Source organism: Agrilus planipennis, unplaced genomic scaffold (genome assembly GCF_000699045.2).
Source record: "Agrilus planipennis isolate EAB-ADULT unplaced genomic scaffold, Apla_2.0 scaffold94, whole genome shotgun sequence".
In the NCBI taxonomy this organism is placed as follows: domain Eukaryota; kingdom Metazoa; phylum Arthropoda; class Insecta; order Coleoptera; family Buprestidae; genus Agrilus; species Agrilus planipennis.
The window spans coordinates 908,873-980,961 of record NW_020439120.1 but is presented as its reverse complement, the minus strand read 5'-3'; the positions used below and the strand labels follow the sequence as shown (position 1 = coordinate 980,961).

The 72,089-nt window shown below is 37.7% G+C and overlaps 4 protein-coding genes across 6 annotated transcripts; 3 read left to right on the top strand and 1 right to left on the bottom strand.

Annotated features, from left to right (window-relative positions):
• The first annotated feature begins 21,347 nt into the window (after window positions 1-21,347).
• LOC108742086 (beta-1,3-galactosyltransferase 1-like) lies at window positions 21,348-28,654 on the top strand. 2 transcript variants are annotated; one of them, XM_025977715.1, is made up of 2 exons: window positions 21,348-21,461; window positions 26,513-28,654. In XM_025977715.1, exons 1-2 carry the CDS (start codon window positions 21,386-21,388, stop codon window positions 28,153-28,155), a joined length of 1,719 nt encoding a protein of 572 aa, XP_025833500.1. In that variant the 5' UTR covers window positions 21,348-21,385; the 3' UTR covers window positions 28,156-28,654. The 2 variants fall into 2 exon arrangements, with proteins under 2 accessions (XP_025833500.1, XP_025833501.1); XM_025977716.1 differs by lacking the exon at window positions 21,348-21,461 and adding an exon at window positions 24,447-24,884.
• A 3,929-nt stretch (window positions 28,655-32,583) lies between these two features.
• On the top strand, window positions 32,584-35,795 carry LOC108742089. The gene is made up of 2 exons (XM_018477112.2): window positions 32,584-32,853; window positions 35,328-35,795. The coding sequence occupies exons 1-2, from the start codon at window positions 32,710-32,712 to the stop codon at window positions 35,664-35,666; spliced, it is 483 nt and encodes a 160-aa protein (XP_018332614.1). The 5' UTR covers window positions 32,584-32,709; the 3' UTR covers window positions 35,667-35,795.
• A 3,924-nt stretch (window positions 35,796-39,719) lies between these two features.
• Window positions 39,720-42,401, top strand: LOC108742088. The gene is made up of 2 exons (XM_018477111.1): window positions 39,720-40,010; window positions 42,026-42,401. Exons 1-2 carry the CDS (start codon window positions 39,855-39,857, stop codon window positions 42,350-42,352), a joined length of 483 nt encoding a protein of 160 aa, XP_018332613.1. The 5' UTR covers window positions 39,720-39,854; the 3' UTR covers window positions 42,353-42,401.
• Window positions 42,402-58,040: 15,639 nt separating this feature from the next.
• On the bottom strand, window positions 58,041-61,183 carry LOC108742090. Of its 2 annotated transcripts, XR_001938612.1 has the most exons (3): window positions 61,169-61,183; window positions 59,125-59,499; window positions 58,041-58,443 (listed from the first exon to the last, which is right to left on the bottom strand). XR_001938612.1 is itself a non-coding variant. In XM_018477113.2 (2 exons), exons 1-2 carry the CDS (start codon window positions 59,284-59,286, stop codon window positions 58,192-58,194), a joined length of 414 nt encoding a protein of 137 aa, XP_018332615.1. In that variant the 5' UTR covers window positions 59,287-59,380; the 3' UTR covers window positions 58,041-58,191. The 2 variants fall into 2 exon arrangements, 1 of the variants encoding a protein (XP_018332615.1); XM_018477113.2 differs by lacking the exon at window positions 61,169-61,183 and having other exon boundaries at window positions 59,125-59,380.
• Window positions 61,184-72,089: the final 10,906 nt, after the last annotated feature.

Genomic DNA, 72,089 nt, shown 5'->3' with positions numbered 1-72,089 from the left:
TCCGGGGTTTTCTCATGATTGGTCCGATTGAGGTTATTAGTGCAAACCAAAATGTATTGGACATACAGGACTTCGATCATGTTCCGTACGATCCCCCAATCTAGGTTGTCCAGTCCACAACCAAGCTTCGGAATCGCGAGCTTCTGTAGGTTATTCTCCGCGGAGTTACATTACTGCGTCCCAAAGGTCTCTATAAGTTGGATTATCAGAGCATCTTTCTTTAGTTACTAGGTAATAGATATTTCATCGTCTGTCAGACAGGCTTCCCTTCTGTACTTTTGTACACCTTTGACTACAGCCAGCATCTCTCGCCTAGTGACACAGTATTGTCTTTCGGCTTTTGATAAGGTCTTGCTAAAATAGCCGATTACCTGCTCTTGGCCATCTTGTGACTGCGAAAGAACGGCTCCCATTGCCACATTGCTGGCGTTGGTGTCAAAAATGAACATTCCAATGGGCCGAGGATATATCAGTATGGGGGCTGTGATCAAAGCCTGCTTCAAAGTCCTAAATGCCGTTTGGCAATCCGGATCCCAATAAAATTTGCTTTCGGTTAAACGTGTCAAAGGTTTGGCGATATTGGCGAATCCATAAACATAGCGACGATAATACGTGCACAATCGCATGAACCCTCATATGTCGTTGGCATTTTCAGGAACTGGCCATTCCTTCACCACCTTTATCTTCTCTGGATCCACGGCCACGCCCTTCGCTGATACAACGTGTCCCAGGTAAGAAACTTCTTCGCGGAAAAGGTGCCACTTTTTCGAACTGAGTTTCAAATTGGCCTCATGTAACCGCTGAAATACCGCTTGCAAATTATGTAGGTGTTCATTAAAGGTGCTTCCAATCACTATGATGTCATCCAAGTATACCAAGCAGGTCTTTCTAATTTCATCACTCAAGAGTTTCTCCATCAACCTTTCGAACGTCGCCGGGGCATTGCATAACCCGAAAAGCATAACTGTAAACTGCCATAGGTTCGTGCCGATCGAGAATGTCGGCAGCATCTAAAGCAACTTGCCAGTATCTCCTCTTAAAATCGAGTGTGGAAAACATTTTCGAGCCAGAAAGCATATCCAAGGTGTCATCAATCCGTGGTAGTGGATAACTGTCTTTCTTGCCAGACTGCATGTTTGCCACCCGAGCTGAAGGCACATGCAGACAGAAAAAACCCTGTTTCTTCCCGGAACGCAACACTTATTAGGCATTTTTGCAAAAAGAGGCTGTAATATCTATTCACATAAACTAAACAAAAATGTAAAATAAAAACGTCGCGCCAAAATACTTTCACACAATGGCGTTACAAAGCACTTTGCCATTCGGTGTACACGATGATGTTATCGCAATTTTATCCGATTAAATGTTCGATTATAGATAAAACGCCTAACAATTTTCCCAATACAATTTGTATAAGCTATGATAAAGTACAGGTCAGGTAAAACCAGGTAAAACCCAATTAAATGAGCTAAAACTGGTAGAAACATTTAGCTAATGAATGTTTACAAAATGAGTGCAGTCAACTGATTAACCGCCTTCTTATAAGTATTATTGACTATTATTGAAACAGTATACATCAGAAAAACCGTTATCTATATAATAGTTTAGTGTCTTTTGGTAGATATTATTTAAATACCAAGAAAACACTAACAATAACAAATAACAATATTATAACAATAACAAACGAAAACATAAGTAAAAAAAAGCACAAGCAGAATGGAACATACATACAAGAACAGAGTGACGAAAAGAACAAGATAATACAACAGTAGTAACAATAACAAAGATACAAAAATCAAAATAATATAGATAAAAGCCCTTACGAATGGTAGTAGTTGCGGTAGACGAGAGGCTGTGTAAAGATATGTTTTCGTTTTTTTTTTTTTTTTTAGATTATGCTCGAGGAGGGGAAATCTTCAAAAGACACCCCCTGAATGGAGGTAGTATCGGATTTTTACCGACTAAAACCCCTCCTCGNTTTGGATCTGGCGGAGGTGGTGTTCCGTCGGAAGGTTTCCGTCCGCTGTGACGCGATGTCCCAGATACTCGATTTCTGGACGTGCGAGCTGGCATTTCCCGGGACCGACGCGAAGCCCATGGGTGCGGAGTCTCTCTAAGACCAGCCGCAAGTGCCTAACGTGCTCCTGGTGGGAGTTCGAATAAACCACGATGTCGTCCAGATACGCCAGGGTGAAGTTGTGAAGATGTCCCGTGAGTACCTCTTGGGCCATCAGTTTCTGGAATGTGGATGGGGCATTCTTGAGTCCGAATGGCATGACTTTGAATTGGTAGCTGGCACCGTCGGTCGTGGAGAATGCCGTGAGGGGCCGACTTTCGTCAGTCAGGGGAACCTGCCAGTAACCCGACTTGAGGTCCAGGGTGCTGAAGATCCGGGCTTGGCCCAGATGCTTAAGTGTCTGTTGAATGTTTGGGAGCGGGGTGGCTTCACTAATGGTCTGGGCGTTTAACCGCCGGAAATCGATACAGAACCGGGGCGTACCGTCCTTCTTCTTGACGACCACAATTGGGCTGGCGTATTCGGAACTACTGGGTTCGATGATGCCTTTGCTCAGCATCTCTTGTATCTGCTCCTGGATTGCTTGCTGCTTCTGGGCCGATTGTCGGTATGGGGCGATCCGGAAAGGGCGGTGTTCCTTCAGGCGGATATGGTGTTTGGTGGTGGGCGTAGTGGTTGGCGCAGAGGTGTCGAATACGTCCCAGAATTCCTCGAGCAGGTCCTTGTAGACGGCCTGGGCTCCCGTCGGGATGGCGTCTATTTCTACCTCGACCGGGACGGCCGTTGGTGAGGGTGGCGGAGCCTTCCAATATACCGTTTTCCGTTGTTTCTGTCCGAAGTGTAGGCAACGGCGTTGGAAGTCCAGGGTGACCTGGTTCGTCTGGAGCCAGGGAAGGCCTAGAATAGCAGCTTCTTTTAAGTCCGGGCTTACGAAGAACGTGTCCACTGTTTGTTCTTGAGCGATGGTCACTTCGAGGCGGGATGGTCCGTACACGTGTGCCGCTTCGTTTGTGTTAGTGGCGAGGGTGATAGGCTTGGCCTATTTGTGTTCGGCGCGTTGGGGTTGCCGCACGAGGTTGAGGGATGACCCGCTATCAATCAGGGCGGACACTCGAGCTCCGTCGATGATGGCGTCGATCCGGGGTAGTTCTGTGAAACCGCCGATGGAGTTGATGTGAGGACGGCTGTATTCTGAACGGGCCGGGAAATGGCCCCGGCCCCAACCTCGTTTCCCGACGGTCCCGTAGATAGATGGTTCACTGCGGCTGCTCGGATCCCTGGGTTCGGTGCACGTCTGGGGGCTGCCGCTCTCGGGGTATCTCTTTCCGAGCGCCGTAGTTCCTGTACCACTGGTCGTTCCGGACAGTCCCGGTTGTAGTGTCTCCCGGGACAGAAATGGCAGGGCGGCAAGGGTTTGATGGTGGTCGTAGTCGGATTGGCACTGGAACTCCTGGGGATCGGGTGCGCCGGGACGGTCGATCCTAGCCTGTTCTCCAGGCGTACGGCTAAGTTGAGGAAAGCGGCGAAGGCTGTCGAACTCGGCGACGATCAGCGCTTGGAATTCGGGGAATGGCAGCTGTAAACCTTGGTACGGGCGGTACCAGGCTCGCGCTTCCCCATCTAGCTGGTCGGCGGCGACGTCACTCTGTTGATGGGGATCCTGGGGCCGTGCTGATGGAAGTGTTCGTCGAGGCGGGTCAGGAAGGCTTCGGGATCCATCTCAGGTGATCCGCCGAAACGGGACAGTGGGCCAGGACGTGGGGCGGATGGCCGTGTGAGGCGATCCAGCAATTCCTGGACAATGTCGTTGGTTGTTGGTTTTGGGCGCCACTGACAGTTTTCGAAACCCTCTGTCAATGACTTGAAGTCTTTGTTCCAAAGTTGGGATTGCAACTACAGCTGGTGGAGTGCTCGTGTTGCGTTTTTAGGCGGGGGGTGGGGGGGCGGTTCTTACTGCCTTGGCGTAGGACATTTGGGATGGTGCTGCCAAAGTGGTAGCCGAAGGATGGGCGGTAGTTTTCGTGCCTTGGGAAGCAACGGGAGTGACGGTTTTCTTGGGGGGTGAAGGGGAGGTCTTTTTGGGAACCTTGGGGCAGCCGCGGTAGGTGGCGCGGTGGTTCCCTTTACAATTGGCACAAGTCGGATTTGCATCCTTCTTGTCCTTGGATTTGCATTCGGCCGTGATGTGGTTACGGCCGCAGAATGCGCAGACCCAGGCTGCGTGACAGTAGTTAGCTGTATGGAAAAANGCTCGTTGCTATGGTACCGACGTTCGGCAGGGCTGAGTCGAGTGCTGGCGAACGAGACCACATGTCGTTGGCCATCCTGGTCCTCCTGGTATAGGACGGCCGCGAGCCCCGTATAGCTGGCGTCGGTCTGGATCACGTAGATCAGTTCCGGATTGGGTCGGGAGAGGCGGAGGGGCTGCGAGAGTGCGTCCTTCAGCTGGAGGAACGCCTGGTTGGCCTTTGGGTCCCATCTCCACCTTTCCTTGGCTGAGAGCAGGTCGGTCAGCGGAGCGGTGATTTCCGCGAAGCGTGGAACGTATTCCCGTAACCAGTTGCTTACGCCCAGCACATGGCGCAGCTGTTTGCGGGTGTTAGGGGTTGGCAAACTTTGGATCTGGCGGAGGTGGTGTTCCGTCGGAAGGTTTCCGTCCGCTGTGACGCGATGTCCCAGGTACTCGATTTCTGGACGTGCGAGCTGGCATTTCCCTGGACCGACGCGAAGCCCATGGGTGCGGAGTCTCTCTAGGACCAGCCGCAAGTGCCTAACGTGCTCCTGGTGGGAGTTCGAATAAACCACGATGTCGTCCAGATACGCCAGGGTGAAGTTGTGAAGATGTCCCGTGAGTACCTCTTGGGCCATTAGTTTCTGGAACGTGGATGGGGCATTCTTGAGTCCGAACGGCATGACTTTGAACTGGTAGCTGGCACCGTCGGTCGTGGAGAATGCCGTGAGGGGCCGACTCTCGTCAGTCAGGGGAATCTGCCAGTAACCCGACTTGAGGTCCAGGGTGCTGAAGATCCGGGCTTGGCCCAGATGCTTAAGCGTCTGTTGAATGTTTGGGAGCGGGGTGGCTTCACTAACGGTCTGGGCGTTTAACCGCCGGAAATCGATACAGAACCGGGGCGTACCGTCCTTCTTCTTGACGACCACAGTTGGGCTGGCGTATACGGAACTACTGGGTTCGATGATGCCTTTGCTCAGCATCTCTTGTATCTGCTCCTGGATTGCTTGCTGCTTATGGGCCGATTGTCGGTATGGGGCGATCCGGAAAGGGCGGTGCTCCTTCAGGCGGATATGGTGTTTGGTGGTGGGTGTAGTGGTTGGTGCAGAGGTGTCGAAAACGTCCCGGAATTCCTCGAGCAGGTCCTGGTAGGCGGCCTGGGCTCCCGCCGGGATGGCGTCCATGTCTACCTCGACCGGGGCGGCTGTTGGTGAGGGTGGCGGAGTCTTCCAATATACCGTCTTCCGTTGTTTCTGCCCGAAGTGAAGGCAACGGCGTTGGAAGTCCAGGGTGACCTGGTTCGTCTGGAGCCAGGGAAGGCCTAGGATAGCAGCCTCGTGTAAGTCCGAGCTTACGAAGAACGTGTCCACTGTTTGTTCTTGAGCGATGGTCACTTCGAGGCGGGATGGTCCGTACACGTGTGCCGCTTCGTTTGTGTTAGTGGCGAGGGTGATAGGCTTGGCCTGTTTGTGTTCGGCGCGTTGGGGTTGCCGCACGAGGTTGAGGGATGACCCGCTATCAATCAGGGCGGACACTCGAGCTCCGTCGATGATGGCGTCGATCCGGGGTAGTTCTGTGAAACCGCCGATGGAGTTGATGTGAGGACGGCTGTATTCTGAACGGGCCGGGAAATGGCCCCGGCCCCAACCTCGTTTCCCGACGGTCCCGTAGATAGATGGTTCACTGCGGCTGCTCGGATCCCTGGGTTCGGTGCACGTCTGGGGGCTGCCGCTCTCGGGGTATCTCTTTCCGAACGCCGTAGTTCCTGTACCACTGGTCGTTCCGGACAGTCCCGGTTGTAGTGTCTCCCGGGACAGAAATGGCAGGGCGGCAAGGGTTTGATGGTGGTTGTAGTCGGATTGGCACTGCTCCTGGGGATCGGGTGCGCCGGGACGGTCGATCCTAGCCTGTTCTCCAGGCGTACGGCTAAGTTGATGAAAGCGGCGAAGGTCACGGGTGCGGCGGTTTCGATGTAGGCGGCCAGTCCTTTCGGAACCAAATCCAGGCAGTGAGCCACGAGCTCGGTATCCGTCAGGACGAGGTTCAGACGGGCGGCCAGCTGTTCCTTTCGTTTCAAGAAACAGTACACGGGCTCTTTGGCTTGTCGCTCGGTGAAAAATTTCGCCATCGCGGCGCTCCGACGCGACGGGCTGTCGTACTCAGCGATGAGCAGCGCTCGGAATTCGGGAAATGGCAGCTGTAAACCTTGGTACGGGCGGTACCAGGCTCGCGCTTCCCCATCCAGCTGGTCGGCGGCGACGTCACTCTGTTGCTGCGGATCCGGTGGGCCGTGCTGATGGAAGTGTTCCTCGAGGCGGGTCAGGAAGACTTCGGGATCCATCTCAGGTGATCCGCCGAAACGGGGCAGTGGGCCAGGACGTGGGGCGGATGGCCGTGTTAGGCGATCCAGCAATTCCTGGACAATGTCGTTGGTGGTTGGTTTTGGGCGCCACTGACAGTTTTCGAAACCCTCTGTCAGTAGGGTAGGCGTTTGTGGGACGCTTGTGGCACTTTCCGCCTTGGCTGCTGGTACCTTGGGCGTTGAGGGGCTGGGCCACTCATCCTGAACCTGGAACCGGGCAGGGCTACCGGCGACCGGCGTTGGCGGTGCTGGTTGTGTTGGCGGCGGCGGTGGCGATCGGGGCGGGACTCTGTATGCCGATGTTCCCGACGTTCCCATGGTATCCCTAGAGAAGGGCTGCATCGTGCCGTCCTGTTGGGCGTGGGCTTCTTCGCTCTGAAGGTGTTGCATGGCCCCACGTTGGGCGCCAACTTGTTACCGGGCACACGTGCGGTGTGCCGCGTGGCAACGGCCGGCTAGTCTGGCGAGCGAACGACCTCGTCGCGCCTTCGTCGATGGGCACCTTGAGGAAACGAACTAATACAGAGTGATTAAAGAGATTTATTTACAGAGCCTTAAGGGAGCTAACGCTAGATATATATACAAGGATTACTGGAATGGAAAGTGGCCTAAATAACTAACAGATAACAAGATATATATATACATATGCATGAGATGTGCTACAAGTCGTTTAACCTACTCTTAACCTAAACTAGATCTATATATACACCTAACCTAACAAATAGTCGTCCGGGCACTCACAGCACAATCACTCGCGAGTTGAACCAAAGTCGATCCGGCGGAGCCGGTACACACGCCGGCGAGGCGTTGCCGGGAGCGGGGACACAAGTTGCGGCACCGGAGTGTAGCGCGGTCCTGACGGTGGTTGCGTACGCTTTGGCGTGGCTGGGAGCGGCGACAGTGGGGCGGGCAGCGGCGAGACCACAGGCAACGGAGGTAACCGCGGGGACGGCGGCTTCCGGGGATCCTCAGGCACCTTGGATGGCTGACGGGGCTCGGGACGCGGGACGTAGGTATCCCGGAGCTCCTGGAAGACCTGGGTCAGGTGTCGGGGCGATAGTGCGTGGGGCGGTCCCTGGATACGTCCTTGGTGACGGTCTCTCCGTTGTCTCCAGCGGCGGGTCGATGCTCCTCGTCGGTGGCGTGGCATAGGTACAAGATGCCCTGGAATACGTGTGGATATATCTATCTACACCAAGTGGTCGCTGGTCGAACGATGCGTCGTGGCCCTGGCTAAAAATCGGTAGCCGAAGGTGGTCGTAGTGGTTCTCGTGGCTAAGGCGTAGCCGTCGAGGAATAGTGGCTAAGGCGTAGCCGACTATGAATACCAGTAGCTAAGGCGTAGCCGACTGGTAGTAGAGAGTGGCTAAGAGGGTAGCCGACTGACCTTCTGTGGCCAGGCCGGCCGCTTATATCCACCAGCGCGGCGAGTTGGCTCCGCCTACTCCCTCCACCGAGCAGCGGTCGTGCGCTGTCATTGGCGCGCACGATCGACGCGCTGCTACTATACATACTGGTGGTGGTGGAGTAGGCTCGGTTTCGGCGGCTGGCGGTCGACGGGTGAACATCGCTCTCGTCTCGGAAGGCGGAAGGGCGGCGGCGGTAACACACTGTCGGAAATGACCTTGGGGACGGTTGGGGCTGGCGTTGGGTCGCATTGGTTCGTGGACCGTTTTAACTTCAAAGGTTCTTCATACAAATAATCATAAAAATGTTAGAAAGCTAAAGAAGATTTCATGATAGAGTCGAAACGTCACTATCAATTAAAATTTTGCAATCGTAGTTTTACTAGAGCGTTATTAATTTCTTCTAAGTCTGTGTAACTTTGTCTTTCGAGGCCTGTGTACGATAATTTTTATTTTCGTCGATTGTATTTTCGTCTAATTGCGAGTCTGTAAAATCGTCAGGTTCGTAATACGTATTGGTATTAACCCCGATAACCACATTTAGTCATAGTTATAATACGAAAAGTTTATTGTTCGTATTATCATGATATGTGTAAAAGTTGCTCACCTTGTGAAGGTAAAAATTTGTAACATATTGCCTGCATTTCATGAATCATACGAATATTAAACGTTAAGAAAACTATTAGTAAATTGAATTACTTTCGTTATTTTCGTAAATTAAACATACTATTTAAGACACTAAATTGAAAAAACCTATGAGGTATACATGAAGGCAAGATTTATTGTATTATATGCAGCAATGTTTCTCATCATATTTAGATAAATTTTAACTCATGGTATGATGGCAAATAATTGACGGTAAAAAAATTGATAGGCATTTATTTGAAAATAATTAATCACAATTTTTTAATCGTACACATCATTTTGCTAAAATGCTTATTTCAAAGTATTTACAATGAATTGTATTATATGTGACTTATAGCTCCTCTATTGAATCTATATTTATTAGATCTTTACAGACTGGGTCTTGATTACTTGAATTATTACTTTTAGTATTAGTGATACTTTTGAAAAACCATACTAACGCTTTAACAAGATTCCAGTCATGTTTAATAATAACTAAAAAAAATTATTTTATTACATGAGGTTACGAGACGATATATCTAATATCGTTCATATTGCGCTTACTTATTTAAAAAGAAATTTAGTAGGGTAGGCCGGGGATAGTTGACTAACTTAATTTTTATAGATAATTTTTTTTATTTATTGCCGTTTTCAATAAGGCAAGTTTGTACAAGTCGTAGGGGAGTAAAAGTCATAAGGTTTCATATTTTGATATCTATATTCTTCTATTTAATGTGACCATATTTTAGTAAAGCCTTTTATGCCCCATGCAGAGTTGGCCATTTAACACCGTATGCGGGGTGTGTTGACACATACGCTGGGGTTAGTTGACTTACCTTTTCTCTATATTTTATTACTACTTTTTCCTGCTTTTTATGAAGGGCAATATTACAACAACTATTTTTTCAAGTTGCATTTGTCTTTTTATTTAAAATTAGTTAATAGAATCATCATCAGAGTCGCAATTTATACATACAGAGAAGGTAATGTTAGATTTTTTTATGCATTTCTCTTGGTCCCACCTTCTGCAACGCGTAAATTGCACCCAATTGTATCCAAATTCTCCACTACGATAAGGTTCCTCACATATAATGAAGAAACATTTTTTGCGTTCCGGATGTAGATGGGACTAGGTTATCATGAAATAGAAAGCTTCGACCATCATTCGGTGTATTTTTCGTATTTTCTGTATCAGCCATCTTTTTACTTTCCTTGAACTTTTGTTTTTTCTTTTTGACGCCTTTTTTACTTGCTTCCGAGCTTCTTTTATTGGAGTACCCGTTAAAATTGCAGTTTGTCTCCTTTTTCTGCCCCTTTGTGTATTATTTTGTCGTGGTCCCGCTTTAGGAAAAGGCCTCACTTCCTCAAGAGAAACAAACTTAGAGGCAGTCTTTTCTGGAGTTACTGGAATCCAGATTGTTGTTTAAATGTCGAAATAAGTTGAGAAATATACTTGGGGTTAGTTGACTAATAAGTCATTTAACCCCGATGGAGCTAGGTCAAGAAACCCCGTCCAGCCATTTTGAATTCGCGGAGATCGTACAACCACAGTTGATGCGTAGTATTAGAAATAAACATAGACAATTAAAGCTAAAAAGCAATACCTTTACAAAAACACTAGTGTACATGCACAGACAATAATTATTCCTACAGTATAAAATAAATAAGCAGAATTAAAATACTTACTTACCGCCGACGATTTAAGATTAAGTCTTATACAATAACACTATGTGAAATACATCTATGGCGTCTCGTGTACTAAGAAGTGTAACGCGTCGATGCATGGATATCCTGCCCAGTCTGCCATTTATCAAATAATAGAGGAACTATTTGCAATTTGTCAACTAACCCCTATAGTCAACTAGCCCCGGCCTCTCCTAAATATGACACTTACTTTACGTAAATAGTTTGTCGGAAAAATTCAACAACTGGTTTACTGTTTTCATTTGATCCAAAAATTATTTTAAATGGTCTGATCCATTAATCATCATCAGGAGTGGCTATCGGAGAAGAGATTACACGGGTACACGGGAACTTATCTTCCGTACTCATCATAAACGTATGGGTCTTATTCAACATTTGTTAATTCTTATGACACAAATTACCTTAGACCCCCAAAAAATATTAATTAAAGTAAAATATATTTACTAAAAAAAAGGAATAACAATACACAGGAACTATTTTACAAAACTAAAATTGATGTTAAATGGAAGATGTCCCAGCACAAGGTGACACGACGTGCGAAATACATAAAACAAAACATAAAGTATGAGCAACCAGTTCGCCTAAATGCCATGTTTTATGTACTTTCGTCAAAGTAGGCTTCTCTGTTTAAAACTACGGTTTATGGAGCACTTCCTGTCTGTCACTCACGAGTGATAAACTACTAACAACAAAAAAAAAGTACCTTGCGGTGCAACGCAGTCAGTGGTAAAATAAAGTAACGGGTGAAAGAATTTCAACACACTGTGTGACCGAAACACTCCACAACAGCACCCTGTACGGCTCAAGCACTCCTTCAGGTAATTAATAATTAAAGGTTTTTCGCCAAAGGCCCAAATATTCGGTCAGGCAATTAATAATTAAAGGATTTTTACTAATGGCCCAAATATTCGGTCAGGCAATTAATAATTAAAGGATTTTTACTAATGGCCACTCCGTAATAGCGTCATTTCTTAATGAGAATTGCACGGCTCAGGTACATGGATTCTAATTTCTTTAATGAAATAAGGTAAAAATAGCAAAACAATAAAATGTAAATTAAATCAACAAGAATTTAGTAATTTTGGAAAAACTCTGTGAGTGAACTCACCGATAATGGTTGATTATTTTCGTAGTTATAACAATTCAGGACAATTCAGTCCTTTCTAAAAGCACACGCACGAAACACCACACACTCACTAAAACTGATTAGATCTTAGCTGAGCTTACTGATTTCAAGCGTTTGTTCACAAAATGTATGCCCGCAGGTACTCTTCCTTAGCTTGTCTCATGCGTTTCACTTTAGATTTTTCTTAACTTAATGCGCCTGTCGCCGTTGTAATAACGGGCCAATAAATTAGTTTAAGGAATAAACTGAATTCTAAGAAGTAGACTTACTTCTTACATTCGGCCATCTTGCGAATATCTCGTCCCGAGATACATAGCGCTGTTGGTTTCTTCGTCCGACGAGATAGGCACTCTATCCTCATCCTCGCCGGTTTCTTTATCAGGATCATCCAAGACTCTTCCAGGTGTAGTCCAGGGACGCATTCTGTCCACAGTAACGGTTTTCTCGTACTTGGAAGATCTAAGAGTACGATGAGAGCCCGTCATTTCTCTAAGCATGTACCGGTCATTTGGTAGAACGGTTTTGACCACCATTGGACCGCTATACCTATAAGACAGCTTCCTACTTGTACCAGTTGACGGTGTTTGTTTGACAATCACCACCAAATATACGTATCTATATAGTTTTGTCTTCTTTCGCTTCTTATCGTAGTTCAGATTTTGCTTGGCTTGTGCTGCCCTAGTTTGACCAGCTGCCTTTTCGCGTAGGGTCAGTAAGTCCTGTATTATAGTTGGAATTTGTTTCACTTCGTCCACTAATAAGGCGTTGCTACTATTTCGAGGAGTGTATTCAAACATTTATTGGCTAGGTGTTTTTCCCGTGGACTTATTTGCTTACTTACATTGTCTATAGCAAATTGTACGGTTCGTACTTGCTCATCCCAAAGTTGTTCTTCTGGAATATAAGGTAAGAGCGCGGCGAGAACGGTCCTATTTAGGCGCTCTATTTGCTCATTTGCTCGTGGTGTAGCCACCGCATTGATAACGTGTCGGACGTTATCCTGCCGGCAAAATCGGTTGAACCATTTTGAAGTGAAAGATCTGCCTTGATCGGATATTAGTGTTTTAGGGACTCCGTACTTGGCGAAAATATCCTTAAAGTAGTCTCTCACGTACTTCGACCGGGTGTTTTTTTCGAAGAGTACCCAGCCTGTTTCCTCAATGCGGAGCACTTGCCCTCTTTCTTGGCGATCGGTCGGTTTTGAGTTGCAAGGGTTGCGGCTAAAGGCATCTACATGCTTCATTCTGTCCCCTTCGAATGTATATTCTTGAAGTCTCAGCCACCACCGTGCTATTCTAGGTATGATGTTCTCATTTTTGCTGGTAGTTTTTACGGCGTTGCAATGTGTGACCATAGTGAATGTTATTTCCAGCAAGTATATTCTGAATTTCTTTAGGCTCTCTACCACAGCAAGAGTCTCCAGTTCGTAGGAGTGGTACATCTGTTATGTCTCAGATGTATGTCTGCATTGGCAATGGGGTGTAGACGGTTATCCGTGTATCACTGGAGTAATATACCGGAAAGTCTTATTTGGTTGGTGTCCGTTTGTACTTCAGTACTCGCTTCTGGATCAAACAACGTTAATATTGGTCTTGAAACAAGTGTCGACTGTAGTTGTTTAAATGCTGCCACTTCCGCTTTGGTCTATTGCCACGGCACGATCTTCTTTGTAGGTTTGGTCAATGGTTTTATAATTAGTGCGTACTTTTCTACAAAGTGTCGAAAATAGCCACTACCAGAATCTTATAGGCACCTAGTTTTACTGTGATTTGCTGGATTTCAAATCCCAAATAATTAATTGAAGCCTACAAGAACGAACTTTTTTTAAGTTTAAAGTTAGGTCATCACAGCGAAAAATTTCCAATGCCTCCTTCAGTCTGCCTAAAGCTTCGTCTATACTTCTGGCATGTAGGTAAAACGCGGCGTTCCCACGTATGGGTTTTCACATTTTAGTCATTAGACGCTGGAATACTCTAGGTGCATGAGTTAGTCAAAATGACACGTATGTTGAACTCATACTGGCCTTCTGGTGTTACGAAAGCAGTGAACTTTTGGCACTTTCTTGTAGTGGGATTTGGTAGTATCCAGACTTGATTCTCTTTTATGGACATGGAATTGAGCTTCCTTTTATCGATACACAACATTTGCTGCTCATTTTTCTTCTTGACTAGTAGAACAGGAGAAGAATACTCAGACTCTGATTCTAGCACGACATTACTTTCCATCAGTTCTTCGACAATTCCTTTTAATATAACCTGTTCTTCTCTGTACATTCTGCACGGACGGTAGCAGAAACGCTTATTGTCTTGAAGACTACTCTTCATACTAGCTGTTTTTAAACACCCGAGCTCCTCAGTTGTCATAGCAAAATATCTTCTGTACTCGTTGGCAAACATTAGCTCTTGATCGCTAAGTTTATTACCGGGAGAACTGAGATTTTATTGTCGTTTAAGATTATTACAGTACGTGGTATACAATATTCGTGACCCTCGAAGTTTCGGATGCAGCTATCAGGTAGGATAGTTTGCCTTTCTGCTACTCTAAGGATAACTTTTGATGTCAATACCGGCTCTATTCTATTTACATCTAAATTATCGCTACGACTATAGATTCCAAAGTAACATTGTCCTTAACAACTAAGATATTGGGTAGTTCGGTGAAATTCCACACTATTAGGATTGGTACTTCTTGAACAGAATTCAGTACTACATGTGCTGTAATTCTTCCTTCTACATTATCAACCGTGATGTCAAAACAAACAGTTCCCAAAGTAAGTGTATAAGCATTAGCATAGCCCTGTAGCATGGTTTCCTGCGTTGAACTGTAGTTTATTTTTAATGGTTCCATATTTCGCAGTCGAACAGTTCAGCATGAACTATCCAAATCTATGTAAGCTAAGGTCAAAATCTTCCGATATTACTAATATCTGCTTCACGGATTTTTGCTTGAGTAGTCGTATTTCATACTTTCCCGTGCCTTTGACTTAATTGGACACTCGTGTGTGAAATGGAGACGGTTTGTACTATACTTTCCCTTCCGCGGGCGTTGATTCTTCTTTACAGACAAATGATCGCTTTTAACTGTGGGAGGCAGGTTATTTGGTGCACTCAAGTAACCAAATAGCGAGTTTAGTGTTTGGTGATTCCCCGCATAGTTTTTCATAGTAATACTTAGTATAGATTTTGTCGGATCTTTTCCTTCAGTTCATCACCTCCCAAAAGCGGTCTACTGAATTTCAAACTAGGTAAATTTTTGTACCATACATTAGCCGAGCCCTTCAGTTTAGAGGTTGTTAAATAAATTGTCATGTCTTCAGTCCATTTATAGACTTCCCATGGCCCATCAACCTTTAGACACCAGTCTAAAACAGTTTGACTTTTATTGTCGGGGTCGAAGTCCGGTATAACGTCGCCTTTTCCAGCTGGCAAACTAGGACGCTCTCGGTTTTCTAATAATACCTTCATAATAGCGGTCATCCGTTTAATGGAATCGCCGCTGTTGGATATCGAAACCAAACTGTCAGATGTACTATCTCCTTGAAGTAGACGGTTCAACCATCAGCTGATCTTCGTTGTTGGTAGGGAATGATCTTTTACGACGCGTGTTGCGAGAGAACTCATTTCTCAATTTGAGGCAACTTAGCTATTTATATAAAGTACATTGTAAACGAGAAGGGAAAAAAATACAAAAAAATACACAAGGAATATCCGCACATGTCACCTTGTCAATTGCATCTTTGACCCAAAAAAATAAATTGGTAGTACTCGAGGTAACCCCACAGGAAAATTGAGACGCAAATTACTTCAAACTCTCAAAAAATATTAATTAAAGTAAAATATATTTATCAAAAAAAAAAAAATACGGAAAAGCAGTATATAGGAACTATTTTACAAAACAAAATTAATATTTATTATGTTAAATGGAAGATGCCTCAGCACAAGGTGACACGACGTGCGAAATACCTGGAACAAAGTATGAGCAACCAGTTCGCCATTTGTTTTGTATACTTTCATCAAAGTAGGCTCTTCTCTGTTTAAAACTACGATTTATGGAGCACTTCATGCCTATCATTCATGAGTGCTAAACCACTAACAACAACAAAAAAGGTACATTGCGGTGCAACGCAGTCAGTGGTAAAATAAAGTAACGGGTGAAAGGATTTTAATACGCTATTATGTAGCTCAACGATCCACAACAACACCCTGTACGGCTCAAGAACTCCTTCAGGTAACTAACAATTAAAGAATTTTCGCTGACGGCTCAAGCACTCCGTAACAACATCAATTCTTAATGAGAATTGCACGGCTCAGGTACATGGATTCTAATATTTTTAATGAAATAAGGTAAAAATACCAAAATGTAAATCAAATCAACAAGAGTTTGACAATTTTGATATTTAGCTGAACATGTAAATGCTCTTTGAGTAAACTCACCAATAATTGTTGATTATTTTCACAATTATAACAATTCAGCATAATTCAGTCCCTTCTAAAAGCGCATGCATGAAACACCACACACACACTAAAAATGATTAGACCTTAACTGAGCTTACTGGCTTCAAGCGTTTGGGTACAAAATGTATGCCCGCAGGTACTCTTCTCTGCCTTGTCCCATACATTTCATTTTCGATTTCTTTTAACTTAAAGCGTCTGGTGTCACCGTTGTGATAGCGGGTCAATAAATTAGTCGAAGGAATAAGCTAAATTTTAGTACTTCTTACATTCTTCAACTAGGAAATTAGATCTTTGCTGGTTTTGGAAACTATTGGGTCGACTAAACTGAAAAACGGTTGTTTTATAGAAACGTCGCCAATATTTGGAGGTCTTTGAGAATTATTTCGAAGAGTATTTTTGTGTTAGAAAACTGTGTGAGGCTTAGGCGCAATGAAAGGTCTTGAACGAAGTATTTCTGTTTAATAAAGGAAATTGCTGTCTAGGAATCTGTTGAAAGGTTTGAGGGTTGGTAAAGGGTTGTCTTTGCAATGGACTGAAATTTAGTCGAGGTACAAAGCAATTTATCTGTGGTTGCTTTTGTGGGATGGTGTTGTGTGGGTGTGGCTTTTTGGAAGTACCTGCCATTTGCCTTTAGATCTCTAATTTCTGATTTTCATTGTCCAATTCCTTATAATAATTAAGGGCTTGAGATAATGAAGGTGGGCTAATTTTTAGGTCAGAATAATAAGGTTCACCTACAGGTAATTTGAAAATACTTAGTGCTTCCTTCTTATAGTGATGCGTTTTGAATTGGATCGCCTTCAAAAATACCTGCCAATTTAATTAAAATGACTTGAATTTTGTCTTCCTGAGTCGTTTGACTATCTAACGCATGAAATTAATAATTAAATTACCATTCGCGAGCATAGAAGTGACTTCTTTTTATTGAAGGCGACACCACCCTGCGCTATCCTCTTTATATCTCTACAACTCCCGTCCTGACTTATCTGACTACCTAAAATCAGCCACTTCTTCTAATTTTTCATCTCCAATCTTTGAAATTCGCCCTTTCTCTACTTTTTTTCCCTTGCATACCGAATTTACTGATATTATGATCAAATAAAATTTGTAAGTTTGTATGTGTAAAAATAGGATTAATTACGAATTCAAGAAAACCACTTTAACTTACGCGGGTCATCGCATAGCAGTCCGAAACGGCATATAGCAGGCAGACACATCGCAAAAACATGAAACAAACACCGAAGTTACTGTTTTGCATAAAGAAAAGGGGGTAAATGGTAACTCACCGGGGGAATTGTATCCCCCATACAGACCTTTAATAAAAAGCCCATCTTTCCATATCAGATATATATTTAACAAACCATAATTTTCAAAGATGTACATTTCCACCTGAAACGAGTAGAGGCTCCCCTGGACGCCTGACTACCGCGCAAGTAGTCAGCATCCTAATGATTTGGTGTGAGAACACCAAATCATGTCAACCGGGCGCATGTAGGGCCCCTCATCTACATGTCTCTGCTCTGGAGGAACCACATCCCCAGAGAGGACGGGATTTGCGCGCCGGGGGTTTGCATCACACAGATGCATATAGTACCACACAGGTAAACAACATAATCGCATCACACAGATGCATAAATTACCATACAGGTAAAACAACTTAATTGCACCACACAGGTGCTAAATAGAAGTGTACATTTAAAGCATATGCAAAACAGTTCTGCACACAGGCCTGGCCAAAACAATACTGACTCAAAATAAGACAAAATATATCCGTGTCTGCCCGGCTACTCACCTTCATGAAAAAAGGTTCATATTTCAAATCATAACACCGACAAAAGATATATTAGATAAAATAAATTTACAATTCCACCAATAATAATAAAAATAAAAAATTACTCCAAAACGTAAATTATTGTTACACTATTTTAGAAGATTATTTATTTATTATTCTTAGTCATGAAAGAAAGTATGAATTCCAGATCAGATCTTGGGAACAACTTGGATAACTAATACAATATTTAAAATTGTAATTGTGTAGCAAAATTGTTGAAGCCTACGAGGGTACGATGTTTATTTTTAACTTTGGAAATTTATACAACAGTTGCCAAATGCAAAAATATCTTTATGTAAAGTGTAAAATCGATGGATTTCTTTGGTAGGTAATGCCATAAACTAACTCTCTGGGAATTTTGACATTTTACCATAAAGAAATGCTTGTATTACAAAGATACAACAGAAACAAAAGATTTAGGACAATTTAACAGTTTCCAAGTTATACTATAGTACAAATCTATAAATGTAATGGACATGATCTATGACAGCTGAGAGGTTCGGTCGTGTTCCCGCGTGCTCTGTCGCATATCTGTTCATGTTTTGAAAATATACAATAATGCAACAACCGGATGGTGACACAAACTTAAAAAATTAGTTCTTTTGGTCTTGGGATATAATTTGTGCCAATCAATTTGCAAATTAATCTAAAAATACGCTAAAACGCGATTAATTATAAAAGTGAGGTTAATAAGACCCAACAGATAGTCACGCCAACTGCAGATCATCATGAATACCAGAGGCAAATCAGATGGTAAAAAAGTTTAACAACCAAAGTTACCTACTCTGGTCACGCAGCCAACAAACAATACCAACAACAAAAACAACTCGAAAACACTGAATAATAATGTAAACAAACACAGTGAGAAACAAGACGACATCCTTGCTACAATATTAACTAAACTTGAAGAGCTGAAATTAGAAATCAAAAGTGTTAAAAATGAACAAATTCAAGCAAAAACCATCCNTTCACAGATATTTAGAATTAAAGTAAAATATATTTATCAAAAAAAAAAAATACGGAAAAGCAGTATATAGGAACTATTTTACAAAACAAAATTAATATTTATTATGTTAAATGGAAGATGCCTCAGCACAAGGTGACACGACGTGCGAAATACCTGGAACAAAGTATGAGCAACCAGTTCGCCATTTGTTTTGTATACTTTCATCAAAGTAGGCTCTTCTCTGTTTAAAACTACGATTTATGGAGCACTTCATGCCTATCATTCATGAGTGCTAAACCACTAACAACAACAAAAAAGGTACATTGCGGTGCAACGCAGTCAGTGGTAAAATAAAGTAACGGGTGAAAGGATTTTAATACGCTATTATGTAGCTCAACGATCCACAACAACACCCTGTACGGCTCAAGAACTCCTTCAGGTAACTAACAATTAAAGAATTTTCGCTGACGGCTCAAGCACTCCGTAACAACATCAATTCTTAATGAGAATTGCACGGCTCAGGTACATGGATTCTAATATTTTTAATGAAATAAGGTAAAAATACCAAAATGTAAATCAAATCAACAAGAGTTTGACAATTTTGATATTTAGCTGAACATGTAAATGCTCTTTGAGTAAACTCACCAATAATTGTTGATTATTTTCACAATTATAACAATTCAGCATAATTCAGTCCCTTCTAAAAGCGCATGCATGAAACACCACACACACACTAAAAATGATTAGACCTTAACTGAGCTTACTGGCTTCAAGCGTTTGGGTACAAAATGTATGCCCGCAGGTACTCTTCTCTGCCTTGTCCCATACATTTCATTTTCGATTTCTTTTAACTTAAAGCGTCTGGTGTCACCGTTGTGATAGCGGGTCAATAAATTAGTCGAAGGAATAAGCTAAATTTTAGTACTTCTTACATTCTTCAACTAGGAAATTAGATCTTTGCTGGTTTTGGAAACTATTGGGTCGACTAAACTGAAAAACGGTTGTTTTATAGAAACGTCGCCAATATTTGGAGGTCTTTGAGAATTATTTCGAAGAGTATTTTTGTGTTAGAAAACTGTGTGAGGCTTAGGCGCAATGAAAGGTCTTGAACGAAGTATTTCTGTTTAATAAAGGAAATTGCTGTCTAGGAATCTGTTGAAAGGTTTGAGGGTTGGTAAAGGGTTGTCTTTGCAATGGACTGAAATTTAGTCGAGGTACAAAGCAATTTATCTGTGGTTGCTTTTGTGGGATGGTGTTGTGTGGGTGTGGCTTTTTGGAAGTACCTGCCATTTGCCTTTAGATCTCTAATTTCTGATTTTCATTGTCCAATTCCTTATAATAATTAAGGGCTTGAGATAATGAAGGTGGGCTAATTTTTAGGTCAGAATAATAAGGTTCACCTACAGGTAATTTGAAAATACTTAGTGCTTCCTTCTTATAGTGATGCGTTTTGAATTGGATCGCCTTCAAAAATACCTGCCAATTTAATTAAAATGACTTGAATTTTGTCTTCCTGAGTCGTTTGACTATCTAACGCATGAAATTAATAATTAAATTACCGTTCGCGAGCATAGAAGTGACTTCTTTTTATTGAAGGCGACACCACCCTGCGCTATCCTCTTTATATCTCTACAACTCCCGTCCTGACTTATCTGACTACCTAAAATCAGCCACTTCTTCTAATTTTTCATCTCCAATCTTTGAAATTCGCCCTTTCTCTACTTTTTTTCCCTTGCATACCGAATTTACTGATATTATGATCAAATAAAATTTGTAAGTTTGTATGTGTAAAAATAGGATTAATTACGAATTCAAGAAAACCACTTTAACTTACGCGGGTCATCGCATAGCAGTCCGAAACGGCATATAGCAGGCAGACACATCGCAAAAACATGAAACAAACACCGAAGTTACTGTTTTGCATAAAGAAAAGGGGGTAAATGGTAACTCACCGGGGGAATTGTATCCCCCATACAGACCTTTAATAAAAAGCCCATCTTTCCATATCAGATATATATTTAACAAACCATAATTTTCAAAGATGNATATGAAGATTGGAAAAACTTTGGCGGTTGTTGTAGAACAAACAGAATAGCTCAAAACGCTAACGCCAAAACACGACACTGTAGTTGTCCGAAGCACTTTTCGGTAACAAAGTTACCTTCTTCAGGGACTGAAGTAAACTTTAGTTATACAGTGTCGTGTTTTGACGTTGGGGTTTTGAGCTACTCTGTTTGTTCTATGTTTGGATGTGTAGGAAGTAATCTCCGATTTAAAAACTTCTTTCACAGATATTTAGAATGGACCTTTAGGAACTATAAAATATACTTAAATAGGTTATTTCTATAAATTTTATTTAGTTGCTGATATGATTACGGAAGGCCCGGTTGAACTACCTTAACTATTGTAGTATCAGAATGTTTAAATTTTTTCATTTGCTTTCTTTATGTCGTAAATAATAATCAGGTGAACGGATTGTTCTCAGTCTGATGTGATATTCCGTATAAGTCCCGGTATTAACTACATTTTAATTATATTACACTTCTGCTTTATTGTTTCGTTTATCTGTTTACTCATACGAATATATGCGCATATATATATAGAGACACTGAAATACTGAAACGTGATTTCGACATAAAAAGCGAGTTTGATTTAAAACATATTCCGCGGTTGTCTCAGTTTGCCATGGTGGCCAAAATTGTACAAGTTAGTGGACCATATTTGGGAAGCCTTTTGCTGAATAAAAGACTGGAATGTAACGGTGAGTGCACACAAGCATTACCTATCCTTTTTTTAAATATAAAGTGACACTTAATTAGTGAAAGGCAATAATTGCTTTCTTGATTGCTACGTAACATAAATTTTGGGCATGCATATATATGTTTGTGAAGGTAGTGGAAACTTCAGAAGCGAGCATAGGGATATTCTATTAAATGCAATCACCTGTAAGCGACTGCATTGTCTTTTGTAAAGTGCGAGGTGGTATAAGAAGATTCGTACAAGTATCTTTAGTCACTTCTTCATGTAAGAAATAAAGTAGGACTTATAAGTTCAATAATTACAATTTAAAATTTTTGAGGACTGTTAGATACTCTTAGTTTAAATGATTTTGAGGGTTCGGTTAGTTTAGGACAGAAGCAATTGACATGACGAAATATATGTCATACATTTACCTATGACCCATTTTCATGCGACATAAAAACAAAAGATTCCGACAAAAAATATTTAATTTTAATGTTCGGTAAACGTTTTACCTTAATTGTATACAAGGTGTGAACCAAAAGTTCCCCGACTGACGCCATAACACGAAAAGGTGAAGCCGTACAGGGACCTGTCGATGGGTGGAGATAGGTAGATGCTTTATGAGTCTATGTTGCAAGTTTCAACTTGCTCGACTCAGTAGAGGCTGCTTCACGCGTGTTTTTGTAACGTGTTACGTATACACTCTTACGATTTTTAAGATGAACGAAAAATTAGATCAACCTGCTTATATTAAATTTTGTTTTAATGTCGGAAAAATACTACTGAAACGTATAAAATCATTCGGCGATGATTTAATGAATATGCAATGAGTCGAATATAGGTATTTCAATGGTATACTCTAGTTCTTAGGCTTTCACGGCCGGCGTCTATTGATGCTGTGTTTTCTTCCGAGCAAGATTCCATAGACCACGGCCAAAAAGCCCGGAAGAAAACACAGCACTTTCACTGGTATGTTCAATTTAAAGCCGGCAGGAAAGAACTTGTAGATGATGAACGAAGTGGGCGACCTTCCACATCCACTACGCCAATAAATTTGAAATCGGTTATGGAACTTGTCAGCGAATTTTGACTGAAGAATTAGACATGCATAGCATAGCAGCAAAGTTTACCCCGGTCCGTTGACTGTTGATCAGAAGCAGCATAGAATTGACGTCTGCTCAGCACTCAAGGAACTCGATTCAAATTATGTAAACATTCTTTCTCGAGTAATTACCGGCGACGAAACGTGGATTTATGGATATGATCTAGAAACAAAACAGCAATCAAGTTAGTGGTAAAATGTTGGCAGGTGAGAAGCAACATGAAGAGCATGCTCATTATTTTTTCGACTTTATGAGAATTGTACACAAAGAATCTGTGCTAGAAGGTCAGACCGTGAATTTGGGCTTTTATTGTTTTGTTTTGAGGCGGTTACGCGAGAGCATTAATCTCAAAAGACTCGAACTTTGGCGTCAAAACAGTTGGGTTCTGCATCACGATAATACCTCATGTCACACGTCTATGAGGCGAGAGCTATTGGAGAAAAATTCAATGATGGTTGTTCCACACTCCCGCATGCTCTCCCAATTTAGCTCTGTGTAACATGGGGGCTCTTCCCGAAATTAAAAATCAAGGTGAAAAGACGTTCTTTTGATACCGTAGAAGAAATTCAAAGAGTATCGAAGGCGGTACTCGATTCTTTCTCAAGAAAGGACATCTACAAAATCTTCTAACAGTGGAAAAAACGTTGGGTCCAGTGCATATATGCAGAAGGGACTACTTCGAAGGTAATGGCGGCAGCGAATCTCAAAAATAATTTTCGAAGGATTTATGATATCAGTTTTTTTGGTCGTATCTCGTATGATGATGTTATACAGATAAGACAAAATATTCACCGAACACCAAAATTGTATATTTTTGTCGGAATTTTGTTTTTATGTCGCATGAGCGAAAATGCATAATTTGGAGAACGGAATATATTTTTTCAACCATGTCTATCTGAAAATATTTCCTGCGTCTGCGAAGACTTTTTAACAAAGCCGTCAAACGCTATAAATTACACTTAATAGACTTATATTAGATGTACTTTATTATTTATAGGAAAAGATGCCTGAAGGTATTAATGAATTAATTTTTTGCATTAAAATTAATGAAGAAAAATTGTTGCTGCTGTCACTTCTTCGTGGAGAATCTAACCCGGGCTTCTAGTTTTACGCACTAGCAAGCTACAAGGAGGTGACAGCATGAAGACCCACCATATGTCGCACTAATGTATGATCATTATCGATATTATAATCATTATTATAATTGAAACACTTTGAATTTTTGTAGGGTTAATTCAAAATGTCCTATTGATAATAATTGCTGAAGGTATTTGTACGAATTTTCCCATTAATATCGTGTCGTATTTTTCAAAAGATGATGAACATGATGATGGCGATAGCATGTGATGCGCGGGGTTTTCAACTTGCCATTACTGTAGGGATATTATTTTTTACCTTACCCCACACAGAAAACACGACATTTTTTCTTGGTTTGGGAACGAAAGTTAGTTTATTTTTTTCTATCAAAATTTCTGATGTTTCTTTATGGATTCAATTAATAAATTAAGTTTCCAATGTTAATATTAAGTATAATACCTACTTAGTTGGTAAAATATAATTATCTGTACTAAAGTAAAGTGACAATTCCGAAATTTACTTCTCTGATACCTAACTTTTTTCTCAAATATTCGAAATACACTTTTTACGTATACAAAATACTTGAAGGCTTTTATTGGTGATGCTATTACAGCCTTTTACTATACAGACTGATTTTTTATTTATTTTTGGACAATGTGAAAACTTCACAGGTTCTATGAGTCATTTCTTAATTTATTCAAGGCTTTTTATAATTATAATAAAAAAAATCACGATTAACAGTACCGATTCACAGTAAGTACGATTCATAGGCATTTTAACACACCTTACAATTAGTTGTAGCTTCAACGTAAGATAGAATGGTCTGTATGAACGGTTCAAATTCTGCTGAGAAATATTGTGCTTATTTACTTTAATGCATATGGCAAACTTCAGTGGTTATTTAGTTACTGTAAACAAATTTGACTTTGTCACTGTCAAAATAGAAAGCAGCTTTAAAAACGTTTACTTATATGTGTTATAGTGAAAAGCAGTTTCAAAAACGTTTACTTACTTATATGTATTATAGTAAAAGTAAATTGCGTGAATACAAGAGTATGAAGTTTTTTAAAACATGAGAAGAATGCCTCTGTGACGCCCGGGGACAGCACGTTGTACCCAATCGTAGTTTCTTACCGAATTACTTTTCATAAAGTGATTCTAAATATATACCCAACAAATCATCTATACTGGTAATGAAAATGGATGCTAAAGAAGCAAATTTACGCTTCACTACAAATTCAAAAACTGTCCGGAGTTTTTTAGTAAGTACAAGGCTTGACGTCGAATTGCCATTTAAGGTTTTATTTGGACCTAATAGAATTACTACAACATATCTGCAATATTTTGTTATTTAACGTATTTTATAAAGTAATATCCGCTGTTTCCGATGTTCTGTATGGATGTAAATAAATAGATAAGGTGAATCATTTCTATTATAAAAAGTAATTAATTTTACGATGCCTTTATCTTGCCAACACAAAATAAAACTAACAAGCGTCATATCATTTTCGCCAACTTTACTATCAGTTCAAAAATGACAATGATGACGTGGTACTTTATAGCTTTAATGCTGTACTATTTTAAAAACTACGATTTTCATTCTGCTGATAGCAGCAAGACTAATACATACAACTTTAATATTCTGAGGAGCAATCTAAAAAGGGTTAAATGGTGTGCAAAATGCTTTGTTCCTTGATTATAGAAGTCAGTTGTTTTGCATATTTTATGCAATTTGAAATTTGCAATTGGTATTTCTCATCTAAACCCTACCACATCAATTATTGTACTTCATTCCCCTAATAAGTATCTCAACTCTTATTGTTAGTGTGATATTTTTTTATCTATAATCGCGGAACATTACAGCAGCATAAGATGTCTAAATCGCGATCCGCGTCTGACAGTTTCGACAGAATATAGACTACTTCGAATTATTTTATTCGAGTATGGTAACGTGCCTATCACGTAGTGGTTAGCTACGCCGGGATTCGTTTCAGCAAGTAGATATCCATATATTTAAATGGACCTTGCTGAAGCATACGTAATCCTAAAATGTAGCACTGTACCACAGATGGCGTTTACCATTTGTGGTATTTTATTTTAATACACGTCCTGTACATTTTTCAAATTTTTTTATTCCCTGTAAGATAAGTTAAGGTTGGTAAGGTCCCGACGATTTGGGAATTCAGTTAAAGTAGCGTTCCTAACCATACTGTAACGTTCAAAATGTGAAAATAATGAATTAAGGCATTTAGATAATTCCACTTATCTAAAGAAGTACCTACAAGATGACATTCGAAAAGAGAATAAACATGATGACAGATAGGAGAAAGAGAAATTAAGATAGAAAAGATGATAGAAGTAAGACAGACTAAGATGGGGGGGGGGGCACATTGGAAGAAATTGTGGAGCCGAGGAATCTCGTTAGTTCGTTGGTTTCGGGTTTTCGCTTGCGTCTGTTGTAAGATGGTTGACAAGACGGTGGAAGCGGTATTGTTGAGAATCGCGCATTCCTTGGACTATCCTTATAGCAATTACTGTATTGTTGCTTCGGCAATTGCTCCAAACTACTTCAATTGCTGCTTCAATTCAATTTTTGTTGGCCTAGCACCGTAGAAATTAGGATAGAAAGGATGATAAGAGACTAAGGTGGAGGCGAAATTGAAAGAAATTATTGCGATGACGGCGAATTATCGTTTTTTTAAGGGTAATAATAACGGAAATTTTATATGGTTACAGAAAATAAAGGAAACTGTCAATACCGGATTCAATTTACACTTAAATAACCTTCACTACTAACTACGTTGTAACCTAAGCTAAACACTAGTAGATAAAGTGTATTATTGCAGAATAATTAAACTTTTCTCTAAAATCGTACTTTTTTCAATTTCAGGAGTCAGCACCGCATGTGTTAAGCTGGTTCCAAAACGGACAATGGCTTTCATTTCTATAATGTGCCTTCTAACGATAAACTTCGCCTTGTATCAATTTTATGTTTCTTTACCTGAATTTAAACGACTTGATCAATACATGAGGTATAACCATTCACTAAAATGGGAGTCCAAGCTTCAACGTATAATATCTGAAGGAGCGAGAAAAAGTAGAACGATTCAACAAACTAATCCTATCACTGAGAAAAGAGTTGTTTTATCAATTTCCGGTATAGTACCTAGGGCTAAATATTTTTCTCAGAAACAACTACCACAGAAAATGCTTTCAATTAGAGAGGTTCCTCAAAAACAACCACTAAAGGAGATACCTCCAATAAAACAGGTTCCTCAGAAACAACCACCACAGAAAATGCTTTCAATTAGAAAGTTTCCTCAAAAACAACCACTAAAGGAGATACCTCCAATAAAACAGGTTCCTCAGAAACAACCACCACCGAAAATGCTTTCAATTAGAAAGGTTCCTCAAAAACAACCACCAAAGGCGATATCTCCAATAAAACAGGTTCCTCAGAAACAACCACCACAGAAAATGCTTTCAATTAGAAAGTTTCCTCAAAAACAACCACTAAAGGAGATACCTCCAATAAAACAGGTTCCTCAGAAACAACCACCACAGAAAATGCTTTCAATTAGAAAGGTTCCTCAAAAACAACCACTAAAGGAGATACCTCCAGTAAAACAGGTTCCTCATAAACAATTAGCAAAGAAAAGCCATTCAGTGCGAGTATCACCGATTCATCATAAGAATACCTCTTTTACGATGATTGGTCCTGTTTTCAAATTTTATCAACTTGGTCATACAAATTCTAGTATAGATATTTGTCAGAAGAAGAAAGGAAGCATTAAATTATTGATAATTATTACATCAGCTCTGAGCCACAAAGATGCTCGTATAGCAATAAGGTTAACTTGGGGTCATTATACCGTTAGGAAAGATGTAGTCATAGCCTTTCTTATGGGAACAACTACGGACCCGAAACTCAAATTTGAAGTGGAAGAAGAACAACGTTTGTACGAAGATGTTATTATTGGAAATTTTATTGATTCATATTATAACCTTACTTTAAAGACTGTATCTATGCTAGAGTGGGTAAGAACTTATTGCCTAAATGCCAACTTTATTTTAAAAGCCGATGACGACATGTTCATAAACGTACCCAACGTACTAGATTTAATATTCAATTTAAACCCTAAAGGGAGAGTGATCTATGGAATGTTGGGAAGAAATTATAAACCATTTCGTAATTTGGAATCAAAATATTATGTTTCATATGAAGAATTCAAACCAGAAGTGTATCCAGACTTCGCCACAGGGCCAGCATACTTGTTTCCTACCAGGCTCTCCGTTGAGTTATTCACAGCGAGTCTAATGCATCCGTTCTTTAAATTGGAAGATGTATTCTTAACAGGAATTGTGTCAGAAGATTTAGGAATAAGACGTGTTCATGTCCCACAGTTTCATAATCTAAAAGCCAAACTTACTGCGTGCTTGATTCAGAAGAAAATAAGTATCCATCAGATTAAACCACACCAACAGTTCGAAGCATGGAATATATTACTGAGCGGTTTGCAGACATGTAAATGAAAACAATATAGCACTGAAAGCTGTCAATGCTTTTCTACGAATTTATTTGAAAAAATATGTAAAAGATCGTGCAAATGGAAGGAACAAAGAAATGAAGTAAGGCAATTTGACAAAGGAATATGGAGTATTGATAGATTAAAGCAATTTGCAAATTAAAAATACTTTTGGAATGTTAATACTCAGGTGTGGTTTCGGAGCAAGATTTCAAAGAAAAAAAAAGCGAGGTTCTGTACTCATCTTTACCCATATTGGATAGAAGTTTACATTAAACAAAGTATAAAAGTATAAGAAGAAAATGAAAAGGTTAAGATATTTCTATTGAATTTAAATGTAAATAACTCTAAATTTTAATTAGTTCTTTTATTTCTTACATACGTAACGTGAGTAATATTTAACGATTTGCTTTTAAGATAGTGTCACTTATTTTTGTTAACGAAAATAGCATTATAAAAAGTACTTACCATTCTATTTCTTTTGAGCACACCTACATCTGTATATATCCAGGAATATAATTGTATCAATAAACAATTATAAATTATTGTAAAATGAAAAACAAGATTAAATTGCTTAACAGAAATAAGGGTGTCATTTTCAATTCACCTATCCGTTACAAATTCTGCACCTACCATTAACAAACCTAATCACCCCACATACAATTTGACCTACTATCCTTACAGTTAATCACAAGTCCTTCGAATAAATTAAACGTGTATATTCAAGTAGGGTTTTGAGGAGCTTTTGCTGTCTACCCCTAAAGCAGAGAAAACAATGATTACGTATATTCGCATTTGGGGAAAAGCAAAATAAATTTAACATTCTGTCACTGTATGTTTTTTTCTCGCAGAAGATCCAAAAAGTATATAAAAAAATAATGAGAACGCGAAGGGTACAATTCTAGTTTATACCGACCCCGAAAAAGGTGCATAGAAAAGGCACAGAATTTACCAAAAATAATCGGATATACTTATACTTTGACGTAATATCCATGGTGTTAATGAAGTAGCAAGCCTGTAGGAGGCTCGGTTATATTTTAATGCCCTTCGTATATATAATGTATACGTATATTTGAGATAAAAGGCAACATTCTAATTTTTTACTGACCCCCCCCCCCAATTGCAAATCCTAACACATGTGGAGAAATGCGACATCGCAATGTTTCATTCAAATTAGCAGCATCCCAGTTGTATTTATTTTGTATTCCTGCATTATTCAAATAAAATAATTCGAAGTGGTCTGTATTCTGCCGAAACTGCCAGACGCGAATCGCGATTTCGGTCTTTTTGGATCTCATCAGCGCGTCGCAGACAGCTTCGACAGAACACAGGCCAACTTTTACCTGTTGTCTTAACAGCGCGTTTTAGATAATACCACAAATGGCGCGGTAAACGTCATCTGTAGTACGATTCTACATTTTAGGATTACGTATGCTCCAATAATAATAATTTGTATGAATACAGACCACTTCGAATTATTTTATTCAATTAAGCTAACGTGCCTATCACGTTGAGGTTGGCTACGCCGAGATTCGTTTCAGCAAGTAGATATCGATATATTATTAAATGGACCTTTGGCATACATAATCCTAAAATGTAGCATCGTACTACAGATGGCATTTACCGCCATTGATATTTTCTGCATTATTCGTTATTTAGTAAATTAGACTGCTTGTGATTGCGAATATTTATGTTACACTAGCCTGTAGTAGTTCTTTATTGTTTTAATGTTTTAGACTTTTACGTATGCATGTAGTTAGTCGAAGTCATTGACAGTAGGACAGTGTGCTACTGTCATGGGTCAGTTTAGAACAGTAGTTATTAACAATGGTGTTTAGTAAGGCAAAACTTTGTGATTTGATACTGATATTCAACTAATGCTAATACAATGTCTATGCAACAATCGAATTGTACGATCATGGATATCCCCATCGAGGACTTCTTCATCGGAAAACCATCTTAAACGTGGTACAGGGATTGAGAGAAACTGGCAATGTCGATAATTAAGTAGTAAGTTGTTGTTATTTATGCTTACTTTAGGAGTTCTTGGTTCATATTCTATCCATGAGTAGCTGTTCAGTCCTTATCTTAATTTGTACTTTAGTTACAAATCTTTTTGTTCAACGCTGGTTGTTTTGTTTTTCTCGTTTTCATTCCCAGGTTATTCATAGAAGTATTCCAGTTTGTTCTTGCTTTCGATGTAAAAATTATAAAATTTTATCTTTCCATTGCTGAAATTAAATATATATATATTCCCATTAAAAAATGGCTTGAGCTTCAAATAACTTCGAAAAAGAAGAGTAAAGTTACATTCAAGGTCACCAAATGACTTCCATGTAGCATTTCTGTAAAACTGTTTGTGAAACAATGAGTATTTTTGAAATATTATTTTCTACTCTAGGGCGTATCGACATTTAAGATGTTATCCGTAATTATTACGTAAGAGACTGAAGGAATTAGACCGTAAATGAGAACAAATTAACAAGTCTATAAGGTAAACCAACAAAAAAATAAGTTAAAGAATGAACACCATCATAAACCATGCGTGTCTTCGTGTATGGTTCAATGAATACCATTTACACCAAATTAATTGTACAAATGCTAATTTAATTTAATTTGATGATGCTTTTTAGACGGTGATTGAAGTACACGAGTTAGCGTCAATGAGTGCTTCATATTATCAAGGCGCGGCTTTATCTTTAAAAAACATAGACTTAGTACAAAATAAGTCATATGAATACTATCAGCCACCCTATCAAAAAAAAGGCACGGTAAATGCAATTTAAATATTTTTCTTTTTTCAAAAAAAGGTTCGGTTATTAGTGTAGGACAGTGCAGGTTGCTTTTCGGATAGACGTAACATATTCACCTTCAATATTTTTGCTAGTGTCACACATAAAAAGGAAGAGTACCGACAAACAAATGTACTAAGTATTTATACGCTCGGTAAACATTTTGCCTTATTTGCATGTCGTGCATATCGCAAATAACGACACCTGGTTATTACTACAAAATATCACCGGTTCCTAGAGGGACGGTTGGAAAAAAGGGCGGAAGAACTATTAGGGGAAGATCAATTTGGGTTTAGAAGAAACAGAGGAACGCGGGAGGCCATTCTAGCGTTTGACAATGTTAAATGGGACAAGATGTTAAACATCCTTAATAAATGTAGGGATGAGTTACAAAGATAGAAGAGTGATACTCAGTTTGTATAAAGAGCAACAGGCAGTTATAGAGCTAGGGCTGCAACGTAGAGAAGTAAATATTAGGAAGGGAGTCAGACAGGGATGCACACTGTCACCGCTACTTTTTAATCTATACATCGAAGACGCCATCAACATAATTAAAGACAGTACAACTGTAGGGATAGATGTGCAAGGGCAAAAGATTAGTATGCTTAGATTTGCAGATGATATAGCAGTATTAGCATCTAGCAAGGAGGACCTAGAGACAGCTTTGAATAAAATGGAAGTGGTATTGATAGATCAGTACTGTTTGAAAATAAATAAAAGTAAAACTAAAATACTGGTATGCAAGGGAAGAAAAAGTAGGGAAAGAGCGTATATTAAGATAGAAGACGAAATATTAGAAGAAGTGGCTGGTTTTAGATATCTCGGATAGAAGGAGTAGTAGCGATATAAAGCAGAGAATAACGCATGGTCGTGTCGCCTTTAATAAAAAGAAGTCACTTCTATGCTCGCGAATGGTTAATTTAGAAATTCGAAAAAGGTTGTTAGAGGTGTATGTTTGGAGCGCGGCGTTGTACGGGTGTGAAACATGGACAGTGGGCGCGGCGGAAAAGAAAAGGTTAGAAGCCTTCGAAATGTGGTGTTATAGGCGAATGATGAGGATGACGTGGATTGAAAAGGTTAGAAATGAAGAGGTATTAGAAAGCATATGAGAACAGAGGACTCTACGGAAGTCAGTAAGAAATAGGCGAGATAGGTTGGTAGGACACCTTCTCAGGCATGAAGGTCTAGTCAGAGACATATTAGAGGAAGAAACAGGAGTTAGCAGGGGTTAGGAGTTAGGTTGGATTACTGTTCGCAAATAGTTAAGAATGTGGGTTGTTCAAGTTTTAGGGAAATGCGAAGTTTAGCTCAGGATAGGAAAGAGTGGAGGTACGTGTCCAACCAGTCTTAGGACTGACGACCTTATGATGGTGATGAAAATATCAATTACAATTAAAAAAATGTAATTACCCTGCAGTACACAGCCGCTTATAAGGTGCATTATAACCAATTTGAAAACCGTTATCATCAATTGATAACAGCAGATAGATTAATCGATATAAAATAATAATGAACAAATAAAAAATGTATTAATATCAGCAATTCTCGCAGAAATCATGTTTCACTATTTACATAGGTACACAAGTTAAAATTTTTACGAATCTGCCGATAAAATTTTAGTTTATCAGAAAGTGAAGGCCGTGTACTTAGATATATTTAATACTAAAAATATTTTCATTTATAAACACCTAAAGCACCCATTCAGTTCAATAGATATTACAAAAGTAATTTCATTTTTATTAAGTAAATTTAGCTGCGTTAAGTACACAATGAGTTGTAAACTGTGGCCCATTTTTTTATTCTTCGTGTTACTAGAATTAGTAACTGCATCGTTGGTAGAAGATAGAATTCCTGAAGCTGTCTTCAGAAATAGCAATGGATCTCAGCCGACACTAACCGATGATTTAAGAAACGTAAGCATTTCACGATCGTATACTCATAATGCTTATATATTTTTTTTCAGAATGTAATTTTTATTTTATTTTTAATCTCATAAAAGTTTTATTCACTTGCGCTTCGTCTCCTTAATAAATCAAGTCAACGTGTGTACCACTGAGATTTCGTGGGCGATTTGCTCAAATATTTTTTTAATTGAAAGGATAGGTGCATTCTAGGTTATTGTTTCTATTTCTCATTATAACTGGCTAAACTTAAACTGAGTAAATGCTATTGGTCTTTGCTGTCTACTCCCTACTTAAACAGTTGTGTTGCTTTCCTGATGATGTCTAATTTCATTTTTTTGTCAAAGTATAATGAGAATGCATTTTTACTGAGTTTGTCAGAATTTTTGACGTGACAACGTCTTATAATTCGATGGAGCCGGCTGCACGCACGAAAAAACATGACTCATGCGGCGTTACCACGCTCTGAGGCGTTCCATTTAAGGCTTGAAGTGCAAGCGAGAGCGCTGAACGAGCGACAAAGAGGCACAATCGGCCTCCGCGTTCGGCAGCGTTCGACATCCGCCTCTCTCCTACTTGAGTGAGCGATGCGTCCGCGTGGACCTACGAGGGTGGATTGATAAGTTTCCGGCCTAACCAAGAGATGACGCCACTAGGCCTACCTTGAGGTGACATTCTATAGTACCATCCTTGGATAGCTTGTAGCTATAGTTTCAGCCCGATCTCCTTGCTAGTGTAGGTTTGACAGCACGCTGAACAAGACGCCTCTGTGGTTTTCGTAAAAATGGAAAAGCAGGAAAATCGTGCTGTCATCAAATACTTTTATTTGAAGGGGTTAACGCCGAAGGAAATTAAAAAAGAGATGGACTCAACACTGGGGACATCCTCCCCGTCATATTCAACCGTTAAGCAGTGGGTTTCCGAGTTTAAAAAGGGTCGTGTGAGCACCTCTGATGGGCCTCGCTCAGGACGCCCCGTTGAGGTCACAACTCCAGATATGATCGAAAAAATTCATCAAATAGTGCTGGGAGACCGCAGATTGAAAGTGCGTGAGATAGCTGAGACCTGTAAGATGTCATATGAACGTGTGCAACATATTTTGCACCAACATTTGCATATGGAAAAGCTCTGTGCAAGATGGGTGCCGCGTTTGCTAACAGTCGACCAAAAATTGATTCGAAAAAACATTTCTACCGCAAATTTGTCATTGTATAAGCGTAATCCAAGCGAATTTTTGCGTCGATTCGTAACCGTTGACGAAACGTGGGTCCACCACTACACTCCTGAAACCAAAGAACAGTCTAAACAGTGGATTGGACCAGGGGAACCAACTCCAAAGAAGGCAAAAACAATTTTTTCGGCGAACAAGGTTATGGCTACTGTTTTTTGGGATGCAAGAGGTATTATATACATTGATTACCTTGCAAAGGGTAATACTATCACTGGTCAATACTACGCAGACTTATTGCAACGTTTGAGCCACGAGGTGAAAATTAAACGACCTCATCTGGCGAAGAAAAAAATCTTGTTTCATCACGATAACGCACCAGCGCACACGTCAATCGTTGCGACGGCTAAAATCAACGATCTAAAGTTTGAATTGATGCCGCACCCTCCTTACTCTCCAGACCTAGCCCCGAGTGACTATTTTCTGTTCCCTAATCTCAAAAAATGGCTTGGCGGTAAGAGATTTGCGGACAATGAAGAAGTAATCGAAGCTGTAAATGGTTATTTTGAGGAGCTTGACGAATCAGTCTATAGAGATGGCATTAATAGACTGGAACACCGCTATGAGAAATGTATCAGCCTTGGAGGAGATTATGTTGAGAAATAAAAAAAAAAAATTTTTAAAAACCTTGTTTTTCTTGGTCAGGCCGGAAACTTATCAATCCACCCTCGTATTAGTTTTATAAATTTTCAGAAATTGATCATATTTACCGAATTTAGTGGTGATTATGCATAATTACCGGTTATTATATGTAATCACCAGTTTATTACTTTTACCGTAACATATATTTATTAGCACTGACAATAGTAGTGAGCAGATCGACTCATCTTAATGATTCGAATCTCATAACTCAGCCCACTTTTGAGAGTCGACACAAATTCACGATCCGCCCCTGACAATTGCATTTTTATGTTACGTTACACCCATTAAGTGAATATTGTATTGTCACATATTTATACCTTTATTTAACTAATCGCTTAAATGTTATTAATTAGTTAACAATTCACCACTATATGAACAGTTTGTCACTTCTTTGCTCTTTCTTCTTCGCTTTATATCGCCTCGAATTCGTACTTGTATTAACTAGTTGTGTTCGATTTCCCGACAACTATTTATAGAGGCTGACTGTGTTCCAGAATGTTCCAGTATATGCCGTCTAGAAACCTGGTCTTCTTTGCCAGTATATATGTTGGGTTGCCTACATATACGTACCAGTACTTTGGCTTGTAACAATTTTGAAAGAAAATTTTTATTTTAGATGAGAGCGCCAACAATTTATAAAACCGACATGCCAAATGCAATGCGAACTCAAGTTTTATCCTACGTTAATGCATCGTATTTATTGTCGCCCGACAGAGTAGTAATATCTGATCTTCTTCAACGTTACATGAACTCCAATCAGCCCAGGTATCGTTGGAACGTGGTGATTAACTATGCTGCAGCTTCGTATTACAGCAATTACTACTGTATTGTCAATCAAAATTCCGATTATCTGCTTATCTATGGATCAGGTTCTGGTTCCAACAAGGATGTTTTCACAATCAGATATATCTCAGTGCTAGTCTTAATTAACTTATTGGCATATACCATTAACTGAACTGTTCATTTACCTACTTATTATATCCCGTCAAAAATAATAACAGCAAACAGAAAAAAACTTCTCTGAATTCTCAATATGCATTAACGACAAAAGAAAAAGAAAGAAATATAAATGAATTCACAATTATTTTTCTAAAACTTTTTTCGTCATATCAACTGAAGGTTCGAGTCAAAACAACTAAATTTAAGTTAGAAAAATGTACAAATGTACAAACTTTTCTTAGCTCTCGCTTTAACATTTACTTGTGAGACTACATTACATTTCTAAAATTAGTCGGATATCAATTAATTGGAATTAGAAATTTAAAAAAAAAGAAAAGCAAAATAAATTTAACATTCTGTCACTGTATGTTTTTTTCTCGCAGAAGATCCAAAAAGTATATAAAAAAATAATGAGAACGCGAAGGGTACAATTCTAGTTTATACCGACCCCGAAAAAGGTGCATAGAAAAGGCACAGAATTTACCAAAAATAATCGGATATACTTATNTGACTTTACACACTAATTCTCTGACTACTAAGCTACGAAAGATGACAACAGAAACGACGACAAACCGTACTTATTAGATCACAGTTCTAATATTTGATATAAATCGCTATTAAATGTTAGTGTTTCATATAGTATTGGTATATACACATTAATTCGAAAGAACTTTATAATACTAACATTCGTAATACCTGAAGGCAGATGCTGACGCTATTTTATGATTAAGTGTGGTAATGGAAGTATGCTATACACAAGTGTAAAGTTGATCAACAACTTCTTATTCATTTCTACAGAGTGTTTCTGCAATAAGTAGTAAGCTTTTAATGGTGTTAATTTGATGCAGTAGGGAATCACATGGTGAGTAAATCGTTGATAGTATGCAGTACTATTTAAAGTACATCGCGACAAGGTATTTCGAACACAAAAGAAAGAAAAAATGTAACGTTATGCAAACTTTAATAAGTAAATATTAAATAAATATCCTGTGGATAGGGAATAGTATTTTTATTAACTTTTAAAACCACCATTGAGATATTACGTATATTACAAAAAAATTGTGTGCACTGTTTTATACAACTTTGTACGAAGAACTCAAAGGAATTTAACGCAGGACTACTCCGGCCATGGTGCAGGACCCGCATGTCCACTCCGGCGTCTAGGAAAATGTTCGTTCAGAAGCTCACGCAGTGGTCAATGCAATAATGTTATTCTACACTAACCTATGATATTGATACATTGACCTACTTCTAATGATTTCAATTGTCTACATACGTACGTAATACAAGCCCGCAACGTTAAAAAACAAACAATTACTCTAGCCTGATTGTAAACATAAACATCGTCAATCACCTTTAATCTAATCTAACAAATAATGAACAATGCAAGAATATAAACATACAAAAGAAATCCAACATTGATGTTGTTAAGTATCACATGATTGAATGCGGCGTTGCAGTGTCGTGATCCTACCAGGGCCGGATATAACCTTTCTTTAAATACGTTTTTCTCAAAAACGGTGGACTTTCGAACCTTTTAAACAGAGTAAATTAAGGAATTTTAAAAACATTTGTAGCTCTATTTATACAAGTTTAATGTTGCCGACATTACAGAATATATTATGCATGAATTGCAGTTTTATTGCCAGCGAATGAACTAATAAAATAAGAGGCAAATGGGATCTATTAAGGGGCATATGAAACTCATGCTAGGTCTATTTACCCTGGAGCGACATTTGTGCGGGGTAGGTGTAACCCAAATAAAGTTTACTGGTTGTAATAATAATTAATAATTTGTTCTTTAGGGATAGTAGGTAAGATATTATAAAATTGTGCAATGGAACATTAGTTACCCAGTTAGCGCTTTTAAAGAACTTAAAATATGAATAATAATGCTCGATGGCGGCGGACAAAAAAATATAACAGATTTAAATCGAACGAGAACGTTACGACAGTCATTTAAATTGCTCACTCACATATTGTTTTTATTTGACCTTAGGAAAAATTTTAATTCAGAGGCTCGAAGAGAATCATTATCTTCTTTTCAGAGTCCTCGGGGTGAAGTTTTGAGAAGATATTCTTACAGTGTGTTGGTTGACTTGAACAGATAATTTCATTATTAAGTTAACTGCGCTAAAGACAGGGCACATTACTTACCCTGTTTGCTAGACTATGTAGTGTATACCTTCCAGCAAAACTCTCTCTTTGAAGTGCCAAGTGCCTCACCTGGAATCCTTGGATTGCCATTCGAATAAACATCAATTACATTCATCAGTAAAGGATCTCCTTGGACAGATGGACGCAGATAAGAACCTGCCAACGATTCATAAGGTGTCGTAAGTTAGTTTCTTGGGCCCCCTTGTATATTACATAAACAAAAAGAGTTGTTTTAAATAAACCTTTCTTGGTACATTTTACATTGTTGTTTTATTATTGTTAAAGAGTTTCGAGCTCTCTTCTAATTAGGAGAATCCAGGAACCTCTGACTGACTGAGTATCCTGAGGTAAATTCCTTTTTGGTTATCTTTTGGTTCTTTGCTTCGGTATAGTGGCTCCTGAGCTTTTTTTTCATTTGTCTTCCTATGCTTAACGTAAATATTAATAATAATCAAAAATTAATTGAACTGATGCTGTTCTGATTCGGGTCTGAAGGTCGTCGTGTGCTGAAGTTGCTTCAACACACGACGTTCTTTAGATCCGAATCAGAACAGCGTCAGTTCATTTACTAACTGCGAAAGCCTTTACCAATTTATCAAAAATTAATTGCATTAAATTGACAAATTCAAGTATCGAATTGATGCTGTAATATTTCGCGACGTTTGAGAAGGTAGTATCAATCGATTTCAAGAGGTGACACTCAAACAGAAAAATCGGAACTTATTTTGTTGAGCTGAATTCCACTTGCCCCGAATTTCCATTTCCTCTGGTGTGCCTTATTCTGGTACGTTTTTGTGGTATTCATCCCATTATGGAAATTCCTTATTAATTTACTGATTTAAGACTTCCATATGTTTTGTTATTTTATAATGAATATATTTATTGATTTAATTCAGAATATAATGGTTATTTCTACTAAATGTTGATTAGATTATTTATTAAATTTTAGAAAATTTTCAAGAGTAGCTGTGACAGTTTTGGACCAACCGTAGATGGATACCTCGTTTACACTAATATTTACAATAATATTTAAGGTAAATTTATTTTTAGACGTGGGCTATTGATTTAGGTTCGCAAAGGAAGAGAAGAAATATCTGAAAATCAGTGTAATTCTTGTATTCGGCATAACTGATAATTGTCCCAACTACCATTTCAACAACCTCTGGTATGAAGAGTCAATCTGTTTCAAACATACCTATACCATACGAAAGACGTTAACATTTAATAGTGATATTTCATTTTTAGTTTTTTATCCACTATAAATTACATCAAGTTTATGAAGAAAAATTTGTTTCTGTAGTCGCACCCTCGCCGGGAATCGAACCCGAGACCTTTGACTTTACACACTAATTCTCTGACTACTAAGCTACGAAAGATGACAACAGAAACGACGACAAACCGTACTTATTAGATCACAGTTCTAATATTTGATATAAATCGCTATTAAATGTTAGTGTTTCATATAGTATTGGTATATACACATTAATTCGAAAGTACGATTTGACGTTGTTGCTGCTGTAATCACAGCATTGGTGCTTAAAGTCACAGATTCCGGGTTCGATTCCCGGCAAGGGTGTGACAACAGCAATAAATTTTTCCTCTCTAGCTTGAGATAATTTATAGTAGGTAAAAAATTGAAAATTAATTTTCACATTAATATTTACAAATACACCTGTTTAAGCAAAATTGCAGAAATTATATTGCGCGAACCTTTCAAGTTAACGTTATAATCAATTATTATTAACATATAGATAAATTAATTTAAAATCCGTTTAGAAAACACTTCAATATCAGCAAAAAAAGCATTTCCTATTAGCTACGAAACCAATAACTTCTACGAATTTATCCATGGAGCTCTAGCTTATCATATAGTGAAGGCTACACCTAGATATACATATCTAACTCTAATATCTATTATAAATATTAGGCTTCACTTCAACTTTTCATATTTCAACATTGGGACTCGCGTTTAATTTCAAAAGATTAATTAGAAGTGTACAAAAGTACTTTTATTTGTGCCGAATAATTTGTTTTTCCGAAATTCGAAATGTGCTCCAGGCTTTTAGTCTATTTTTTTTTCTTTGCTCTGGAATGCTGGCTAGTAACTTCATTTCAAGTTGACGAAAAAGATCCTGAAGTTGTTTATATGGAAAGCGAAGGTTCTCAATTGAACAAGCAGATGCTAACTGATGAACATAGAGACGTAAGTATTCTGAAATAATATTGTAAGGAAAAGCATGAAGTGATTTCCCCTTCCGATTTTAGTGCATTGAAATTATCTTAAAGGCTAATTCGTTTGAATAAGAATGTTTACAAATTAATATCATTAAACTGAATAACAAATAAAAGGAACGAGTACATATTGTAAGAGAAATTTTCATATTTCTATTTTATTTAGAGTAATAGAATACAGTTACTACAATTAATTTTGACTAATTAATTGAAACAATCATTTAACGGTTATTTATAAGATCAACTAAATAATTTAATATTGTTAAACTATTTTTGTATTTATAGCGATGAAATGTAGGAATGACGTTAGAACACGTAAATATTATTTTGAATGAAGACTGTATAGTACAGGCAGCTGGCGAACATGCACCTCCCATCACCAATTTCAGTATCCTAACGCACTTCTAATTACTCTGACTCGCCTATACAACTCATTTCAAACGGTTGGAGATGTGCCCCTTCCCTTTACCTGTATGCGCCATGTTAAAATTCAAACTGTTTCTGTCTTGTTCAAGTCTAGTGTGTATTCTTTCAATTCGCGCAGATTTATTCAAAGTTACATCTCTAACCGTTTGAAGTGAGTTACGGTTCTAATCTTTTGTGAATTCAACCCTTCTTCCCATCTGGAATCTTATACTAATAGATACAACAAAAATAAATCATCAAAAAAATATCCTTACCCTACAAAACAGCCATAAAGTTACAAATACAAAAAAATTAATCTTCAAAACCCAAATTAAGAACACCGCTTAGAAACGGTTAGAGATAGGCTTCTCAAAAGGACATAAATCGTCGTATCGCATGCTTTAAAGACGTTTTAGACCATCCGTTTTCATTTCCCACTCTAAACCTATAGTGGATGTAATGTCCATATCATTCATTTTCTTCACATATTCTGGCATACAGTTCCCTCTGCTAGTACTCCCACAGCAAGGCCTTCATAAATTCTACATACCTCTACATGTCCATTCTTCTCACATTTCATATCCTAGTGTTTATTTTCAAAGGAACCAAAAAATTGTAACAGAGATTTTAGAGAATTTGTAAGATGTGGAATATTAGTATAATGAACTTTACTACACATGAAATGAAATGTAGTACAATGCTATAGTTACTGGAATTCAGTATGTTCAACAAGGTTCATTTACATAAACTGCTAAACTGAATCTACGACGTAGCTAACCATAAGTGATAGGCACGTTACAAAAACTGAATAAAGAGGGTTATGGTGGTCAGTATTCTATCGAAACTGCCAGACACGGATTGCAAATTTGATCTAGTTAGATCTCAATTTCAAAGAACGCAGACCAACACTATCTGCTACCTTGACACAGCGTTCTATGAAATTCTACAAATGGGACGGAAAACGCCGTGGATTTAGTTCAGGTTTAGCAAATAGATATCCGTCTATGTAGTTGGATTTTGTTGAACATATTGAATTCCACTAACTGTAGCATTGCACTACACATGGCGTCTATAGGATTTTACAGAACGCTGTGTCAAGGTAGCAGACAGAGTTGATTTGTGTTTTGTTGAAACTGTCGGCGATGCACTGAGAGATGTCGTAAGATCGAAAATGCGATTCGATAGAATACTAACCATTATAAACTTCTTTGTTAGTTTATTGCACATTGTTATTATTGTATCAATGTTATCGAAAGATATCTAGTTATAGAAAAAGATTAGTAGGTTATAAGACGTTAAACTCATTTGCGTAAAGCTCAACTATTCCCGTCAAGCCTTTATACATTATATTCACTACATTAAAATTGATAAATGCAACCGGTGGTCACATTTGGTTTGAAGCTTTATCAATTATTTTTTACTTTTTTGTGTTATAAAGAAACATAATTTTAAAACGACTTGTTAACAATTATTTTATTAAATCTTTAATATCCATGTTCTATTATTGTATATCAAAGAAACCGATACATTGATATTGTTTTTATCTTATAACTAAATTGTAAAGGGAATTACTTCTTACAGACAAGAGCAGCAACGGTGTACAGATCGAACATGCCAACTGCCATGCAAACCAGGGTCCTATCATACGTGAACGAAGCATATTCATCGTCGTCTGGCAAACTAGGCACATGCCAAACCATCCAAAGGAACATGCAAAGCTACCAGCCTAGATATCGTTGGAACGTGGTGATTAACTATGATGTAATTTCATACTACTCCAACTATTACGCTATTGTCTGGCGAAATACAGATGAAGTGCTTATTTATGGAGTTTCAAGTTCAAATTCTGTTTCACAATGTACCATAGTATTACTTTTAATTAGTTTCTTGGCATATGTCATTAATTGAGGCTATTTACTTCTTAAAAATATAAATAGATGCTCTTTTCCTGTTTAAATATTTGATTGAAACATTTGATACATCAGTTTATTATTATTATGCCTATTTAATCATTCGTTTTATAGATTCATTTGGGAACAGAATAGTAGAAATATTAATTACTTCTTTTGACAAGCATTAAAGGCTTTAATTGACAAATTTTTATGTTTTTATCTTTCCTATGGTGCTGTACCAACAAATATGCATGCACCTTTATGCTTTAAATCCAACCTAATGTTATGATTTAATGATTTCAACCACTTTTTTCCATCTTATCTACAAGAACATCTTTCTTTTTAAAAAGAATGTAAGAATCACAAAAACATCCAGTGAATGTTTCCATAAACAACTGTCTATCAAGTTTCTATCGTTTATTTTTCCATACCTATATAAATATTATCAGAGAACTTTACGTAACGCATTCTTGGTAAACTAAGTGTACTTAAATGTATATATATTTGTTGGATGATTTGATAACAAACAATAATTAGATGTTCTTGTCGTTGTTACTTCTGGGCACCAGGGCAATTTTAATGAGAAACCGGACTCTTATTAGAAAGTGTGAGGTAGTTACTCTTGAATTTTAATGTCCATCGACTAAGGAATTGTCTAACCTCGATAATGAACACTTAATCCAAATGCTTTTCACTTTCACACGATTATTGTCTGAGAATGTCCATTCCTCGATTAATGATCACAATCACTTCGAAGTGAACTATTAACGATTTCACCAACTAACGAATAACTAATATTTAGAAAATACCACAAATGGCACAGTAAACGCCATCTGTAGCACAATGCTACATTTTAGGATTACGTATGCTCCAACAAGGTCCATTTGTGTATATATCTACTTGCTGAAAACGAATCCAGACTACTTCGAATTATTTTATTCTATTAAGCTAACGTGCCTATCACGAAGTCGTTAGCTATGCCGGGATTCGTTTTCAGCAAGTAGATATCCACACAAGTGGACCCTGTTGGAGCATACGTAATCCTAAAATGCAGCATCGTGCTACAGATGGCGTTTACTGCGCCATTTGTGATATTTTCTAAAACGCACTGTTAAGACAGCAGGTAAAAAGTTGTCGGAGCTGCCTGCGACGCGCTGATAAGATCGAAAAGGTTCGAAATCGCGATCCGCGTCTGGCATTTTCGACAGAATGCAGACCACTTCGAATTATTTTAAACTACTATTTAATTAATTAAATCACCTTATAATACGAAAAACGTTTATTGTTAGTTTATCCTCGAGAGAAATCTTCAAAGGACAGCCCCTGAAGTGTTGGATTCACCGAAGCGTCCACCAAGTAAAACCCCTGCTCGAGTAGGGAGATCAATCAGGAGGTTAATCGTCCCGGGGAAGGTTTTGTGGGAAGAGGTTGGAAGCGGGAAGGGGAATTCAGTGTAGGAAAGAAAGCTTTTGGGGCGGAAACGAGGTGCAATGTGAATCGGTGGTCCACCTTGAATTAGTTGGGGGGGTACTCACGTTAAAAAAGGCGAAACTAGTAGTGAGCGAAAAGAGAGCAGCTCAGAGTAGAAGGTGGCAGGGCCTTTTGAAACGTTCGTTTGATTTGAGGACGTAGTCGGAAAGTGTCGAGATGGACGGGACGGGAGATAATTGCGGCCTCGGGAAGTAAAGTTAACTAATTTATTTGAGAATTTAGACGTTTCTGACGAACCAAGGGTAGTCAAGCGCAAAAGAAAGGACCCGCGTGTAGGAGCCTTCGAGGATTTGTAGGTGGTGGAGAAGGGCGCAGCCTCAGATGGGAAAGACGTAAAGGCAGATGCTCCTCATTGTGTTGAACATACGGATTTTGATTTGATGGGAGATGAAGTTGTTTTGGAAAAAGGGTTTGTCGGAGATTAAAGCGTCTAAGGCCTTGGGACGTGTGGATAGGATGTGTTTCCGCCAAGTGAGTTTCCTGATTATTTAATTTAATGGGGTGGTTGTTGACGGTGATAGGGTGGTTTTCGTACTTCCGACTTGGTCTTGTTAATGGAGAGTCTCCATGTATTCCAGTAAAGGGTTGTGAGGATCGAGGGATGGGACGATGAATCTGCGCAGAAAAGCTTCAACAAATGTGCCGCAGGGATTTTTCTGGGGAGGAGGAGAGGCGGAAGGTTGTGGAAAGCTCGATGGCGCTGGTAATGTCGCTTGGAAGAAGATTGACAGCTTCGTCGAGTTCTGCTATTATGCAGATTGAAGTGCACTTCGAGGAGGATATTTCGAGAGTGTAGTGAAGACATAGCCAGCCTGGCGAGGTTGTTAGGTTTGGTGGGTAGAGGGCTTGGGGGCGGACTTCGATTAGGATTGGAAGTTGGTCGGAGCATAGAGCGTCGAGAAGAGTGGAATCAGCGGAAAAAGTGGCATTGTTTGAAACGTAGATGTCAATAATGTCAGGAAATTGATTATGGGGGTGGGGAGGTACGTATAGTCTGGGGGGTATCAACCGTAATATTGAAGTCGAGAACAAGCAAGAAGGGAGATGATCTGATGGTCTGTACGCAGCCCCCGGAGGCGTGTTTGACATTGAGATCGTCTGAGGCGATGATCGAGACATTTAGGGGAGGAGGAGGGGAATAACCGAAGGATTTTGTTCAGATGGGGTGGAGTATAGCGAAATAATGAAGTTCGAAAATATTCTTGGACTTACAGCGATAACTGAGGAGTTGTACATGTGTAGACTGTAAACTAAACAACGGCGGTTGTCCAACGCCTGAAGTAAACATAAACAAGAACATAATGGTTACAAATTAACGAGTAGGTTCCAGAGACACGTGAATATACACACATACGTACACAACAAAAATTTTTCGAAATTAGAACCGTCACTTAGAAGACAGGCTTCAAGACGTATATCAAAATTATTTATGACGTTCGATAATACACGCTGTTTCATACAATCCCATGTAAAGGTTAAGGACTCGTAGTCCAATCCAGTGTAGAGGAAACAGCTCGTCTAAAGGCTTACGCACTAGTTTTTCAATGTGGAGGAATACACCATCATGTAGCAAAAACATATACGACCACATACTTGCAACGGTATATCCTCAAGTACATTGGCAGAGTTCCTTCTAATAAGGATGTCAAATACGTCTCCATATTTAGAGGCGCAGATAGACTGGACGGTCTGACACACATTTACCGAAAATCGTTGTTGAATTCGGACATGCGGATTTCCGTCACATCCGTAGTATTTTGAAAATTCAAAATATCGTCCCTTATGAAAAAACATTAGTTTGTAAGTAATACCAAATGGAAAAAAATTGGATCTGCAGTCTCTTTTTGCAAAAACCACTGACATAAATCCGCAGTGCTAGCTGAAAATTAGTATCCTGCAGTAATTAATTACCCTTTACCGTATTGGGAATAATCGTATTATTGTATTTAATTGTTAATACATAACACATCTTACCACTATCTTTGGACAGTGATAGACTGAAGTCGCTCACTCAAAAAAAGATTACGGCCGGACTTTTGTGAATAATTGTATTATTGTATTTAATTGTTAATACATAATAATAATTTACGAATCACGAATTTTGATCAAACTCTTTTATAAACATGGGCCCCCCTCTCCCTTGCTGACTACAGGTCTTATCGTAGGACACAAAACTCGAATCTATTCCTGATACGCAGACAATCTTCATAGAAGGATTCCCTGTATGCATTACAAATCTTCACTGTCCAGGAAAAACTCAATAGACAGAATATCCAGCATCAGTAATACTTTGGTGGGGCGCTTTCTATGATGAGGTTGCTGAATTGCACTTTTGTAAAAAACGTATTGAACTATCAGCTGAGGTCTGCCGACAGATTGTCCTTGAAGCTGTATCAAGCTACTGAACGATGCCTTTTTCCGAAAAGCGCATTGACTTTTCAACAACATTGTCCGCTCATGAGTTCAAAACCACTCAGCCCTTCAGACCGACCCACCTGACTTCATAAGCATCGATAACTAGCTTTCTTGAGTTAAATCCCTTATACAACAAGTTGTGGACGGTTTTGGAAGTGATGGTATGCATGATTTATAACACAAATTCAAGTAGTACGTTTGAAATATAGCAAACCTAAATTTCATATACGAGGATTATTCAAATATAAACGAGCCTTTGTCAAAAAAAGTTATGTATTACTTTAACAATAAAATACACTTGGTGGTTATTTTTCTGCACAGTTCCCTTTTTTATTTATACATTTTCTCCACCGAACAGGTAGTTTTTTCATGTCATTTTCGAAGAATGGTTTCGGGCGAGTATCCAACCAATTGCACACAAACCGTTCGACATGTTGATCGTCCGCAAAACGCTCTCTACCAAGTGCTTCCTTTAAAGGTCCAAATAAATAAAAATCGCCTGGTGAAAGATCAGGGCTGTAGAGAGGGTGGTCGAGTTTAGTCCAGTGCATTTTCACTAATTTCTGGACCGTTAGACCTGCATCGTGGGGTGTTGCAATGTCATGCAGAAGCAGGACATCTCGGATTGGCCGCCGGCGTCTTTTTGACCGGTAGGCAGCTCGAACCTTGTCCAAAATGTCAGTGTAATATAGGGCATTTTTATCGACAATTTTTCAGAAAATCGAGGAGCAAAACTCTTTAAGAGTCCCAAAAACTGTTAACATCACCTTCTCAGCTGAGAAGCGAGTTCTGGTTTTCTCTTTGTTCACCCATTCGACTTCGACTCGGGAGTGAAGTGGTGAACCCAAGTTTTATCGCACGTTACAATATAATGCAAAAATGCCTCCCATCATTGTGAAACCGAGCCTGACAAACATCAACTTTCGCGTTTATGTTTTCTTGGGTAAGCAAATGTGGCACCCATCTTGAGTTTAAGTTGGTCTCGGATAATGCTGTGTACACTCCCAACACTGATTTCCATTTTTTTACTTTTTTCTGCCACGGTCAAGCGACGATCTCTTTGAATGAGTTCGCGAACAGCAGCGATATTGCCAGGCGTAATGATGGAGCGCGGACGTCTTGGGTGACTCAAATTTTGTACGTTTTCACGCCCTATCTTGAACTCGGCGCACAAGGCATTTATTCGCTGCCATGAGAGTGCATCCTCCCTGAACTCGAATTTCGGCAGGTTTAACCCCTTCGTTCGTTAAAAATTTCATAATGGCGCGTTGCGCAACTGAAGGGTTAACCTCTATTTCGCTCATTGTGACGACAACTAAACAAATCGGTCGGGTGGCCGGCTTGACCTTGAGTTAATTAGAGGCAACCCCCAACTCTTTCCAACGCTACGCTTACCGGCTAAACGAAAGTAAAAGGTTCGTTTATGTTCGAATGACTCGTAATTTATAAAAACGCATATATTTGACAAATATTCAAGGTTGGCTAATTTTGCATTTAAAAAGCAATAAACATAGTATATTAAAAGAAAGAATGTAATAGGTTTTTAGGAATAGTATACATTATTACTAAAGATTCATGTACGTATAGTGTGTGTTGTTATTGCAGAATATTAAAAATATCGCGATTTGGAAAGGTTAAAAATAAGAAAGCATTATAAATAGTAAACAAAGAAAAAGGTCTTACCCCAACTAACCACAACTGAGACCTTTCTTTTTGTATATCAGTACGCCACAGTCTCCTTTATATTTATTTCATTAGAAATAGTAGGAGAACACAAGGCGTCATGGATGTCAGCAGTACGAAATAAGCGATATATTATCCTGTTTTTTAGTAGGACACACATAAGGGGCTACTTAAAGACATATTAGAAACAACCAATAACTTTGGTGGTCCGTCAGGGAGGCGATGGAGACTAGTGACAGTCGGTTAATGTAGGTCTCTTTGTAGCGGTCAGTGGTTCTTGGCCTGCAATCAGTTGTTAGTGTCGTCAAGGCTGTATTCGAACCGGCGTGCTAGGTAGATTTGCAGCTGGGTGGTACGGGTGGCATGGACCAGGGGTTTAGACTATTGCTTAGCATTTGAGAGGATGCCGGTTCGATTCCGGGTCCGTCTGCCTTGGTCCAAGTTTTCTGTGGCTTCCTTGGATCACTTACGCAAATGCTGAGGCAGTAATATTCCACATATAATCTTTCATTCTCTTCTGACTTCATTTCGTCCGTCTCATCTTTTTCACCCTAACCACCACCCACCCATTACCACGATTCCTGAAACGCAGATGGATTCACGAAGTTAATTAGTAAATGTCGGAAATCTTTCGGTGAATTTTATCGTCTGTATGTGCTTCTCTCTTAAAAACTACAGTGATAAGTTGTTCCTGCATTTTTATTAAAAGCACATAAATAAATACACACGAAGAACAACTTTTAGAGTATTGAAAAAGGAAAAAGTCATAGGAAAAAGCGAAGCAAAATGCTTTACACTAAGAAGTAAGACGCGCAGCTCCAAGCAAAGCATGTTTGATGTAACATATCTTAAGACCTGAAAGGTTATTTATTACTTCAACAATTTTAGCTTAATTTAATGAATTGATTAAGATAAAACAAGTTACATTCTATTATCAGTTCAACTAATGGTGTAAGCTAACAATTTAATTAAAAGTAGGGCAGCGGTGCATTTTATTGTCAAGAGGCTTTTATTGAAGCAGGCATCGAAACTAGTTACAACAACATAGTAATTGCTGTGGAAAAAAATTGCAGCTTGGTTGACAATTGGGTTAGTATCCGATTTTCTGAGGTTAGATGGTCTATACGAAGTTTTGAAATTCTTTAGCTTCAAGTTACAACTGACGAACAAAAACAAGAGGAATAGAATTCAACAAGAATTTACAATACTTAAAATTGAACCTTTTAGTTTTAATTGAGAATTTTATAGAAATTCTACAAAGAAATACATAAGTACATATTGAGGTCATTGTGGTTACGTGTTCATAATCGTAAAATTGCTTACATTTCTTAGCCCATCAGTTGACCTTGATATGCATTAACATTGCAATTTAAAGTTTATTTTGTATTTAAAATATTTATTTATTTAATTTAAGAATAAATTACTCTGAATAATTCAAATAAATAAACTTCATTTCAAAAAAGAGTGTCTTTTGATGTTAATATTATTTAAATGCTAAGAGAACACTAACAATAACAAATAACAATTTATATACAAAAAGAACAATAGTAACAACAATAAAGACAAAAAATAAAAACAGGGTAGAGAATAATAGAGACACTTGCAAACGGTAGTAGAGGCTGTAAACAGGAGACTGTGTAAATATATGAATTTTTGAGAGTATTTATAGGCTAGGGTTGTTAGTAAATTTGATAGTTTAGTGTCTTTTGGTGGATATTATTTAAATACCAAAAAAACACTAATAATAACAAATAACAATTTATAACAACCAGAACAAAACGAAAACACAAGAAACAAAAGGGCACAAGGAGTGAAACAAACAAACGAGAACAAAGTGACAAAAAGAACAAGATAATACAACAATAACAATAACAATAACAAAGACAACAAAAATGAAAACAATACAGATAAAAGCAGAAACACTTACAAATGGTAGCAGTAGACGGTAGACTGTGTAAAGATAAGAATTTTTGGAAGTATTTATAGTATCGGGGTCTTGTTTAATGACCACAAGAACAACAAATAAAATAGTCCGATAAAAAAATATAAAAAGTATAATTTGGATCACACAAAAAAAAACACTAGACACAAACAAACACAGAAAGCAAAGAACAATAAGATAAATAAAAGGTACAACACAAAATAAACACACAGCAAAAATAACGTAATTAAATTGTATAGATGTAACAAACGAAAGGTAAAGACTTACTCGAAGGTTGACAGCAGAGTGGTTAGTAAGTATGAAAAAAAAAAAAAAAACTTGGGTGTTTCATTCCCACCAGCCAGTAATGCTGGTGGGCGGGCAGTCCCTCCGGACTACGCCGGAAGGTAGGGCGGAAGGCCCTCTTCAGCCTGCTTTCAGGAATCGTGGGAATGGGTGGGTGGTGGTTCGGGTGAGAAAGATGAGACGGACGAAATAAAGACAGAAGAGATTGAAAAATTATATTCTGTGGAATTTTACTGCCCCAGCATTTGCCTAAGTGATCCACGGAAACCACTGAAAAACTTGGACTAAGGCGGACGGACCCGGAATCGAACCGGCGTCCTCCCGAATGCTAAGCAATGGTCTAGACCTCTAGGCCATGCCGCTCGGTATCGTAAGTATGGAAATTTAGGGGTTTATATACAGCTGAATTGTTAGTAAAAAGAGATAGAATATTCAAGAAGGAACAGTATGAACAGTAAAGTTGAAGGTACAGGTTTATAGCACTCAGAGCGAGCAATATAGAATTTTAGGAAAAGTAATTAAGGGAAAGTACAGCTATTAGTAAGGGGTGCATGCAAGTATAGGTGAAGATGAAATTCTAGGTAAAGGCTAACGATAGTAGAACAATAGAATCTAGGTTGAAAGGAAACAAAGGCATGCACAAGATAAGAAGTTGTAAGTCTACAAATAGATTTAGAAGAATATTCACAAAATAATAATAATAATAAAAATTCAATAAAAACGAATGTAAAAATTAATTTTAACGGTGTTACCGCTACAGAATTAAGTACAATAGTTTGCAGGGAAGATCATCGCTACAATAGGACAGGGTTGTTAGTAGATTTGATAGAAGGTTCTAGAAGGAAAAGTAGTGAGAGGGAGGGTGAAGACACTAGTTTGTAGGAATACGTAGAATTAAGCAGTATAGAGTTCAAGAGAAAGCAAATAAGGGTAAAACCAGATATTAGTATGGGAGCGCATGCAGGTATGGTGGAAGTTGGAATTCTGGGTAAAAGTGATTGAGAGAACAATAGAGTTTAGATTGAAAGGAAACCAAGGTATTTACAAGATAAGAAATTGAAATAATATTTGAAATGAAATGAATTTGAAGTAAAATAATGAAAAACAATCTTTAAGAAATATTTACAAAAAATATATACAATTGACCGCCACAATAGAATGTTTTAGAAGAAAAGTAGTGACAGAGAGGTTGAAGACACTGGTTTATAGAAATGCGTAGAATTTAAGCGGTATAGAGTATAGACGGAATTTTTAATATTATTCCTCAATACTTTTTTTTCTATTGTCTTGAAAGAGAATGGAAGCTGTGAGCGTTTTTATATGAAACGTTGATACAGGTGTCACCATTACATTCTGATAACTTAAAAGTCCACTGAAAAATTTCGTATAGGTCATCTTTGCTTGTATTATTGAATAAAGAAACGCGCTTTTGATGATACTTGTTATCGTCGAAAAATTATCTGTATATTGATTATTTATCTGTCTGTTTATGTTTATTTTAAGAATTGTTTTTCAAATCTGTTCCAATTTTTAAAAAATTCGCTGTGTCACTGACGGGCTTTCTGTGAAACATTTTATAAATAGGCACAAATAATGAGAAAAATGATTTGTCGTGTTTCATAAAAGATTATATATTAAACCCTGTAATTGTTTCTACTTATGTATTAGATGTTTTCACAAGAGTAGACACAAATTATACTTGTTTACTTATTTATGCGTTTATTTATAGCAATTATTTTTATGTATTCATGAAAAATATGTATTCCATTGAAACAATTTCATAATCTAGGAAACCCTATAAAGAAGTTGTATTATTTACTTCTCTTCCAATTTTTTTCCATTTCGTTGAGGCAGTAGATGATCAGTTTTCTACATTTTATTTCATAAATTGTAAATAAGTTATTGGCAACTTGTTGTTCCCACATCATTATCTTTCTATCACACCAATCCATCCACAACTACCTGAATTAATAACGTCTCCGATACAAAGACGGTCTAAGCCCCGTTAGACGCCCGAGGCAACAAAACGAAATGGAACCCCCGTTTACCCCAAAATTGATTTGTAGACTATATTTTGTAAAAAATGAATAATATGGACGTAATGGTTAATAAAGACAACCACGTATTTACAATGAGCGTACAACTTCAAAGTCCAAACCGCCTCTTATACTTATTGAATGTGTTTTGACCTTGTTTACGATTTCATTTAAAAGGATTTCTCAAAAATTGTAGCCCTCAGGAGCGTTCTGTCCTACGATTTTACCTTAGTCCATCACTGTTGTACTGTCTTTGTAAACATTACTCAGCATTGTGCTAATAAAGACAATTAGGATAATATACAAAAATGATACAAAATCTGGAATCTGATGTTTTTGCTGCTGTAGTTATCAATCTATACCAGAAACAAAATTGCTCAAAAGCCTTAATATTAACCGGCTCTAGTGCACATTCGAAGCAATTAAGAATTGTGACTGTACCAATGTCAATATTCAAAACAGAAAAGAAATTATTCTTATAACCATCACATAAGTCCTTTCACATATAATTAGGTACCTGCTTCACTGAAAAGGGGAGTGCTGACGAAACAGCAAGTAAAACAACTACTAAAGGTGCTGAATTTACTAAAGAAAGAATTCAAAAATTATATTGATAAGTTTATATGGTCTAAACGATATTGTATGTGGAAAAATACAAAAACAGGGCTCCCAGTTAGAGACCATGACCAACTTTTAATTCACCGATATCAATCACAAATTTATACGCTAAATATATCAGGAATTTGCAGTGTTATCAAAATGTTTCAATGTCAAAAATCAGTTAGTAGGAATCATACAGTTGTTAAAAATTATTAATATCTACGATAAAGTCTGATAAATTGTGTATATTTGACATGACGACTTATAGTATTATTTTATTTAACACTTATTTTTGGTTCCATGTACTGGGGTCGTTTATAACTATGCCAAGTAAGTAAATGTATAAAAAATGTAAGAGGTATGGGTTATTTTTCTGTACAAAATTTTTCTTATAATTAGTATTACTAGTATAAACCGTACCGTTGTCAATGGTGCATAACACTTTATAATTTAACATGAAACGGAATAAACTTCAGCAATTAATCCAGAGCTGCTAGTCGGAAGTTAGCGATCAAAGTCAAACAACAAAAGCTTCTTGCTTCAGGTTTTGTAGTGATAACTATGCACTTTGCAAAAATAAAATAAACCAAAAGAAATCCAATGAAAACATACAAATTTAATTAATAATAACTGAATAAAGAACTGGAATAGTTGAACAACAGGTCGGAAGTGTTAATAGTTTTGAAAATAAATTTTAACGAAGATTAAAAGGGTGGAGTTAAAAGTACTTTAACTAAAGTAGGGATCGAATCAGAAGTAAATGAAACTTGAAAAGTGTGATAAGATGAAATACTAAGAAACAGATTTTGCCCCAATCCACCAACAAAATCCAATATTAAAATGCAATTAAGGAGCAACAAGAATCATACACCTTATACTGTTAGTAAGCGAAATTAAAATATTAAGGGATTAATGAAAAGTCATCATCATAAGGTCGTCAGTCCTAAGACTAGTTGGACACGTACCTCCACTCTTTCCTATCCTGACCTAAACTTCGCATTTCCCTAAAACTAGAACAGCCCATATCCGTAACTATTTGCGAACAGTAATCTAATCTAGGTCTACCTATACCCCTCCTAACTCCTGTTTCTGCCTCTAATATGTCTCTGACTAGCCCTTCATGCCTGAGAAGGTGTCCTACCAACCTATCTCGCCTATTTTTTATTGACTTCCATAGAGTCCTCTGTTCTCCTATTCTTTCCAATACCTCTTCATTTCTAACCTTTTCTACCCACGATATCCTCATCATCCGCCTATAACACCACATTTCGAACGCTTCTAACCTTTTCTTTTCCGCCGCTCCCACTGTCCATGTTTCGCACCCGTACAACGCCGTGCTCCAAACATACATCTTTAACAACCTTTTTCGGATTTAAATTTTAATTAAATTAAACGTTCGCGAGCATAGAAGTGACTTTTTATTAAAGGCGACACGACCCTGCGCTATCCTCTGCTTTATATCCCTACTACTCCTTCCATCCTGACTTATCTGACTTCCTAGGTATCTAAAATTCGCCACTTCTTCTAATTGTTCGTTTCCTATCTTTGGAAAGTACAAGTAATAAAATAATATGTAGAGAGAATAATAGAAAGGTACAGATACAAAAGGTTTTATGAAGATACATTTGAAAGAACATTTACATAATAACAATAGGAAATACTTACAAAAGGAAGAATTGAGTTAGACATTACACTATTGATATTAGAAAAAATACCAAAGCTATATATAAAAATGATAATATACAGCAAAAAGTGATATGTGGCAAATGTATGTAGTCACAATGCTAATCAAGGAGACCTATCTCATCATGATCTAATCTACTGTATACTACTTAATTCCTGGTGTATGGCACTTCAAACAAATCAATCAGGAAATTTTTTCTCACCTCAACCTAACTAAATCAGTAGAGCATAGAACTTCACACATGTTAGTGAGGAAACCCTTTTCCACCATAAAGTAAAACAAACCCTTAGTGCATAGTACCTACTTTAAACAAGCCAATCAAGAAGACCTCTCTCATCATAACCTAACTTAAGACCATGGGGCATAGCACCTCACGCAAGCCAATCAGAGAATCGTAACGTAAGTCCAACGTGCATAGCATATCGCACGTGTGAATCAGGGTTACCCTATACTGTAGCCTAATTAGGGGTAGAAAGCCTTCGAAATTGGTCCATCTGCGCAATGTAGGCTAACCTCAACCCGAACAATTTACTGCGAATCATTTGGTCAAGTCGTCTCCTCTTTAACATTCAAAGAATCATTGCAACCGGGGGGGTGGGGTGCAATGATCTTGTTGAAGTAGCATAGGTGGTTGATTGCATCATGGATGTAGCCCAGACACAAACCATAGTTAATCCCAGAATCAATTGCCCTTCCGAGACTATTCAAGCCTTAGCCAACATAGTATTCGCCCTCCGGATGGATCTGAATTACCTAAGAATACACATGAAAATTTCTAGCACCGGCGGCCTCACACCACACCCAGATTGTATCCATAACTATTTCACCAACATTTTCGACTTATATTATCTGTAGCTGGTACCAGACATGGAGAGAAGAAGTCATTTCTCTACATGAATCTCCAAACATCTAAGTGTGACCTAATTCGTCGAGACGGTCCAAAAAAGCTCTCGACAAACCTTCTACGATCCCTTTTAGAGATTTTAAAAGAATCGACCACTCATTCACCATGTATTTCATCATAAATATATGTAATGGCAGATGAACAGCATCTTTAATCAACACCCATAGATGTAAAATCCAGTGATAAGGCAACACATACAACAACAACCTAGACCAGACGCCGGGTTCGCTTTCTCAAAAATATCCAGACAAGTTGATTAACATAATATTTCGAATTTAAAATACGTATGTATACATAGGCGTACCCAGATTCTGCCCTAGTGGGGGGCAGTCACATTTTTTAGGTCAGATCGTCCGCGGCTGTTTTGTCATACTCGCTACACAAAGGCACAAATGCACCTATATGAAACAGTAGGTATATGTAGTAGAGTGTGTAGGACAAACAGCCGCAAATGATCCTGCTTTATAAGTACTAGGGTCAATTGAAAAGTCCCCGGCCTGACACATAGATGGCGGCACCAGAACTAAATCCATATGATTTAAAATTAGTCCTAACCTTCAAAAGACGCGTCTATAAATTTGACGGCTGTCCGCTCATTAGTTTGTGAATTATAACATTTTTAGTAAAGCAACTTTTGTTATTGTGAAAAAAATGGATAAAAAGGAATTTCGCGTGTTGATAAAATATTGCTTTTTGAAGGGAAAAAATACAGTTGAAGCAAAAACTTGGCTTGATAACGAATTTCCGGACACTGCCCCAGGAAAATCAACCATCAAGGATTGGTATGCTAAGTTTAGACGTGGTGAAATGAGCACCGAAGACGGTGAACGCAGTGGACGCCCAAAAGAGGCTGTTACGGACGAAAACATTAAAAAAATCCACAAAATGATTTTGAATGACCGTAAATTGAAATTGAATGAAATAGCAGACACTCTACAGATATCAACGGAACGTATACATCACATCATTCACGAATATTTGGGTATGAGAAAGCTCTGTGCAAAGTGGGTGCCGCGCGAGCTCACTTTTGACCAAAAACAACGACGAGTTGATGATTCAGAGCAGTGTTTGAAGATGATCACGCGTAATAAACCCGAGTTTTTGCGTCGATATGTGACAATGGATGAAACATGGCTCCATCATTTCACTCCGAAGTCCAATCGACAGTCATCGGAGTGGACTGCACACGATGAACCCGCTCCAAAGCGTGCAAAAACGCAACAGTCGGCTGGCAAGGTTATGGCGTCTGTATTTTGGGATGCGCGTGGAATAATTTTCATTGACTACCTTGAAAAAGGAAGGACCATCAACAGCGACTATTACATAGCGTTATTGGACCGTTTGAAGGACGAAATCGCCGAGAAACGACCGCATTTGCAGAAAAAGAAAGTCCTGCTTCACCAAGACAATGCACCGTCTCACAAGTCAGTGAAAACGATGGCAAAAATTCATGAATTGGGCTTCGAATTGCTTCCGCATCCACCGTATTCTCCAGATCTGGCCCCCAGCGACTACTTCCTGTTCTCAGATCTCAAAAGAATGCTCGTTGGGAAAAAATTTTCGTCGAATGAAGAGGTGATCGCCGAAACTGAGGCCTATTTTGAAGCAAAGGACAAATCGTACTACAAAAATGGTATCGAAAAGTTGGAGGATCGCTATAATCAGTGTATCACCCTTGAAGGGAATTATGTTGAATAAAAAAAATACGAATTTTGCAAAAAAAATGTGTTTTACTATTTTAGGCCGGGGACTTTTCAATTGACCTGTTAGTTAAATAAATAAAAGTGAATTTGACTATGCATTTTTATTTTATTTTAATTGTTTAATTCGACTTCTACTTTAAAAGTAATTTTCGAGGATCTTTAGCAAAACGGTTTATGACGTCTTCCGTGAAAGAATGGCCCATACTGTTTACATTTTTTTTATGTACACTGAGCACACAGAGTCCATTTTGTATGTCTTCGAGATTTCCAGGTGAGGCAGCTGCCTTCCCCTGACCCCTCTGTATATGCCCACGTATGTATATGTAATTATTGTTTGCAAACACCGATAATAATATAGTATGGAGTGAATGAACTAGGTCAAAACAGATACATTAGTAAAATGCTGGATGTACAATTGTCATATGATCCATTGTAAATAGTGTACTACATATATAAGCTATAAATAGTCAAGTAAATCAGTTTGTTTGCTGTAAGGACCTTGCTTTTCTTCTTCTCTGATGCTAAAGCAGAACCATTAACTATATGCTGCAATAAGTGTTTAGTTAATTAGTCTTTTGAGCGCATGCGCTGAAGTTTATGAGCATGCGCAGAAATCAGTTGTTTAATGACAATGTCTTTCTAACCTCTAAATCATTTACTCTTATTTCGCCAACTATCAATTTAATAACGAGCTTTCCGCACAAACATGACAAAAAATAGTATACGTACCTCGGGAAGAAACATGGTTGTCTCAAACTGCATGTTAGCCACCCTCGCCTTCGGCTTGGGTGGCAATTCACACGCAGTCTGAAATAACCCTGTTTCTTCCCTCGATATGTAATGTACTATTGTTTTGAAAGAATTGAAGTCATCGCGTGTACATCCTACAAGGAAATGTATTAGGTATTACTGAAGCAAACGATGAAGAGATTAAGGTCTACTAAACTAAATACATGCACAATGTACTTCAATAGTCTAATATTTAATCAATTAAACAAGATACATTATATTATCATATAAACTAATGACATGTGTCAATAAATTAATTAAAACTAGGACAGTGGTGCAGTTTATTATCAAGTGATCTTATTGGAACTAGAACCCGAAACGGTTCATCCAAAGATAATCAAATAATCAGAGTTTTGTCTAACAATTGCATAATAGTTGCTGTAGTAAGAAATTGCAGCATAGTTGATAACCACGTTCCAACGATAATTAGGTTGGTATGCATTCATGTAGCTCTGAAGAAGTTGAGATATGTAAACCCTATCAGACGATAGTGAGTAGGCTGTATTTACGTATGATAAGATTTGGGTTTGCATGGCAACTGGCATATTCGTTTCGTAAATGGACGCTACCCTTGTCTGAAATAAAAAACAAACACTCTTTTGATTTTGATTACAAGCTAAAATACATTAATAATGCAGGTAACGCATTTGATATGAACATAAAAGTGTCATTATGTAAATGACCATGACATATAATGATAACACATTGTGCATAAACGATCTCAAGAATAATATTGTAAGAGATGGTTTATATTCCTATATAATAATAACTTTAAATAACACGTCGCAACAGTGTAACGAAATTATGTTTACTTAATTATGAAAATTATGATATGCTTACACGTATACTAATTATTAAAGTAAAAGTGACATTTTCTGTTAAAAAATAAATCTTAATATTCCAGTTTTATTGATCCACAAATTTGTGTATGGCTATAAACAAAGAAAGTTGCAAAGACATATGTACAACGTTGTAACTGTTTAAATAAAGCCTTCCGAAAATGAACAGGACCTATATTTTTGGATTCTTTATGTACATCGCAATAATGAAGAAAAAAAAATTGGCAAATTATGAAAACATGGCGTAAACACAATAAAAATGTTTGTATTTGTGGACATCTTTTAAGACGTATGTGTTTAAAATTGAAACATTATTATAACGTATATAAAAAATAGAAAAAAACAGCCTAAAATACTGATACATATAACGATATAACAATGAAAATGACATGACTACGGAGTCTTAAAAATGCTTACGTCTCTTAGTCCGTCAGTTTCTAACTCGTGCTTATTCAGCACAGATCCATCGCTTTTTCTATAGGCAGCTTCAGGAGTTTTTTCTTCTACTGGAGATGCAGTTACTAACCAGCAACCCAGCACAATAAAAGGTAGAAAAGTGATCAACACTTTGGTGTTCATTTTGTATTTGAAAAATGAAAATTATTCGACACAAACTAAATTACTTTTCAAAGCGTTTATCAAATTGCTGTTGAAGTTAATGCAATGCTCTAAGCGTATATATATGAACAATTGAAGTATATATCTATCACATACAGGTACCGCCTTTATATTGTGATAAGGTAATATTCCATCAATAACAACTTCATTGGTTTTGTTTGTATTGGTGTATTTCTAAGGAAAGTATTGAAAATTGAGATAAGTAATACGAAAGTCGATTTAATTTAATAAAAATTATCTGGACATATTTTATTTATCATTAATTACTGATATTATTTTTTTTGTACAATTCTAATAATTTTTATTTAACGAAAACAGAAAATGATTAATTGTTTACGTTTCACACGTGCAAATGGTAATATAGCTAAAATAGACTAATCTTCTCTAGAACTTACGCAACATTACATCTATAACTATAGGAAATAAAAATCATGAAAAAGCAGACCATTATAAAATTATGAATAATGTGTTACATTATTAGCATAGTCTAGTTTTAACAACATATAATTTTGGTATCATTAGTTTCAATAATAGAAAAGCGTATATTTTCAGAAATATTTGTAGAGTAAAGTCGGTGAATGTGGAATAGGTCAGGTAATGTGGAATACCATGTTTGCACTAAAATTAGAAGAGTCATCTAAATTCTAGTTGATGTATTAGGTACTACTCTTAATGTATTTCGAAGTAATGTGTTATGTAATCCTATGTTTGTTATAGGTGTCGTTGTGTTTAATCAGAAATTATTTCGCAGGTGGCTGACATTTTGTAGGGTAGTGATACTGTTAACTGTTACGCATTTGTTTGGATCGATTTAAAAATAGTGGTGCTGCGTGTAGTTACTGTAAATGTTTTAGAGTGTGAGGTATGATATTACAGCCCTATAAAATTAACTTTATCCAAGTTCTTATATGGTCATAGTTTCGTGTCTATAAGCGGGTATTGTGGAATATCAATAGATTTGCTATTGTGGACTATTCTACATAACCAATTCCATTTTCCCCTCCCTAACTCCCAATGAAGATGCCGAATGTATTTTTTGTGCAGGTAAATTTTCTGAAGATACAAGAGGGGAGGTTTGGATNTTGAACGAATATAAAGAAAATTTGTTAAATTCCAAAGTATTAAAAAAGGAGAAATTAGAACTACAAAGGACACGTATAGAGAGTTAGAATTATGCGAGTTAGTGATAAGGAGAAAATATGTTAACCTTTATTTTTTTTTAATTATTAATGGCATAATTGATTTTCTTGGTCAGGCCGGAAACTTATCAATCCACCCTCGTATTACGCAGGAAATTACTCAAATTCGGCATTAAATTTTCATCACCATGTATAATACCAAACAACTTTTAACGCAACTGTATTAGATAACAGGCATCCCCTTATCTTCCTTCTCAATATTAATTTAATATTAATACTTCAGCTTGCATAATTAAGAAATATGCAATTTAGAGTTAGACAATGAAGCAACTTTTTTTGATGAAGTTGGAATATCTCGAACACTAATAGACCTAGACCAAGAGAAGCTTTATAAAATAAAGTAAAATAAAATCCCTCTAAAATAACAATTAGATTCTGAAAATTCAAAAATATAGAGGATAATCTTTATTTTTAATTACTAAATCTACCAACCTACATAAAATAAGATACATTGTATTATTGTGTTACGTCACCTAGACGGGAAAAACAAATAGCTAGCTGACTAGAGATATTACCGTGAATAAAAAAATTACAGAAGTATGTTTAATAAACTTGTTTATAATTTTTAAAAAAATGGTATTCCACATTCACCGACCTTACTCTACGTATAAAATCTCATATTTAGCAAATGTTCAGTATTCTACCTGATAGGAACATTTCCGGAACTTTTGTAAATAATAATTTTTCTCCTCTGTCGTCGTTGATCGTCCCTGATGTTCGGAAAAAAAACCGGAAGTAGTCATTTTTATAATAAACCCAACAGCAAGCTTCGAAAAAAGTGTCCAGCTTTTTGTTCCTGTTCCAATCATAAGCCATATTATCCAGAAAACTAAAACGTGTTTAGGACCCAAAAACTTGTTCATCCTTTCTAAAATTTTCATTTAAATAATTTTCAATGGTCGTTGTTGAAAAATTAGCTTCAATAATATCCGACATTATTATTTTCAGAGAGTAACAATAAAAAAAGAAGTTCTTTTAGCCTTACAAATAATTGAAAGTTGCCGAGGAGATCACTTACTTTCTTGCTGTTGAAAGCTTTTGACGTTTCCATATATAATTAAAACTAATTATTGTTAATTTAGAATACGATGATAAAATGCTTGATTTGGTTTTGAAAACGACAGTCGGCGATTTCAACGCTAAACACGTCTCTTGGGGCTGTTGACAAACCAATAGTAAAGGCACCTCCCTTCTTGCCAAAATTCTTGACTTCAACCTCACAGTTGAAGCACCCGCTAACACCACGTTCCTCCCTGCCCCCACAATCAATTCCCTGACATCCTTGATATTTTCGTCTCAAGAAATTTTACACTTTCCGCCGATCCTATCGTCTTAGACGCATTAAGCTCGGACCATCTCCCAGCCCTTATTGAAGTCGGCCGCCCAATCCTCAACCCCCCAAACCCAACCACGACACTAGATTGGCTACACCTCCGTTACACCCTCTTTAACATCTTTATTCAAGTGCACTTCAACTCGCACAATAGCGGAACTTGACGAAGCTGAGAATTTCCTTTCAAACGAGATTACCAGCGCTATCGAGCTCTCTACTACCTCCCGCACCACGCCCAACAAAGACAGAACTCTCCCCGCAGACATTCTTGACCACCTTAAGAGGAGAAACAAGGCCCGACGTCTGTGGAATAGACACCGCGGCTCCGCACACTATGCAGAAGTAAACGCCCTTCAACGAGAACTAACAACTCGTCTCACTGAATTCCGCAGCGCATCCTTCGATGACTATATCGCTTAGGCAGAAACTCACTCACGAAGCACTTGGAAAATGATCCGTTTTCTTCGTAACAGAGCTCCCCATCTTCCGCCACTAAAACAGATCGGCTCCATCTATTCTTCAGACGAAGAAAAAGCTGCAATCTTCGCATACTCTTTATGTCTCCAGTGCTCCCCACTACTTAGTCCAGTGGACCTTGCCGACTTTCACAAGCGTACCAAAGCCGTCTCCCAGAACTTCATTCCCCTACATTCCGACTTCAGACACACTACGCCCCATGAAATCTCTCCTTACTCCGTTCACTGAAAAAGAGGAAAGCCCCTGACGCTGACGGAATTCAAAATCCCTCCCCCCAATCCCCCACGCTTAACCATTTTCCCTTCTCAACCCTCTCCCAAATTCCAACCTTCCATTCTCTACCCGGGGATGAGTAATCCTCAGGGTTTACCTCCACACTCAAGGAGGGGTTTTAGTCGGTAAAAATCCGATACTACCTCCCTTCAGGGGGTGTCGTTTGAATATTTCCCCTCCTCGAGAATAATCTAAATAAAAAAAAACATACGGAACACTCATCTTGTTCTTCCTTCTATGAGCTTTCCTCTGGGACATTAGCGTGGAATTCTGAGAGAGTTTTGCAGTCCCGAGCGACCGTCCGTTTGGGAATCAGTGTTGAGTGTTTGGACTAACTTGTTTTTCGCGACTTGTGATTAGAGTTAGCATAGTGTTAAGTTTTCGTTGTAATTTAAATCCCGAGCCACACGCGGACTCACCTTTGTAACCATTGTTTTGTCCTTTTTTTATATAAATTTAACTATTCGTTTAATAAAGTTTGTTTTATTAAGGGAAAAAACTAGAGCATCTTTTATTCACCCTTACAGTCAGCATATAGGCTGCTTAAAAATCACTACAGTTGTTATTTCGTTATTATTAAATTATTCCCGCAACCTGCCATTGAATTTTTTTTAATGACTTCTAACTTTGAAATTTATTACAAAGGACAGACATGTGCAAATAAAGAGCATTCGAAGGGGTTTCGGATAATTTTTATTTAATGTCATTTAAAATGATATATGTAGGTACGTAATCTTTTTAGGTTTCAGATCGATTTAAAAATTTTTAATTTTGCTAACTACGGATAGTGATTAACGTGGGTTTAAACAAATAATTAATAATAATGAAAAACAAAACATGTTTTCGTTCGGTAAATTATAAGAAACAGGAGCAATGGAAATCCCGAAATTAATCTCTATTTGTAATGTTATTTGTAATATTTTCTTGTCGTATCTTATCTATTAGCCGAAATTAAACAAAACAGCGGTTATTTCACCTGAAAACTGTGTTGTTTTTATTATCAATAAAATCCTAAAAAGATAGTAGACTGTTATCTGCAGGTGTTCTTTAATTTATAAATGACTGAACCGAAATTATAAGAACCAAAACAATTTCAAATAAAGAAATCTTTTCTGAAATGTGCCACTAGCAAAGTATTATTTTGATACCAATTTTGTTTCGACAGTAATGTAGGTATATACTCAGATTGCTAGTTCCTTTCTACATTTTAATAAAATTCCTACATCTTAATAAAATAATTCGAAGTGGTCTGCGACGCGCTGATGAGATCCAAAAAGATTGAAATCGCGATCCGCGTCTGGCAGTTTCGACAGAATACAGACCACTTCGAATTATTTTATTCGATTAAGCTAACGTGCCTATCACGTTGAGGTTGGCTACGCCGGGATTCATTTTCAGCAAGTAGATATCCACACAAGTGGACCTTGTTGGAGCATATGTAATCCTAAAATGTAGCATCGTGCTACAGATGGCGTTTACTGCGCCGTTTGTAGTATTTCCTACATTTTGTTCAAATTATAGTTCTTTCTCAACATTCAACAAAGAGAGAGAGTTTCTGAAATAAATAGCAATACAAGATTTAGAGGGTGTTAATCAGAAGCAATAGGGAATCGCATGGTGAGTAAAGGAATAAAGACATTGTAAAAACATCAGAAGTTACAATCCGTACCTCTGGCTGTAAGGAAAATTGGAATCAAATAAGCAGCTACACCGATAGAGAATGTAAGCAGTGACGGTTGCGTTGTGTAAAGTAAATATAAACAGCTAACTACTACGCTACTCCTATAAAAGGCTAAATACATACATTACAAAAATTGACATTAGAACCGTCTGCTAGAATACAGGCTTCAAGACGTCTACTAAAATTATTAATGACTTCGACTAACTACATAGGTACAATATTAAACGAATAAACATAGTCAATCCCAAATATAATATAACCTTTGGATTGGTTTGGTGGACTAGTTAAGATTTAAGATTGATACACCGTAAAAGTTAAAAAAATTAGCTACATTGATAAGAGCGTTGCAATCATCCTGGTCAGGAGGTAGTGCCACGAACACTTAAGGATTCCTACCGGTTATGCTCTTAAGGGTAGAGACTTTTTGTTAACGCGTTCCCCAGTCGACTGTTCGCGATTAGACCATCGACCTCCGTCCACGCACTAAACTTATTGATGAACCACTGATTATTTGTACATGGTTCAACATTGGTCATTCACTGGTTCTAGAAGTTTCTTTGATTTATCTGATTTAGTGAAAAAACTGACGAAATTTGCGATATTAGCTGGGTTAGAAACCCTCTTTGTCTTTTTTGATGACTTCGTGAAGTTCCATAATTTTCACAATAACCAGAACTGTCGAACTTGCGTTAATTTCTGCCTGTACATAGATAATTCTTTTCGCTTACTGCAAATGAACTCTATATCTGTTTTATGAATTTTGAAAGAACTGCAACGTTATATTTATGAAATATTTATTTAATTTTGAAATATGTTTTAATGTCTAAAATAGTTTTTAGGTTTCCCTAAAACTCCACTGCGTAACAATACTAAGACGGCAAGCAACACTCTCTCTCTCTCTCTCTCTCTGGCTAGGAATGATGTATCAATGACCTCCATTTCAAGAGATTCGTTGTATGATCATACTACATGCGGAAGATTAAAGCCCCCATTCCAACACCAGAGGGAGGTTGAATAATAGTAGAAATCCATTAATTTTATTTATGTATATGTAAGATTTAAGACCGCCAAAGACCACAGCTAGTCGTCCATCAAAAATCTAAAAGATGCCAGTAGGAAATTACAAAATCTTTACTTCTCAAGCAAGGATAAACCTACTTATTTATTCAAATATTTTAGATCAAGTACTAGATCTAATCATCTCCATATAAATGGGAACAAAATAAAAACCAAAGATACAAAAAAGCACTATGTGGTAATCACTACTGAAAAACTGATAGCAGGAATGCACTTATATCAAACTACATCGAGATCATATATTAGGAACAGAACCAATACCAGGAATAAATCTTTCTTACTAACTACGTGATGTCTATAGCCTTTATTCCTTCCAATTACTTTTAAACGATTTGTTCCTTCGGTAACAGTTTAGGTTAAAAGGGATTCTGTATTATTTTGTAAGCATGCTCAGACTTTCTAAAGTTAATCTTTTCTTACTGCTTTTATCTACTTTAATATAAATACTTCTTAATGCTTCACAAGATTAGGTATTCCCAACAACGTCATTAAGAAAGTACTAATCGTCCCAAATCAAGGTTTCCTACTTTTGTTCTGTTTAAAACCTAATATACCTTAGCTGCGTAATCTAGGTACGGCGTAATGTAGTTCCATATTACATTCTGTATTTATGCCCCTATTATTCGTTTCTCCATCCTCCTGTGGTCATATTTTCTAATTTTCTTGTTTGCCTCATTATTCTAATATTCCATGCTCCGATTCGTGAAATATTGCAACATTTCCTATTAAAATTCTGGGTGACTTCACATAAGGTAGTCTTCACTCGGACAACTGCTTTACGTCCGGAGTACTTAACTCTAGAGGACGCTATCATTTAAGTTGTAGAGTTGTAAGAGTATACCTTGTACTCGGGGTATCATAATGCAGTGGTTTCCCGTTACCTTCTACGTTGCAGTGTTGTGCATCAGAGTGTCATTTCGTCTCCGTGATCTCTATCACCTTGAGTACTGAAAGTTCTACTGCTGTTCTTTAGTGACTTGTCTTAGTCTGGTTTTCTTTTTTGTTTTCTTCAAAATGACACCCAGCCATCCGTACGACTGGGTAGTGTCGGATTCCCGAGGAAGGTGTCCTCGGACCTACCGACTGAAACCCCTCTAGCTCAGGCCGTTGTAGGATTCATCAATTCAGGTCCTCTTCAACCGTGTGTTTTTATGTGTTTGGTTAGTCTGGTTTAAAAAACTTTAAAACTTTTGGGTGTTTCATTTCCACCAGTCATTAATGCTGGTGGGCGGGCAGTCCCTTCGGACTACGCCGGAAAGTAGGGCGGAAGGCCCTCTTCAGCCTGCTTTCAGGAATCGTGGGAATGGGTGGGTGGTGGTTCGGGTGAGAAAGATGAGACGGACGAAATGAAGACAGAAGAGAATGAAAGATTATCTGTGGAATATTACTGCCTCAGTATTTGCCTAGGTGATCCAAGGAAACCACAGAAAAACTTGGACCAGGCAGACGGACCCGGAATCGAACCGGCGTCCTCCCGAATGCTAGGCAATGGTCTGGACCTCTAGGCCATGCCGCTCGGTAGTCTGGTTTCTCAAACCCCTTTCTTTATAGTTGAACCTATGGTCCGGCTCCTTAAATAATCGAAACGCGCAAGCCGGTCCACCCACTCTGGTTTCTACAACAACTTCGTGAAAGCTCAGGAACCGTTGGACCTATTCAATATGGGACCTGTTTATGACCCCGTTCCATGTAAGCACCAAACAACTACGTCATGCCAGTATTTATAGCTTGAGTACCTGGTCCTGAAGGGGTGCATAGCAACCAGCATAGCAATGACAAGGGAGCAATTTTCACTTCAGGGGGTGCTGCCTGTTTTTAAAGAAAGCAAAATCAGAATCATTATTCGATTATTGTAACCCAATTGAGATAACGCTAAATAAAACCAGGCAATTCAAAAACCAACAATCATTCGATATAGTGGTATATTGACCATTAATAAAAAAGCAAAATAAATAACAAGTAGTGCTATTAGGTATAACAAAAGTTCGAATGTATAACACGGAGCTGGATACAAAACAGTTTTATACTGGGGTTTGCAATCCTGCATTCTGCGTTGTTGCTTGTTCAACTCGTACTTTCAAGTGTGGAATAATTTTTACTCACAGAAGGATGACCTACCTATGAGACCACCGCTATCACCGATGGTTGTCAACATATATATGGAACACTTTGAAGTAACAGCATTTAGCATAGCACCAGATATACCGAAATTATGGCTAAGATATTTGGATAACACATTCGTCATATAGAATGGCGATGACAAGAAATTAAAAAACTTGTAAGAACACATAAATCAGCCACAACCAACAATCAACCTTACTATAGAGAGGGAAAACAACAACAGCTTTCTTTTCTTACATGTCTTAGTTACAAGGAATCAGAGCATACTCAAGATATACGTGTTTCGGAAACCAACACACACAGGGCAATATCTCAACCAAGCCTCAAATCATCCGGACCCTACCAAACGAAGAGTAATAAGTCATCACATTCAATATGATGGAAAATCTACAAAAAAGAAACCTTCAACGTACGTAATGATCTCAAGAAATGCGAATATCCAGATAAACTGTTGGATAACGTAATACAGCAATATAAGGTCAACGGATCAACATTAAAAAATCAAGAGGACAAACAACTACTACGACTACCATACATAAAAGGAATATCTGACAAGACTAGAATATTGGTCAACCATTTTGGAATAAAAACAGCTTTCTATTCGTCCAAGACTCTGAGGAGTCATCTCATGAAAACGAAACCTTCAACACAAAAAGAAACGAATAACTGTATATATAAGATTCCATGTGAATGCAATCAGTTCTACATTGGGGAAACAAAGAGACCGTTGACAAACCGGATAAAAGAACATTTATCACACACCAAGAAAGGAAAAACAACACGATCCGGCATAGCGGCAAACGCTTGGATGAGCAATCACCAAATTAGTTGGGAGAAGGCAGAGATTCTTCAATTGGAAAAGCACTGGTTCCGGTGTGAATTTAAAGAAGCGGCATTCATCTAGCAACAATCAACGTTTAGCCATTGAAGTGTGGAAATCTGCAACATATGAAAACCGCTGTTGAAAGTAATTCCGGATCTGCAACCTAATCTACCATAACGAAACGCCACACCAGAATAATCACTTAACTATATAAATCCCGTAGTTTTAAGTTTACCGGATAACGACTGGAGATATTACACAGTTGAAACGTTGTAAGTGTGTAATAAATAAAGACGTGGAGGTCCGAAAGTCTAACATATAACATTTTTTTTTTGAGCTATCAGTATCAGAGCAATAATTAATATTTATTTCTATGATTTATCTCATTTAACACGGAGTTATTTCTGATTTTATAGATGCTTCTTTATATTATACAACTGTAAAATATACAATAATAATTTCGTTAAGTATTTATAGGATGACTAAATCTATATTACCAATTACCAACGACTAAATAATAATTTGAGAGTTGAATTGATCGCTTTGACATCTAATCTCTGCAAAAAACTTTTATTTTACTAGCTGTTTATAAATTTAGTAATTTAACAGCAAGAAGAATGATAAGTAAATAGAGACAAAATACAAATAAAGAACAATAGATTTGCCACCGCTTGCTATAATTAGCGGTAGTTAACTATTAACTTTGCTAGAAATTCAATCATTTTAGTTGCTCATTATAAAACATGTAAATAACAGAAAACCCAAAAGTGATGGGTATAGGGAAGTGTAATATGGATAGATAGTGGGAACAATTCTACAACTGAATCTGTAAAATATACAGGACATTTACGAGGGTGGATTGATAAGTTTCCGGCCTAACCAAGAGATGACGCCACTAGGCCTACCTTGAGGTGACATTCTATAGTACCATCCTTGGATAGCTTGTAGCTATAGNTGAACTAGACTAGAAATCAATCAGCTGAATTTCAGATTCTTCAATTTATTTTATCAAATGTCACATCAGGGTACATAATAAACTTTCGTATTAGTATTGCCGATAATTCTCTGAAGTGAGAAAATCTTGCTAAAAATTCGTTGATTAAAGAATCAATGACAGAAACATTAGCGACGTGCCCAAAATATTGTGTCGCGTGCCACCAATGGCACGCGTGCCATTGGTTCGCCATCCCTGGTATAGGGTGTCTTGTAGTAGTTTCAGGTGCGTGAAATAAATAATTAGGTACGAATTCCAATTGTGTTTATACCTACTTATAATTATTAATTTGTTTTTATTATTCATAGAAAAATTTTAGAGGTACAAACATACAGTCTGGTTCTTTGTATATTTTTGTCACTGCCGTAGGCGTATTTCTAAAATAAATAAATACGATGTATAATTTATTAACTGTAGAATTTTCGAAATTTTATTCATTTGTTTTACGAAATTATTTATACTTCAGGGAATATATTTGTCATGAAAAATTCTCAATTTATCGTCTTGCAACACGTCGTTTTTAACAGAAAAAGAATTTTTTATTGTCTTTTCCCATCAAATGACGCTTTTTAGGAGATGGCGGAAAAAATTGAATTTTTAACGTGTAGTCTAATAAATACGTGCTTCACATAGAAAATTCACTACATTTGTATAAAAAGTATGGAAAAAGATAATCAAAAACAAGCAATTTCGAGCGTATCTGTTAATATATACAATACAAATTGCACTACTATGGAATATTAAAATGCTTACCTCTTTGAGTTCGTCAGTTTTCTCCTGCTTGTTCTTCAGAAACGATCCATCAATTTTTGTGTAGGCAGGTCGGGGAGGTTTTTCTTCTACCGAAGATGCAGTTACAGCTATCACAATACAAGCTAGAAAAGCAATTAACAATTTGCTATTCATTTTGAATTTTAAAAAGTTTTAATTATTGAACAGAAACCAAATTAGTCTTCAATACGTTTGTTAAATTGTTTTTGAAGCGAATGCAGTGTTCTAAGCGTTTATATATAAAAAAAATTTGAAGGAAATATCTATTAGATACAAGTGCCACCTTTTCATTCTGATAAGGTAATATTAGATCAATATATTAATAGTTTTTGTTTATATTACTAGAAAAATAGGTATTTCTTAGGAAAACATTGAAAATTTAGAGATAAGTAGTATTGTAGTGCTTTTAATTTAAATAGAACTATCTATAGCTACTCAGTCGCTCTGTTAAAAATAACACATGTCGCAAGACGATCCAGGTTTATTTTTTTGCAAAAGCATGTTTTTGAGGATGTTTCCCATTAAATTTGAATATACAGTCACAGAAATAAAATTGATTTAAGTAGAAGAGATAGAGATATACTTACAACTTCTAAATCTCAAGGTGGTGAAGTATGTAAAGTGAGAAACTCCATCAAAACAGAACTCATGTAAATATCGTTTTAGGATGTGTTTATGCACCCCCAATGACCTGAATGAATGTGTATCAATATCATTGTAAGGAAGTACAAATGGGCAAAATTTATTTCACAATATTCCGCGCAACTTTGTTAAGTTTTTCTTTCATAAGAACAAATACAACCAAAAAGGAATGAGGGAAATTGACGTTCACGCCTGATGCCATGACCAATGGAAATAGGAATACATTTTTATACATCATACGGCATTAGAATAATAAACATTTTGATTTGAATAATTATTTGTTTTATTAACTGTACCAATTCGAATTTAATATTCATAGTTAAGACAGGGCAACGTTTGTCGGGTCCGTTAGTCAATGATAAAAATGACATCTTATATATATGTTTTTTTAATCTTGATTTAAAAATTTACAAAGCTGGTAGTGTACATCTAACGAAATTAGAAAATCAGTGAGAATATTTTAGATATAATACCAAAATAAGCTAATTATGGTGCAATTAATAACAGTTTATTAAACACTACTTGGGTTCAGTTATACAAATCATACAATGTGGATGATATGGCAAAAATGCTTTATAAATTTTTGAAAGAAGTTATAGAGAGAAATGGGCCTGTTAATAGAAATGTTATTCTCAAATATCCAAAAAAAGAGTAATCCAAATTCAGTTTATTGGTTGGACACGGAAGGTGAAGGAGCAGACGAAATGTGCAACCCATTTGCACCCTTATTTAATAAAATGAGGGATAATCTGGGTAGTAATATGAGGAATATTCAATTGAACAATACTGAATTTATAAAAATATTCTGAATGGATTATTGAAACTGAATCCAAATAAGAGTTCCTGATTGGTTACGTAATTTATTCCTGTGGGAATGTGCAGTTGGATTATGTGAGCACTGATTTTTATTTTCAATAAGTCACTATCAATAAATGTCCTTCCTCAACAATGGAAAAAAATCATTTATGTATAATTTCCTCCTTTAAATAAGGGGACAAGAAGCTTCTTACAAATTATAGACAAGTATGCATTCAATCGTCTCTTTCCAAATTTTTTGAGGTTCTAATATTACCGACATTTAATTTTATGTTTAAGAATTATTCATGGACCATCACCACGGTTTTGTGTTCTCGCTATTTATTCGGATTTTTATAAAGCCTTTGATAGAGTAGACCACAAGGTTTTATTATATAAGTTGGAATTGTTAGCTGTTAGTGGAAATCTTCCTAATTGACTAAATTCTTATCTGTGGAATAGTATCTGGGACTAACAAAATCAATCCTATTTGGAAGAATCTAAGACTTTGTCAGGAGTCCCTCAAGGATACCTCTTTAAATTAGTATTATTTAATAGATCCTGTACTTCGTGGGCTC

Bases quoted from the DNA above. Each gene is read 5' to 3' on its own strand.
- LOC108742089 (XM_018477112.2), top strand. From the start codon at position 32,710: ATGAGTTGTAAACTGTGGCCCATTTTTTTATTCTTCGTGTTACTAGAA. The intron at 32,854-35,327 runs GTAAGCATTTCA...TTTTTATTTTAG, and splicing joins TAACCGATGATTTAAGAAAC to ATGAGAGCGCCAACAATTTA.
- LOC108742088 (XM_018477111.1), top strand. From the start codon at position 39,855: ATGTGCTCCAGGCTTTTAGTCTATTTTTTTTTCTTTGCTCTGGAATGC. The intron at 40,011-42,025 runs GTAAGTATTCTG...TACTTCTTACAG, and splicing joins TAACTGATGAACATAGAGAC to ACAAGAGCAGCAACGGTGTA.
- LOC108742086 (XM_025977715.1), top strand. From the start codon at position 21,386: ATGGTGGCCAAAATTGTACAAGTTAGTGGACCATATTTGGGAAGCCTT. The intron at 21,462-26,512 runs GTGAGTGCACAC...TTTCAATTTCAG, and splicing joins TAAAAGACTGGAATGTAACG to GAGTCAGCACCGCATGTGTT.
- LOC108742090 (XM_018477113.2), bottom strand. From the start codon at position 59,286: ATGAACACCAAAGTGTTGATCACTTTTCTACCTTTTATTGTGCTGGGT. The intron at 58,444-59,124 runs GTAAGCATTTTT...TTTTTATTTCAG, and splicing joins AAACTGACGGACTAAGAGAC to ACAAGGGTAGCGTCCATTTA.